Source organism: Bufo bufo, chromosome 1 (genome assembly GCF_905171765.1).
Source record: "Bufo bufo chromosome 1, aBufBuf1.1, whole genome shotgun sequence".
NCBI lineage: Eukaryota > Metazoa > Chordata > Amphibia > Anura > Bufonidae > Bufo > Bufo bufo.
In genome coordinates, this window is record NC_053389.1 from 28700797 (window position 1) to 28772885 (window position 72089).

Below are 72089 nucleotides of genomic sequence, written 5' to 3' on the forward strand. Positions count from 1 at the left end.
CAAGAGACCAAAGCTGTATACTGTTTGGATGCAAGTTATTTCAAGTAAACCCCAAAAACAACAGAACAGCAAATATATAATACAAAAGATAACACATTTTATTAGGCTAGTAGTTTAAAATATAGTTACATATACATACTGTATGTTAGCAGCATTACATTCACAGGAAAAAGTACCCACAGGGCCACTATCCATAGTACATACAGGTAAAATGCTCCTATAATTGAAGGGATAAAATAAATCCCAGCAACAAATAAGTAAAGTGCTACAGTACAAATCAATCGAACAGGAAACAATTGCATAAAGTGTACAGACCAAAGTAATCCTGAATCCCGGCACGTGTTTCACGGTCGCTTTCTCAAGTGAAATGTGTGGTGTATGCCCACTACCTATATATACCTTATTCATTAAGTTGATTAGATGCACATGGGGAGAACACCTGATACGATCAAAGTGAGAAAAGAGGAAGAGGAAGTGGCCTGCGCTCTAGGCTGGAACGCACAGCATCACTTCCGGTTCCTCAGGTGTCCGGACACATATTTCTTGGATGTCCATCATAAAACAGCAAAGAAAGTGGAGGAAGTAAAACATAATTCACATACAAGCTGGGTCAAATAGAAATAATAAACCAAACAGAGAGACAGATCCGGACACTTCACGGAGGACCGCAGAACACAGACAGGAAATCCGGTCTGCGGTTCACTGTGGAGCGCAGTATCGCGATCCGCCCCTCCTAGTGTATAAGAGTGAGCGCGGTCCCGCGAGAACACGGGAGCGCATCAAAAAAACCTTAGTCACGCAATCTCGCGAGATCACGGACCCGTGCCAAGAGATCTATCGGATTGCGTTCCACAATGGAGCGCATACATTAGATGTGCCCTATACTCAAAATCCTTGTCTGGTGACAGAGCACCATTGAGGGGGGACAGTGAACCAAAACCTATAAGCAAGGTATACAAAGTATCTAGAGAATTTATAACTTGGTGAAATACAAAGGTGAATCAATGCACACATTTAATAAGATCATAAAAGCACAATAAAAAACAAGGGGGGAGAAAAAGAGAAAAAGGGGACATATAATAAAATAATTATGAAATATATATAAAGTGAGACGTATGAAAAGGCATGATCAAACAAGTATGACATTCTAAGTGCAATACACACGCGAGGTGCTCCGTGACAAGTGAAAAACACGTGATTATGATAGATGTATCCATAGATGGAATACCCTCATTTTACACCACCATTCAGGAATATAAAATATACAGTAAAACTTCTTTAAACCCATCCTGTTAAAACGACACTGATATTTTCCATGATCATTTACCGTACACTCCTTCAGAATATTTTCATGATCAATCCCTCAAGGTAAGAGGGATTGATAGAGTTCTGATTGGCGGGAGGGGTGGACATTGGAAAAAACTCCGAGCACAGAAAGAGGTCAAGTGAATGTTTGAATTGAACACAGTAATACCGTTTGGCCTGAATGAGGCCCTTATTTTTTCTCCTTTTCTTGGACAAGTTCTGTCATTTCCCGTTTTTTTTTCCTGTCCTCTACTGGTCTTAGTGGTGTTCTCATCTATTTTTGACCTTTTTATATTGTTTTTATGTCGATTTTTTTATATATTTTTTCATGCTTTTGTTTCATTAGGTTGCATATTGGATTCACATTGGCACATATTTTATGTGGACTAATAAAATATCTGGTACATGATCATGAAAATATTCTGAAGGAGTGTACGGTAAATGATCATGGAAAATATCAGTGTCGTTTTAACAGGATGGGTTTAAAGAAGTTTTGCTGTATATTTTATATTCCTGAATGGTGGTGTAAAATGAGGGCATTCCATCTATGGATACATCTATCATAATCACGTGTTTTTCACTTGTCACGGAGCACCTCGCGTGTGTATTGCACTTAGAATGTCATACTTGTTTGATCATGCCTTTTCATATGTCTCACTTTATATATATTTCATCGATATTTTATTATATGTCCCCTTTTTCTCCCCCCTTGTTTTTTATTGTGCTTTTATGATCTTATTAAATGTGTGCATTGATTCACCTTTGTATTTCACCAAGTTATATATTCTCTAGATACTTTGTATACCTTGCTTATAGGTTTTGGTTCACTGTCCCCGCTCAATGGTGCTCTGTCACCAGACAAGGATTGGGAGTATAGGGCACATCTAATGTATGCGCTCCATTGTGGAACGCAATCCGATAGATCTCTTGGCACGGGTCTGTGATCTCGCGAGATTGCGTGACTAAGGTTTTTTTTGATGCGCTCCCGTGTTCTCGCGGGACCGCACTCACTCTTATACACTAGGAGGGGCGGATCGCGATACTGCGCTCCACAGTGAACCGCAGACCGGATTTCCTGTCTGTGTTCTGCGGTCCTCCGTGAAGTGTCCGGATCTGTCTCTCTGTTTGGTTTATTATTTCTATTTGACCCAGCTTGTATGTGAATTATGTTTTACTTCCTCCACTTTCTTTGGTGTTTTATGATGGACATCCAAGAAATATGTGTCCGGACACCTGAGGAACCGGAAGTGATGCTGTGCGTTCCAGCCTAGAGCGCAGGCCACTTCCTCTTCCTCTTTTCTCACTTTGATCGTATCAGGTGTTCTCCCCATGTGCATCTAATCAACTTAATGAATAAGGTATATACAGTCAGGTCCATAAATATTGGGACATCGACACAATCCTAACATTTTTGGCTCTATACACCACCACAATGGATTTGAAATGAAACAAACAAGATGTGCTTTACCTGCAGACTGTCAGCTTTAATTTGATGGTATTTACATCCGAATGAGGTGAACTGTGTAGGAATTACAACAGTTTGCATATGTGCCTCCCACTTGTTAAGGGACCAAAAGTAATGGGACAGAATAATAATCATAAATCAAACTTTCACTTTTTAATACTTGGGTGCAAATCCTTTGCAGTCAATTACAGCCTGAAGTCTGGAACATATAGACATCACCAGATGCTGGTTTCATCCCTGGTGATGCTCTGCCAGGCCTCTACTGCAATTGTCTTCAGTTCCTGCTTGTTCTTGGGGCATTTTCCCTTCAGTTTTGTCTTCAGCAAGTAAAATGCATGCTCAATCGGATTCAGGTCAGGTGATTGACTTGGCCATTACACAACATTCCACTTCTTTCCCTTAAACTCTTTGGTTGCTTTTGCAGTATGCTTTGGGTCATTGTCCATCTGCACTGTGAAGCACCGTCCAATGAGTTCTGTCAGCAGTCACATCATCAATAAATACAAGAGAACCAGTTCCATTGGCAGCCATACATGCCCACGCCATGACACTACCACCACCATGCTTCACTGATGAGGTGGTATGCTTAGGATCATGAGCAGTCCCTTTCCTTCTCCATACTCTTCTCTTCCCAACACTCTGGTACAAGTTGATCTTGGTCTCATCTGTCCATAGGATGTTGTTCCAGAACTGTGAAGGCTTTTTTAGCTGTCGCTTGGCAAACTCTAATCTGGCCTTCCTGTTTTTGAGGCTCACCAATGGTTTACATCTTGTGGTGAACCCTCTGTATTCACTCTGGTGAAGTCTTCTCTTGATTGTTGACTTTGACACACATACACCTACCTCCTGGAGAGTGTTCTTGATCTGGCCAACTGTTGTGAAGGGTGTTTTCTTCACCAGGGAAAGATTTCTTCGGTCATCTACCACAGTTGTTTTCCGTGGTCTTCCGGGTCTTTTGGTGTTGCTGAGCTCACCGATGCGTTCCTTCTTTTTAAGAATGTTCCAAACAGTTGTTTTGGCCACACCTAATGTTTTTGCTATCTCTCTGATGGGTTTGTTGTGTTTTTTCAGCCTAATGATGGCTTGCTTCACTGATAGTGACAGCTCTTTGGATCTCATCTTGAGAGTTGACAGCAACAAATTCCAAATGCAAATAGCACACTGGAAATGACCTCTGGACCTTTTATCTGCTCATTGTAATTGGGATAATGAGGGAATAACACACACCCGGCCATGGAACAGCTGAGAACCCAATTGTCCAATTACTTTTGGTCCCTTAACAAGTGGGAGACACATATGTAAACTGTTGTAATTCCTGCACCGTTCACCTGATTTGGATGTAAATCCCCTCAAATTAAAGCTGACAGTCTGCAGGTAAAGCACATCTTGTTTGTTTCATTTCAAATCCATTGTGGTGGTGTATAGAGCCAAAAATCTTAGAATTGTGTCGATGTCCCAATATTTATGGAGCTGACTGTATACAGTAGGTAGTGAGCCTACACCACACATATCCCTTGAGAAAGTGACAAAGAGAAAACGTGCCGGGATTCAGGATTACTTTGGTCTGTACACTTTATACAATTGTCTCCTGTATGTATTGATTTGTACTGTAGCACTTTGTACTTTACTTATTTATTGTTGGTATTTATTTTATCCCTTCAATTATAGGAGCATTTTACCTGTATGTACTATGGATAGTGGCCCTGTGGGTACTTTTTCCTGTGAATGTAATGCTGCTAACATACAGTATGTATATGTAACTATATTTTAAACTACTAGCCTAATAAAATGTGTTATCTTTTGTATTATATATTTGTTGTTCTGTTGTTTTTGGGGTTAATTGATAATGTTCTTACAGACAGCCATATATCGGGCTTTGTTCTGATCATAGGGTGTGTGTTTATTTCACGTAAAGCAACTTTTGAACTTCATCTAAAGGTCTGGACATCATTTATTCTGCAAAGTTCCTCTATTAGTCCTACTATCACTACACTCAAATTTATTGCAAGTGAGCCAGGAGTCAGGAGTCCGGCTGTACCCAGGTAGGAGACACCGTGACACAATTATCACCACCTATAGAGACATTATAGGCCATTACACCACTCTGGCATTTCTACCCTGGGACGTGCGTTATAACACCTTGGAGGGGCCCTGGGATAGTACCCTGCGCACGCTGCAATTGGCGTCACGACAAATACAGAATATTATCCCTACGTACCTGGCCACTGCCCATATGTATGGCGGGCTATGCTGAGCAGCCAAGGCCCCCCCAGATAGCAGCTGCTATGGGTCTCAACAAGTGTAAGGTTCCCTTTTTACTTAGATACTGTGTAAAGTGCAGTAAGTCATGACTATGGAGGGGGGCAAAAAAAAATAATGTAGTAAATTTGTCCCCATTTTAAGTTTTACCATGGGACACCATGGCAAACCACGCTGCGTTTTTTTCTCCGGCCAAAATTTCGGGACACTTGCCATTACTTGGCATTAATTTCCATTGAAATGTATTAGTGCCGGATCCGGCATTAAAATTGCCGCATTGACGGATCTGGTCTTCCGTCTTTCCGGATGACAGCCGAATCCGCATCCGGAACCGGATGCAAATGCTATCCATTTGCATACGGATTTCCGGATCCTGGAAGGCAGTTCCGGCGACGCAAGTGTGAAGGCAGCCTTAATGAAAGCCGTTATTATAAGACAATTACACATCTTTTGACAGACTAACTCAGGTATACATGCCTAGCTCTAATAAACTAGCAAATAAAAAAATATGACACTTATACTTTAATTATTACTCAAAATTCACAAAAACTTTGAAGAAATATGACTATAAAAATCACAACTCGTCAGAAAGAATTTGGATACTAAGTCACCGCTCTGAACAAAAATAACCAGTAGATGGCAGTATAATAACAGGAATACTCCATGTTTCCACCGCTCAAGTTTCATTTAACCCTTCAGGGGTCGGGGGAATAAAACTTAAAAGTCAAAAACTATTCACGATTCACTAATCTTTCAGAATGATGTTTGACATTCTCGGGATTCCTTCCTAATGTATACAGATTTCATTGAGATGAACCTTTATTATGGGCTATAGCCCAATGGGTAGATAGGCTGTGATTCTAAAATCATTAAAATCCAACTGATGGAAGGTTTCAATGAAGTGACCTTTATGGTGAATAGGGTGGAATGTGGATTTAGCCCGTATATCAAATAATTCTGATGTTCCAACGAGCCAGAGGGGAGGAGGTCGCTGTAATACTAAAAAAGGAGGACACTCTGAAGGAACTCCATCGCGTTCTATCCGATATTCAATACTATTCATGGGTGATTGAAGATCCCACTACTTACTATTGCAGTGCAATCAATTTATATCTATGGCGGCTCGCCAGGAATTTTAAATAAGGCAAGTTTCCCACCACCGGAATAGTTACGGCAGAGGTGTAACGATATATGCAGTCACCCACTTCAGACCTAAGTTTTTCTTGATGAATTAAAATTTATCCTCACTACTAGGCCTCATGCACACGACCATTGTTTGGTTCCGTGTCCGTTGTTCCATTTTACGTGATATTCTGCGGACCCATTGACTTTCAATGGGTCCGTTGAAAACTCAGAAAATGCACCGTTTTTCATCCGCGTCCGTGATCCGTGTTTCCAGTCCGTCAAAAAAAATGACCTGTCCTATTTTTTTCACGGACAACGGTTCGCGGACCCATTTAAGTCAATGGGTCCGTGAAAAAACACGGAGGCACACAAGATTGTCATCCGCGTCCGTGATCCGTGTCCGTTTTTTTCCTATCATTTTCAAGGCAAACTTGACTTAGATTTTTTTTTTTTCACTTTTCTTGTCTGGTGATCCTCCAAAAATCAAGGAAGACACACGGAAACAAAAACGGAAACGGATCACGAAACAACGGAACCCCGTTTTGCGGACCGTGAAAAAATACTGTCGGTCATTTATTAAGGAGGAAAAGGGCTGTGCGAAGAGGATTCCAGTCGCCCCAAGTTATGCTAATCTGTTCTTGGGGCGCCTGGAGTCCCTTCATATCACACAGCCCTCTCAATTTTCCACTAAGATATGTTTTTATTTTATTTTTTATCATAGATTCATAGAGGACCTTTTCTTTATTTGATTGGGGATGGAAAGGATGGATTCTGTAAAATTACTAAATTCCAATTCATGGGGGTCTCAGATTATTATTATTATTTTTCTCATACCGAAATAGAGTTTTTATATTTTATTATTCTGAGAACTGCCACTAATATTGTGCACAAAAACATATTAAAAATATCTTGTCAAGACATTCACAATGTTCCTAAATGTGACCCTTTACTTAAAGACCTTTTCCCCACTTACTCCCTAAGATCACTTTTAGGAGGAATCAAACCTTAAAAAATATATTGGGGGTCATAAATTAAGACCTGCATTTTAGACGGTGGTCTTAATAAGCCCCTGTGCTGGCGGTGGATCCGCCAGAATTATGTAGAGGCGCCGGCCTCTATATAAGTTTGGCGTATCCACCGGCGATATAAATGTAAGATCACTTTCTTGCTGGCTTACATTAGACCATTTTCTACACCTAAAGCAGGCTGGAATTTTGATTCTGGATACAGTACTGACAGAAGGGAAACACCCACTGCTTTGAGAGAAATGCATCTAGCTGTGCAGCTGAAACAGAGAATAAGATGGCTGAAAGAGACATTAGGAAAGCCCAAACTTAACTGTTTATTCACAGTTATGATTGCACCAAGAAGCATATTATGTAAACATTTTTTTAAAAACTCAGGTACACCTTAAATTTAGCAGTCCCCGTGTCTGTGTTGCTTAATGATACAGTACCAGACCACTAACTTTTGCTCAACAGTAACAGGAGAACGGATTTAAATCAGGCAACATTTAGTTCTTCAATGTATGTTATTTATTTCATTCAATTGACCTGTAATTATCAGTAGGTAGGAAGAACCATCAAGATGATGCAGCACCACTTAAAGGGGATGTCTCATCTGAGACAATAGGATATGCCCCCATTGTCTGATCGGTGCGGCTGCCTATATCGAGAATGGAGCGGGCAAAGTGGTGGCTGGAGGACTCCTGTCCGGCCACCACAAGATCTCTCCCCATAGAAGTGAATGGGAGTGCTCCAAGCATGATTGGCCACCGCTCCTATTCACTTCTATGAGCCTGACGGAAAGGCCGAGCCAGCACTCAGCTATTTTCGGTGAACACATATAAATAAATGGAGGGTGGCTGCGCATACGCAGTGCGCCCTCCACCACTTTCGGGCCTCCGTTTAGGAGATAGGTGACCCCATTGTCTCAGATGAGAAAATCCCATTGTTTTAGATGAGAAAATACTCAACAATCTAATACAAATCACTGCCTATAATAGCCCATAATAAAGATTCATCTCAATTAAATCTGTATATATTAGGACAGATTCTCGAGAATGTCAAACATCGTTTTGAAAGATTAGTGAATCGTGAATCCTTTCGGATTTCTAAGTTCCATTTTTCAGTTAAATGAGTTAAATGAAACTATTGAGAGACGGAGACATGGAAACTGTATTTTATTACACTGCCATCTACTGGTTATTTTTGTTTGGAGTGGTAACCTAGCATCCAAATTCAACAATTGGCTTTATATTGTTACAAATTTACACGTATAATTTATTCCACCAATTTGTGATTTTTATAGTAATATTTTTTCAACGTTTTTGTGAATTTTGCGATGTGTATGTACCCGTTTAACATGATTTCATTCCAACGAATTGTGGTAAAATGTTTTGTGAATCGCATTGTTTAAACCTGCTTTTAGAGCCAGTTCCCAAGGAAATGTTCCCTTTCTGAAACGTGTTATACCCGGCTCTGTTTTATTCATTTTATTATTTTGATACATATTTTATATTAGAACTGCACCTTGGTACCTGCTTCTTTGTTCCAAGCTCTTCTAGGGGTTGAGAATGGTCAAGCAGCACTGGCGTGGTAGTCCCGTTCATTCCTACCTTATGCTTGATGCTGAGTATTGTTGATCGCAAATATTCTAATCGCAAATTTTTATCGCGAATATTGCCACTTTGAGAATTCGTGAATATCTAGAATATAGTGCTATATCTTCGTAATTGCGGATATTCTAGATTTTATTTTTTCATCAGTACCCATGATCCCTCACTGCTTCTTGCTTGTGGGCCAATGAGAAGGCTCCAATATCTTTGACTTTAGGAGTAGTGTTGATAGTGAATTTTCATATTGCAAATTTTCCGATTGCCGATTTTCGCAATCAAAAAATAATGACTGGAGATCTCGAATTTGCAAATATATGATGAATATTTGCCCAAATTTTCACTAAATATTGCCCCTGCCGCTCATCACTGATACTGAGTTGTGCCAGCTCTTGCACAACGCCATTCGGTGAGTGTTATCCATTCTTCCATTTGGGTAATTTTATCATGATATATTCTATAATTTTTTTGTGTGGGATCCAATTCATTTCCATCATTTTGTGCAACAGTTCTTTTTAATTGATGATTATCACAGTCATTGTATGGCTCTTGCAGGTCGTCCAGTTAGGAATGGATGGACTCTTCACAGAAGTAAATGGACCCTTCATAGCAATGAATTTACTTTCCTTTTCAAACTCCAGTCCAAAATATCCTGGCATCACTTGCGTCTTACCAAATATTTTTAAACACAGAATATCATACAGTAAGTCATATTTTCACAAATTGTAGTCTAGTAATCCCTGTCATATCTCCTATGTCTTCAAGCTTTGATCTCTTGGATGATATCCAATTGAATGGGCATTAGAAGCATGATCTTCACCACCAAACCAGACCTTTAGGAAAATTCCAGGAAATCTGGGCCCACCCGAGGAGGTGGTTCTGATTGTCTACTCTCCATCTATGCAGAACATGTGGACATCTACTTATAATTACATTGTAAATTATAATCTTGGTTATTATCATGGTACATACAGGACATATCATCAATAACATCTAGTAGGTTCTTTTTTTAATTTTATAAACATTCCACAATCCCAGTGATTGGCTCCAAAGTCCGGTCTTCTGGTGACCCTTGGGGGCTCGTTAAGGTTTAAGAAGCTTGGCCCAAAGGAGAATCCTCTAATGCTATGGTTGGCCAATCTAGTTCTGTCTTCTGGTGAGCGTTGGGGGCTCAGAAATGGTCCCAATGGAAGATGCTCCAATGCAGGGATTCCCAACCTGCGGCCCTCCAGCTGTTGCAAAACTACCATTCCCAGCATGCCTGGGCAGCCTACAGCTACTAGGTCATTCTGGGAGTTGTCGTTTTGAAACAGCTGGAGGGCCGCAGGTTGAGCATCCCTGCTCTAATGTTTTCACAGCCAATTTATTATTTTATTTATTTATTTTTTGGGAATAATTTTTATTGGGTGTTTGAGTTATTACAAGTAAACAAGAGGAAAGGAAAAAAATAGCAAAACGAACAGCAGAAATAATTTTCATCAGGCAATGATGGACTCACAAGTGAAAAGCTGTGACCATTGTGTTGGAGAGATGAGTTAAATGGAAATAAAAAATAGACTATAGTAAACAAAAAAAGGCAAAACTTTATTTCACATTGTAAGTGTGGTTAACTGAAGGCCAAACTCTGTTAGTTATGTGCTTTTCCGAGAGTTAACAACTAAGCGTCTAGATGTTAGTATCATGTGAGAAGCAACTTCTCTGGTATAATTAGGGAGTGAGTAATTAAATTTCACTGAATCCCATCAGAGAACTGCCCTGAGGGTTGGATGTGTAGCTCTTATCTCTGTACTCCTGACAGCTCACAAACTTTTTAGGGGAACATAACTACTGTGTGGGGCACTAAGGGAGCATTCTACTGTGTGGGGGCATTAGGGGAACATAACTACTGTGTGAGGGCACTAAGAGCGTATAATTACTGTGTGGGGGCACTAAGAGGGCATTCTACTGTGTGGGGGCACTAAGGGGTATAACTACTGAGTGGGGGCACTAAGGAGGCATTCTACTGTGTGGGGGCACTAAGGAGGCATAACTGCTGTAAAAGGGGGACTCTGGGGGTATAACTACTGAGTGGGGCACTAATTGACTGTGTGGGGGCACTAAGGGGGTATATCTACTGTGAGGGGCACTAAGGGGGCATAAATACTGTGTGGGGGCACTAAGGGGGGCATAAATACTGTGTGTTGGCACTAAGGGAGCATTCTACTGTGAGGGGCACTAAGGGGGCATAAATAATGTGTGGGGGCACTAAGGTAGCATTCTACTGTGAGGGGCACTAAGGGGGCATAAATAATGTGTGGGGGCACTAAGGTAGCATTCTACTGTGTGGGGGCATTAGGGTAACATAACTACTGTGTGGGGGCACTAAGGAGGCATTCTACTGTGTGGGGGCACTAAGGAGGCATAACTGCTGTGTGCGGGCACTAAGGGAGCATAAATACTGTGTGCGGGCAGTAAGGGGGCATAAATACTGTGTGTAGGCACTAAGGGGGCATAAATACTGTGTGGGGGCACTAAGGGGACATAAATTCTGTGCGTGGGCACTAAGGGGGCATACATACTGCGTGGGGGCACTAAAGGAGCATAACTGCTGTGTGTGGGTTTGTATGGCGAGCGTAGGTGTTCTTCACTATCTGTTGGAGGGGGGTCCAGCCTTTTTTAGTTCCGTCCCTGCTGACATTGAAGACACGTCCTAGCTATATTCCATCACTGTCCCATACTTCTTTGATTCTCCTTTTATAGAAATAACACACCACAATATTTGTAGCTTTTTTTTCACTTTTAATTAGATAATGCTTGTGCTGAATGTCAGACCATGAAGGCGTCAAAAATGAAGCCAGATTAATAGAAGCGAAGGCGAAGGTTCGTCGTCAGTCGGTAATGGAGCGTAATACAGTATTACAGCAGATACTCGTGACCCCCCCCTCCAGTGATCTCATAGAATCCGTTAGGCTCCATTCACACGTCCGCAATTTCGTTCCGCATTTTGCGGAACGGAATTGCGGACCCATTCATTTCTATGGGGCAGCACATCGTGCAAAAAAATAGAACATGTCCTATTCTTGTCCGCAATTGCGGACAAGAACAGGCATATTCCATTAGTGCCGGCGATATGCGGTCCGCAAAATGAGGAACGCACATTGCCGCTGTCCGTGTTTTGCGGATCTGCGGATCCGCAAAACACGTTGCGGACGTGTGAATGGAGCCTTATCCGTAGAGTCCATTATTGTAGTTCTTGTGGTCACCCATATTCAAGAAAAAAGGAGATGAAAGCAAAAGACGTCCCCCCCCAAATCCAATCAATTTTTTTTATTTTTTAAGGATCGTCAAATTTGTTCTTGTCTCATAGGTCCCCCCCCACCCCCACCACTAATGACTAAGATGAAAACTTCATTCCAAATATAAAAACCTCCCCTAAACACGTAAAAAAAAAAAACTATTGTGTCGGCTCACATCCTCTCTCTCACATCTATCAGCAGCAAATACTGAATTATGAACTATGAAAAAGGCACAAGACATTTTACAAAGGGAAGCATTCCATGGCTTGTAAAAAGCAAGAGATGTTAACTGCCTTGGGGTAGAAAAAAAGTGGTTGCTTTCTTTCAAAAACAGCGCCCCACCTGCCCACAGGATGTGTGTGGTACTGCAACTCAGTCCCGCTCACTTCAAAGCAGCTGAGTTGCAATACCAGACACCAACCACTGACAAGGGTGGCGCTGTTTCAAAATGGAAGGAAGAAGCCATATGTTCTTGAATTTATACTTCCTCTTTAAGGGATTAGCCCTAACATTTTTGGGTGGGTTAGAGGGAACCCTAACTATAGCTTGTTCTTAGTGTTTTCTGCTGCATAGGATGGAGGGCTAATACACACAAGAGCATTTTTTTTTGCAGTAGGGAGAGTTATAGAGAATAGGAATTGGGGTAAGAATTTGATTTTTACAAAATTAAAATTAGAAATTGCGGGAAATGGGATAAAGGGTTTCAATAAGAGGATTGGACGGATCGGACTGGGGCTAATCCTACTGTAACTTTAACCCTTTCCATCCAATATAGAATATAGGGAGTGGTCTTTATGGTTAAAGGTGTTTTCCAGGACTAGGATATTGGATGACCTATCCTCAGGATAGTTCATCAATTTCAAATTGGTGGGGGTCGACTCTCGACTCTCCCGCCAATCAGCAGTTTTTGGGCAGCTGGAAACTATGCTGTGGAAGCAGATAGCTCTATACGCTGCCTAGTGGCTGTGCTGGGGTACTGCAGCTCAGCTCCCATACAACAGAAAGAGAGCCGAGCTGCAGTATGTTGGTACTGGAAACTACACAGTATACCGAGCCTGTCAGTTGTCAGACCTCCACCGATCTGATATTCATACACTAGCCTGAGGATAGGTCATCAATATTCGTTGCCCAAAGAACCAATTTAAAGGGATTTTCCTATATTTTTTAACTGATGACCTATCCTGAGGATAGGTCATCAGTATCAGATCAGTAGGGGCCCGACACACAGTATCATATCGGTAGGGGTCTGACACCCACCAATCAGCTATTTAAGAAGGCACCGGCCTGGGGTGGATTGGCCATAGACCTTACAGGGAAATTCCCCGGTGGGCCGGGGCCCAGGAGGCCACCTGAGTCCTTCTCACAGCCGGCCGGTGGAAGTTTTTGGGGATGTATTTTGTTCTGCTGGGGGGCAGTATTTTGTAATGGACTGTGGTATTTGGCTCTGTTGGGGAGGTATAATGTGCCACAATATGGTATTGCAGGCCCTGCCTTCCATCAATTTGGACCCGACTACAAAACGGGGCCACTTTTAGTATTTTTTTTTAATTCCCAGTCCGTCCCTGGTACCGGCGCTCCCAATGTTGGATTAAGGCCAACCCCATTATGAAGTACAGGTTTCTTTTCCGGATACAGATGAGCGCTCTACTGTAGCTTTAGAATACATAGCCTAGGGTTATTAGGTTATAGGTTTTAGATTAGCGTTATTCCTTATTATAGACTTTTTTGTATTAACGTCACCCCTAACAGAAGCCCCGCTTTTGCAATATAGGGCACAGGGTAAAGTAATAGGGTATTAGAATAGGATTAAGAGTAACATAAAATCTGAATAGTATCTGAATGCATTGTAATATAGTAATAGGTGAGCGGTACCTTGGAATCACATGCTCATTGGGACAATATTTTCCTCATGGTATCAACACTTTTGGAGGCAGAGGGCCGTAGCAGACATGTAAACAGCAACTGCAGTGAAGTCTTGCCTCATGCACAGCACATTCATACCAAATGCATATAATAAAGTGCTTAAGGTTAAAAAAAAAAACACAATACTAATAATAATAATACTGCCAGTAGATGTTGTGCTTCCGCTGCCCCAACCTGCCAAAGTCAAATGATCTCCGGTAACAGCGGCACACTGTACAGTTGTAGAGCCCCGCCCACGAGGAGCAGGCTAGAAAATAAATTTGGATGATAGTGCAAAAGTTACAAGCAGAATGAAAAAACTGGAATGAAGATTGGGGCCCCGGTTTGAACACCTTATCTCTGTTTGGAGACTGACATCCCCAAAGTTATGGCTTTGGCTTCCAAGGTCACAAATCGCTTTAGTTCCACAACCGCGAAAAGCATTTTTGCTGTATTTTGCTCCTGCAAGATGTAAATGTTGTATCAGTTTATCATTTTAGATTCATAAAAGCGTAACAATATTGTAACAACATAATGGCAAGCAATAACATTCATTAGATTAGTATAGCAAAGGGGTAAGAAGGGCACAGCAAGGAGCTCTGTGTGTAGGATGTCATTATCCTATTGGCCCATGTCCACGTGGTCCTGATGGATGGAGGACGCATCGTAAACCCCCTAATTCCACTTCTCTTAGGGAACAAATCTTGGGGGCATTGAGTCTAAGGCAGCAATACAAATTGTTGACTCCCTCAAAGTTTATATTGTCTTGCCTTCTTCTGGATCAACACAGTAGGATAATGAATCAGTATGAACAGCTTGATGAACTGGTCCTGCTACAGTTATAATTTGAAGGGGTTGTGTGACATTTTCATATGGATGACCCTTTTCTCAGGATAGGTCATCAATATCAGATTGTCAGGGGTCAGACACCCCGCACCCCCTACCCATCAGAAGTCTGAACAGGAAGATGAGCGCTGCAGCCTCTTCCTAGGCCAGTGATGTCACGTTCATCCATTACGTGGCCTGATCGGGGGGGGGGGGGGGGGGGCGAGTGTGGCAGCCTCCTCAGGGTGTTGGACCCACGTGCTTCTGATATTGATGACCTACCCTGAAGATACTGATGATTGAGGGCCATGACTTGCAATATCAGTAGTAAGGAACATTGTATTTCTTGTTTCTACAAGTGTTACTCAGAGCAATTCCTGGTATCAATTTGACTTGGGGCATAAAATAGACCCAAATTCACAGGTGAACAGACAGAACTGTAATCTCCGTCCAATGACTATTGATCATAAGTTACCTGAGTAGACGTGACTCATGAAAATACACTTGTTTTCTTGTCCGGTGCATTCAATTTTTTCTTTAGTGAGACACCAGTCTGAATCGTGGGCCGTGCAGCTAGAACAACTCAGTCCATTCTTACGAGCTTCATCGAGTGGTACTGGAAGGGCAAAGAGCCATGTCAATGAGGCAAGTAATTATAGGCCTATAGCTACATAGCCGCCCCCCCCCCCCCACACACACACTTAATATTTGGTTTTAATGCTTTCAAATTACACATATGCCAATTTCTCATATCTATCTATCTATCTATCTATCTATCTATCTATCAGTGGCGTACATAGAGAAGTAAGGGCCCCATAGCAAGGATCAAACCAGGCCCCCCCACACAGGACAGAAGGGTTTCTGCCCAGACCCTTTTCAATAACCCTTGAGCCATTTTTTCCACAGCCTCGTTTGCTAAAAGTTGTTCCTTTAGAGGGTAGAGTCCTGACCAAGTTTTCACCTCCAGTAGAAGACTGAACCCCCTCTTGCCCTGGGCCCCATAGTAGTCGCATGGTCTGCCGCTATGTTAGTTACGCCCTTGGCCCTTTCCATACCTACAAAGTACTGTTTTTCAGAGGTCTGAAAAGGCTGTCACTAAGCATTTTCAGGGTCTAATATGATGAGGCTTAAAATGTCTTCAAATTTTGGGAGGTGTGCAAATTTTACCTCCTCAATTCTTTATTTCTGTTCCTGATATCTCATTTGCAATACCATGAATGGCCACATGGTGCTTTACTTTCATCAGGTTCTAGAATGTACTGTATAGGTGTCATACAGAAAAGGGCCCCAAGCCAAAGATCAATATGGGCTCCCCACCATATTTCTGGGTTCTGTCACCCAGGACAGAAGGCCCTGGTGTTTATTTTACCCCTTCCTTGCCAACAATGTAGTTGCTCTTATACAAAGGTCCTTCACAAGTTCTAACCACCCTGTGCTAATCCAACCAGCACTGGGTTCTCTTTGCCTAAGGTCTGGTTGACTTCTATAGCATATATGACCTTGGTATGAATCAACCAGCCAAGATCCAGAATTCCTCAAAAAACTAAAGATCTGGAACGCATGGCTGCTGTCCATACATTGATAGTGTCAGTCTGGAACTTACATGCAGGGGTAGAAGGAAAGCAGGAATCTGTGTAACAACAGGACGTTGCTCTTTTCACCTGTCCCCGTTGGTAGCCGATAGTCCCAACTACTCCACACACATTTCTTCTTTCACAAGACCGGGTAAAGGTTTTTGTTTGCATCCCGTCTGGAAAACATAGAAGATATTGAGAAAAGTTATTGGTAAGGGATGGAAACTGTGAGGATGGCAGTAGTAATGACTATTCCATGATCAATAAATACCCCCATGTACAGTACTACTGAGATAACACTAACATCAATCCTCAGGTACTGACATAAGCAGTAAATACACAGTCGAGTTGCATTATTATGACCGCTAGCTAATATCCAGAATAACTGCAGTGTGCAGCATGGACAGCAGCTGGGAGTGACTCCATAAGGTCCTGGTAGGTTGTCATTAGAGATGAGCAAAGTTCTGAAAAATTTGATTAGGCAACTTCAGCGAGGTTAGCCAAGAAATTTTAATTTGTCATGAATCACTATAAATCAGGTATTCTCAGACCACCGTGCCCTACAGGAGTGGTCGTGCTGTGAAGAACCGCATGGCCAATTAGCCTGCAGCTGCCTTCCATTTCATAATGAAGACCTCACTGTATAGCCCTTCTTCATTGTTAATGGCCACGCGGCACTTTTAATGCACCTTTAAACAGGGGCTCTTGCTGGTATGCGGTTTGGCTAGTTAGGTGCTGTCCCTGCACTCTCTTTGCACTCTCCCTGCACTCCCCCTGCAGTTTCCCTGCACTCTCCCTGCAGTCTTCCTCTCAAATATTCTTCTATTAATCATTTTCAGTAACACTGTCCCTAGCGCATGAGGGCTTGCCAGGTCTCTCCCTGTGCTCACCTCACAGAGAAATGGCGGAGACCGCACGGGATGAGAGCTTTATAGGGCTGTGACATCACAGGGGGTGGCTACCTGCTGATTGGCTGGATGCACGGCATTATGGGTGATCTTGCGTTCCCTGGCTTCTTACTTTCACTTGCAGCCGCCATTTTAGGAAAAACTGATTTGTTATCACGAAGTGCCAGGAAATTTGGATTTGTTACAAATCAAAGTTTTCCTAAACTTCGGACCAAATTCCGCTTTGAATTCTTTGCCTTGCTCAACACTAGTTGTCACAGGTATCTGGAGCCATGCTGACTGCTGTGCATCCCACAGCTGCTGGACGGTGCGTGCGGAATAACCCATAGAGCGTCCATGACGATGGAGGTGGTCCCTCAGAGGCTCAATTGGGTTCAATACTGGGGAATGAGGGGCCAGGGTAGTACTTGGAAGTCTTGGTCATGCTCTTCCAACCAATGTTGGACACTTCTAGCCGTGTGACATGTTGCATTGACTTGTTGGAATATTCCATCTGCCCCATGGAGGACAATCCGCATGTAAAGGTGTACATGACAGCAAGGATGGATTCATACCCAAATTAGTTGATAGTGTTCTCCACATGGATGAGACAGCCCAGAAAATGCCACAAATCTACGGGTACCTGCCAATGTCCATCCGCTAAACAAAGCTAAAAATTTGACTTATCGGACAAGGCAACTGGAGGTCCAATTCTGATACTGCTATGAAAACTGAAGACTTTTCTGGGGACACATCATTATCAGAGGTGCAGTGAGCGTCCCTCTGCTTCTGAGCCACATACGCAGTAGGGTTCACTGAACTGTGGTGTTAGACACATGGCTGGTAGCCCCTAAGTTCCTGTTGTAGTGAGCTGCTCCACTCCAACGTTCACCTGTCACATCAATGGCACGTGGTGCTCCGCAGTTTCCAAATTGCTTATTTGCAATGGTGCCATTTATCCACTCACCAGACACTTTCACCACAGCAGCACGAGAACAGTTCACACTGCACAGTTTCAGAAATACCGCCACCCAAAAGATAATAATCACCCCTTTTTGCAACTGATAAGTTGCAGCTTTTACCTATGACAGCAAGAAGGGATACCAGAACCAGAAGGGGACCAAAGGTAATTACAGAAATAGTTAATGCTAACAATGTTTCAGTCTTTCATCTTACTCTTCCTACTTTTCCAAAACTTCCTGCAATACCCCCACATCCATTCACCCAGCAAGGAACTATTCATCTCTTCCTCCATCTTACCATTTCATCTGACCATTTGCACAAACCTGTTTGGCAACGTAAAACACTTCCTTCCCAAACACACACAGATACCTCATGGCCTCTCTTATTCTCACCTACTAACAATTTCTCTGCTTCTCCTCATTGCTGGTGATATCTCTCCAAATCCAGGCCCCCATCAGCAAATCCCCACTATCACCTCTACCTCCTACTACAAATCTCCTTCTACAAATTTCTGCAACCCCTTAAACCTAATAACCATTCCTCTGACTCCTGCTCCTTTGGTTCCTCTTACAAGAGCATTATGGAATGCACGCTCTGTCTGTAACAAACTGTCCTACATTCATGACCTCTTCATCTCTCAAAAACTTTCCTTTGTGGGTCTCACAGAAACATGGCTGACACCTCCTCCCCTTCTGCACTCTGTTATAGTGGATTTAATTTCACTCACACCCCCACCCAGGCAGCAAGCATGGTGGAGGAGTTGGTCTTCTCCTATCAGAAAACTGCTCCTTCAGCCTAACTCCACTGTCACCCTCCATTGCACCCACTTCATTTGAACTACACTCTGTTCGCATCTACTCTCCCTCCAACCTCCAACTATTTGTCATTTACCACCCCCAGGCCCAACCACCATCTTTCTTGACCACTTTAAAACCTGGCTCCTACACTTTCTTTCTGCCGACATCCCACTATCATCATCACCGCCTCTAAAGTCCGATCATTCTCTTCCTTCGGCCTCTCACAGTGGTCTTCCGCTCCCACTCACAGAGATGGTCACACTCTGGATCTTATCTTTACCCTCCTCTGCTCCCTATCTAACCTTTCTAATTCGCCTCTTCCCCTATCCGACCACAACCTACTCACCTTCTCTTCACTGGTCTCTTCTGCTGCTCCCCCAGTCCACACACTAAGACACCCCCGCAGGAACCTTAAACATCTCGACATTCGCTTACTTTCTGACTCTCTTCTGCCACTCTCTACCATTTGTTCCCTCCAAGACCCAGATGCTGCCACCACCATATATAACACCACAATAAGTACAGCTCTGGACCCTGTTGCCCCCACACAACAAAACCTGAAAAAATCAACAGACAACCCTGGCACACCAACCTGACCAAAAAACGCAGACAAGCTTCCAGGGTTGCTGAGCGGCAATAGAAGAAATCCCATTCTAAGGATCACTTCACCACATACAAGCAATCCCTCCTCATTTTCAAATCCTCACTCGCTGATGCAAAACAGGCGACTTCTCATATCTCATATCTTCCCTGGCCCACAGCCCTAAACAACTTTTTAACACTTTTAACTCCCTTCTCCGTCCCCCAGCACCCCACCCTCTCATCTCATCTCAGCTGAGGACTTTGCCACATACTTCAAACAAAAGATAGTCAACATCAGAGAAAGCTTCAGTGCACAGTCCCCACAGGCCCTCCACACAAGTGCTCAGTCCTCTTCTTCCAAAACCCACTTCACCATTACAGAAGGAAAACTCTCCACCCTCCAGATCACATCTCACCACCTGTGCACTGGACCAATCCCATCCCACCTCATACCTAACCTCACCACAGTGTTTATCCCAGCCCTAACTCATCTCTTCAACCTATTACTAACCTCTGGTGTCTTCCCCTCTGGTTTTAAACATGCTACCATTACACCAATCCTCAAAAAGCCTTCACTTGACCCATCTTCTTTCTCCAGTTATCGCCCCATATCACTTCTTCCGTATGCCTCAAAGCTACTTGAGCAACATGTCCATTCTGAACTGTCCTCTCACCTCTCCTCCTGCTCCCTCTTTGACCGGCTACAATCTGGCTTCCGACCCCACCACTCAACTGAGACTGCTCTCACCAAAGTCACCAATGACCTACTAACAGCCAAAACCACTCCCTTCTATTACAAACTCTCTCATCTCTTAGCATCACTGACCTGGCCCTCTCCTGGATCACATCATACCTCACAGAGCAGACATTTAGCGTCTCCCACTCTCACACCACCTCCTCGTCTCTTTCCCTCTCTGCTGGTGTTTCCTTCAAGGATCTGTCCTAGGACCCCTGCTCTTCTCTATCTACACTTTCGGCCTGGGACAGCTCAGAGTCCCATTGCTTTCAGTATCACTTTTAAGCTGACGACACAAATCTACCTCTCTCTTCCAGATATCACCACCTTACTATCCAGAATCCCACAATGCCTATCTTCCATATCCCCCTTCTTCTCCTCTCACTTTCTAAAACTTAACATGGATAATGCAGAATTCATCATCTGTCTCCCATCTTGCTCAACCCCCCCCCCCCCAACAGACCTATCTATCACGATAAATGGCTGCACACTCTCCCTGATCAACCAAGTCCGCTGCCTTGGAGTGACCTTGGATTCTGCCCTCTCCTTCCGACCGCACAATCAAGCCCTTTCTACGACCTGCCGCCTCCAACTCAAAAACATCTCCTGCATCTGCGCTTTCCTCAACTTTGAGTCCACGAAAATGCTTGTACATGCCCTCAACATTTCCCACCTAAACTACTGCAACATCCTCCTCTGTGGCCTTCCATCTAGCTCTCTCGCACCCCTACAGTCTATCCTCAACTCTGCTGCCCGACTAATTCACCTCTCACCCAGTTACTCCTCTGCCTCTCCCCTCTGCCCATCCCTTCACTGGCTCCCCATTGCCCAGCGAATTCAGTTCAAAATACTAACAAATACATACAAGGCCGTCCACAACCTGTCCCCTCACTACATCTCGGAGCTACTTTCCCGATACACCCCCACACGCAATCTCCGATCCTCACAGGACCTCCTTCTCTCCTCTTATCACCTCTTCCCACAATCGCCTCCAAGATTTCTCCCGTGCATCCCCCACAATCTGGAACTCGCTACCCCAACATATCAGACTCACCTACAGTAGAATCCTTCAAAAGAAACCTAAAAACCTACCTCTTCAGACAAGCCTACAACCAGTGACCCTGCGACCTCTATACCTCCATGACCAGCTTCACCCTCACCTACTGTGTCCTTCTACATGGTATGGGAGATTGTAAGCCCTCACAGGCAGGGCCCTTTCTCCTTCTGTACCAATCTGTAACTTGTCTTGTTCATGCTTAGTGCAATTGTCTGTATTATGTATGTGCACCCCTTATATGTACAGCGCTAAGGAATGAATGGCGCTTTAATTTATAATAAATAATAATACTAATATGTGTGCAGACAGTCTATCACCACACCTTATGTACTCACCAAACCAGCTCAGCACACGTGACTTCCCTCATGAGGTACACACTGCCAACGTCAAAAGTAGGATGTGAGAAGAATAATGGTACTCGACTGTGTAATAATAGACTATGTGAGCTCTGAAGCCTGCAGGATTGTCAGTGGAACACTTGAAGCTGCTACACTCAGGATCATTGAAGGGTAGGTAATGTAATGTATGTGCACAGTGACTCCACCAGCAGAATAGTGAGCGCAGCTCTGGAGTATAATACAGGATGTAACTCAGGATCATTGAAGGGTAGGTAATGTAATGTATGTACACAGTGACTGCACCAGCAGAATAGTGAGTGCAGCTCTGGAGTATAATACAGGATGTAACTCAGGATCAGTACAGGATAAGTAATGTAATGTATGTGCACAGTGACTCCACCAGCAGAATAGTGAGTGCAGCTCTGGAGTATAATATAGGATGTAACTCAGGATCAGTACAGGATAAGTAATGTAATGTATGTACACAATGACTGCACCAGCAGAATAGTGAGTGCAGCTCTGCAGTATAATACAGGATGTAACTCAGGATCATTACAGGATAAGTAATGTATGTGCACAGTGACTGCACCAGCAGAATAGTGAGTGCAGCTCTGGAGTATAATACAGGATGTAACTCAGGATCAGTACAGGATAAGTAATGTATGTATACAGTGACTGCACCAGCAGAATAGTGAGTGCAGCTCTGGAGTATAATACAGGATGTAACTCAGGATCAGTACAGGATAAGCAATGTAATGTATGTACACAGTGACTGCACCAGCAGAATAGTGAGTGCAGCTCTGGAGTATAATACAGGATGTAACTCAGGATCAGTACAGGATAAGTAATGTAATGTATGTACACAGTGACTGCACCAGCAGAATAGTGAGTGCAGCTCTGGAGTATAATAGAGGATGTAACTCAGGATCAGTACAGGATAAGTAACTTATGTACACAGTGACTGCACCAGCAGAATAGTGAGTGCAGCTCTGGAGTATAATACAGGATGTAACTCAGGATCAGTACAGGATAAGTAATGTAATGTATGTACACAGTGACTCCACCAGCAGAATAGTGAGTGCAGCTCTGGAGTATAATACAGGATGTAACTCAGGATCAGTACAGGATAAGCAATGTAATGTATGTACACAGTGACTGCACCAGCAGAATAGTGAGTGCAGCTCTGGAGTATAATACAGGATGTAACTCAGGATCAGTACAGGATAAGTAATGTAATGTATGTACACAGTGACTGCACCAGCAGAATAGTGAGTGCAGCTCTGGAGTATAATACAGGATGTAACTCAGGATCAGTACAGGATATGTAATGTATGTACACAGTGACTCCACCAGCAGAATAGTGAGTGCAGCTCTTGAGTATAATGCAGGATTTAACTCAGGATCAGTACAGGATAAGTAATGTAATGTATATACACAGTGACTCCACCAGCAGAATAGTGAGTGCAGCTCTGGAGTATAATACAGGATGTAACTCAGGATCAGTACAGGATAAGTAATGTAATGTATGCACACAGTGACTCCACCAGCAGAATAGTGAGTGCAGCTCTGGAGTATAATACAGGATGTAACTCAGGATCAGTACAGGATAAGTAATGTAATGTATGTACACAGTGACTGCACCAGCAGAATAGTGAGTGCAGCTCTGGAGTATAATACAGGAGGTAGGTCAGGATCAGCAATGTAATGTGTTACTACTTTGTATGTCGAATAGATCTATATGTATTTTGTAAAATGGCATCCCACTGTGTTGAGCTTCTTACTACATTATGACAAATTTGCACATCATTTTTACAAAAATAAGAAAACAGAATCAGCAGAATAACATACCCATGATAGTAATAGTGCTGGTGGAGCCGCACACATAGTCCTTTGGACAAGACCTTTCTTCTCCACTACAGGAGAATTCTCCTTCAGCTCTGCAGACAAAACAATTGATGGAATAACCTGAAAGAAACAAAGAGGACTCTTTATAGAACAGAGGGTCCAGGGCCCCAACATAAAACCTGCAGCAAGGTCCCCACCTCCAGTACAGGTGCCATTTACATACTTACCAACATTTGTGTTGGTAAAATTGAGGTGTTTTAGCCTCGCCCCATGTCTGTTGTAGACCCACGAGGAACACCCATTGCTGGGTGGGAGTTACATAAAGACATGAAAACCCACATGTCAGAGTATTGTCTATGAAAACTTGGAACAATCCTGCAAACTGGAGGCTGTTGGACTCCATATAGGACTGTTTCATAGTATTTCCTCTTAGTTTTTCGCCTTCTCTTTCCGTAAATCTTGGGCCTTGGCCCCTCTTTGTTTTGTAATATACTTTACAGCATGATAGCCAGTGAGGTGTTCAATAAAATCTATCTGTATAGCGCCACCTGCTGTTTGTTCTTTTTTTATTTCTTTGACCTGCTCACTGAGAAGGCCGCACATGCTCAGTTTTATCCTTCAACTGCCTCCTGAGCTGTGATAGGGTGAGCATGGACACGCCCCCTTAGCTAGAGCAGAAAAGACACGCCCCCTGAGCTGTGATAGGGAGGCCACGGACACGCCCCCCTGAGCTGCAGCAGAAAAGACACGCCCCCTGAGCTGTCAGCTTGATATAAATCTAGCAGAGCAATGAACGGGGAGATCTCTGGATCCATGTGAGGTACAGGGCTGGTTCTAGGGTTGTTAGAGATTGTCATGTCCTATATCAGGGATGGCAAACCTGAGGCTCTTTAGCTGTTGCAAAACTACAACTCTCAGCATGCACAGACTGCCTACAGCTTTCAGCCTACAGCAGGGCATGGTGGGAGTTGTAGCTTTACAACAGTTGATGAACCACAGGCTGGCCATGCCTGCACTATATGATGCCTGATTTTCATTTTTTACATTAATCAAACGGTCTTCAATGGCATCATACAGAAATATGTTTTTATTTTTGTGGGTTTTCCGAAAATTGGCTGGGGAGCGTGTTCAGCCAGTCAGTGCATACGTCCAATGTTGACCAGAGCAATGGGATTCGTTCTTAAAGGGGTTAGTAAACCATAAACAGCGCCATCATCTGTCCATGGGTTGCATTGCAGCTCAGCCCCATGTACTTTAGTGGACCCGAGGTGCAGTACCAGACACAACCTTTGAACAGACATGGTACTGTTTCTGGAAGATGCTTTTTTAATTTTGAACAAGCCTTTTAAATATCCTGGGGGGGCGGGGGGGGCATCACCATTCATTTTCATGCAGGAGCAAAAATGACGAAGCAGCCTTATCAGACATCTGCAGTTCGTCATATGTTGCAGTCCTGAATTGGTCAGATGTAGCAGAGCTGAGTTTGCGGGTCGTCATTCATGGAGTAATAAACTCTGCTCCCTCCGCGTACAGTAGCATCGTGCTGCTTGCATTATTCATTCGCTGCCCATCTGGAGCTGGGGTCAGAACAATGCTCTACAATTTATTAATTCCCACAAAATGAAAGCCGATGTCATATCAGAAGACATCAGAATAAGACGTCAATGTCCGGCGATGACAATGGGGGTGATTATTATGCCGGTGGCGAGCGTCCATTGTGCTCCAAGGGCGAATGTGTACGATACCATTACATCACAGAACAAGTCAGTGCAATGTGCGAGCTACACCCACTTCTACTCGAGATAATCCATTAAAGGGGAACTCCACTTTGGACAACGCCTTTTTGACAGAGGGGTCCCTCAAAATAACGACCGTTTTTTCTTTTTCCTTTTTTTGCGTTCCGTATACGGTCCGTATACGGGACCATTCATTTCAATGGTTCCGCAAAAAAAAAATAACTTAATTTACTCCGTATGCATTCCGCTTCCGTATTTCCGCTTTTCCGTTCCGTTAAAAGATAGAACATGTCCTATTCACGTTCCGTGGCTCCATTCAAGTCAATAGGTCCGCAAAAAAAATGCATCCGTATCCGTTCCGTTTTTGCGGAGCCATCTATTGAAAATGTTATGCCCAGCCCAATTTTTTTCTATGTAATTACTGTATACTGTATATGCCGTACGGAAAAAACGGAACACGGAAAAACGGAACAGAAATGGAAACACAACAGAAACACAAAAAAAGGGAATAACGGATCCGTTAAAAAACAGACCGCAAAACACTGAAAAAAACAAACATAAGGTCGTGTGAAAGAGGCCTTAGGCAGATCATGGACTGGGTTTGTGATAATAGTTATCTCCTGGAGCGCCACCTCAGGAGAAAAGAGGCATTACACTGTTCTTATTAACGCTCAGGGTAATAAATTAAACCTCACTTATTTTTGTAAAAATTTATTAATTTTTAATTTTTTTTTATAAAACTGAGTTTATTATTATTATTTTTTTAATGAGCGCAATACCAAGAGCGTCCACTAGCAGAAGGGGTGGCGTAAATCATGCCATAGGTGTGGTCTGACTAAAGCCATGAAATGGATTGTATTTTTATTTTATTTTGGATAGAATAACTTGAAAATGTCAACGTAGCGCTTTAAAATGCATTCTTGGAATCTCCCTTTATATAGATAGAGATCCATAGATGTAGCAGAGCTGAAGTCGTCCCGTAACGCAGCAGGTATTACCAGCAGTCCTGCTCTGTCAGCTCTGCTACATCTGCAAGCCGAATCCTGTCTAGATCTGTCTGTATAATAGTATCCCACCACTCCCAGAAAGATTACTGAAATAAAACCATCGCAAGCCCAAAAATAAAACATTGCAGGAGCTGCTCACACCCCTTCCCAGTCTTGTTTGGTGCAGTCTGGGCTTTGCAGAGCACTGCAGATGAAGCCTGGCTGCTGCGACCCACCAGCTTCTCCGCACCAACAACAAGCCTCTGCAGAATATCAGCAGCGAGGAATCCTGATCACACAGCAAAAGCTAAAAATACAACCGGTTACAGGGAAAGACTGGCAGCGAGAGGAGGAAATCAACACATCGGGGGGTTAATACGTAACCAATGGTGATCACTGGAAATGAAAAGATACAAATTGTATACAAAGTATCAATAATAACAATAACAGAAGGTGATGATGATGATGATGATGATGATGATGATGATGATGATAGCTCTTGAATATATGATTTAAAAAAAATGTCCCAGAGATGCCCCCTTACCCATGGAGACGAGGGTGGACAGGAGGCAGGTGGTTAGGATCAGGGAGCCCATCTTGAGTCTTCGAAGAGTGCGGGTGCAGTGCAGGGCTCCGCCAGCCTGCGGGACAGAAGAAGGAGGACTGAGTGATGTTCGGAGGGAGGGAGGATCCTGGAACAAATGGATGCAAGAACTTTGAAGACTATGAAGACACAACATGCCCTACCCAGAATCCAATTAATTCATTTAAAGGGATCCTTCATAATTCATAAAAATATATATATATAAAAAATTTAAAGGGCCACTCCAGCAAAAAAAAAAAAAAAATCTTGAGTCATTATCACTTGTAAGATTTTATCATCAGTGGCATCTTGGTCCCGTCTGTCCTGAAAGATGGGTGATCATCATCAAAATGGCTGCCACTGCAGCTCCCGCAGGGGGTCGGCATGAAGCGATGATAAAGCATCCACTTCTATATTACTGATAAGGCTACTTTCACACTTGCGTTGTTGGATGCACGCAAACGGATATCCGTCTGACAAATGCATTGAAATAACGGAACCGTCTCTCCGGTGTCATCTGGAAAAACGGATCCGGTATTTATTTTTTTCACATTTTTAAAGGTCTGCGCAGGAAACGGAAGACCAGATCCGTCAATGCGGCACTAATACATTTCAATGGAAATTAATGCCAGATCCGCGCATTCCGACAAGTGTTCCGGCAGGAGAAAATACCGCAAATACCGTAAAAGGGACAGAACGGAAAACCTCCTGATGGATACTGAACGGATTGCTTTCCATTCAGAATGCATTAGGACCAAACTGAAGCGTTTTTTTTTTAACCTGTATGTGTGAAAGCTCTAAAAATGTAGCAAAGTAATGTTACAATGTTACACATGCTGACTCTACAAACAATAGGCGGAGCTCCCCTTTAACTCATACAGTACCTGCCCAAACATTACCCAATACTTGTGGAGATTAGAACACAGCAAGTCATAAATGGGACATAATACTCACCGGCGGAGGAGAGAGAGCTCAGATATGATCCCGAGTCCAGAAATATCCCATAATGGGGGAGGGGGTTATACAGTTACACCGACACAGAGAGGTATATATAATATATATGTATAGGTATTACAGAGAGTTGTCAGGAGATGGCGGTGGGCACAGGTCGGGTTTGGAGTCTGCTGCAGCCTCGGGGCGTTGCCTAAAATAAACCTGATGTCTTATATCATATGATGAATGTGGTCTGACTGTAAAATGAAGGTGCTGATAGACGGCCTGCAGCTGTTTCAGGGACAAGAATAGGATTTCAAGGGCGGGCGGAGGGGGGCTATAGCAGGGGACTTTAACCTTTGGTACTCTAGAAGTAGTAGAACTACAACTCTCACCATTCCCTGTGGCTGGCATCACGACAATTTAAAAGTTTCAGGCCCCTGCTTGAATTCACTTTATATTTAGCCCTTTAAATGATGGGATCCATATGGTCTACTATAGGTTTGGAGGGGGCACCCAGTCTGCAGCCGCGCCATCTGCCTCGGATGGGTAGAGAAGGCTCATTGATGCTGATGGCTGGAACAAATGCCCTCAGCCGTAGCGCCTCTTCTGGACACATTGGGAGATGCACACACAAGAAGTCCAAGCTGGGGTCACAGCAATCAGATTCCCCCAAATAAACATTGATGGCAATTAGAGATGAGCGAATCGTAGTTGACGAAGTGGAATTCGATCGGAATTTCAGGAAAAATTCGATTTGCACCGAAGCCGAAGTTCCTCACGCTTTGTGGTAAGGAATCGCATTTTTTCCTAAAATGGCTGCTGCACGTGTGAGGACATGGAGCAAGGAACTCTGGGAATGTGGGATCACCCATAATGCCCTGCATGCAGCCAATCAGCAGCCAGCCATTATAAATAGCCTCAGCCATCTTGGTGCTTAGTGCAGGGAGAGACGTCAGCAGGCGCTAGGGACAGTGCTAGGAAACAGTGGCGTGGCGTGAAGGGGGGGGGGCAGGGGAGCCGTTGCCCCGGGCGCCAAATTGTGGGGGGCGCCAGGCAGCAGGCGGTACGGCTCCCATCCCCTCCGTTCTGCCTCATAGGCTTCAGGCCAGGCCTGAAGCCTATGAGGCAGTAGAATAGCGCAGGAGATCGCGATTACATCACCGTGACCTCCTGCGCCGGGTCTCGCGAGATGACGTGATGACGCGGCACAGGAGGGCACGGTGATGTGTTCCTAACCGCCTGCGCCGGGAAACTTGAAGACAGGCCACAAGGGGTGACGGAGTGAGGAAGAGAGGTAAGTACTAGGGGCCATACTGGGGGCACTATGGAGGTGGGGGAAAGAATGTGGGCCATTACATATTATACAGAGGGGTCATTATATATTATACAGAGGGGTCATTATATATTATACAGAGGGGTCATTACATATTATACAGAGGGGTCATTATATATTATACAGAGGGGTCATTATATATTATACAGAGGGGTCATTACATATTATACAGAGGGGTCATTACATATTATACAGAGGGGTCATTACATATTATACAGAGGGGTCATTACATATTATACAGAGGGGTCATTACATATTATACAGAGGGGTCATTATATATTATACAGAGGGGTCATTACATATTATACAGAGGGGTCATTATATATTATACAGAGGGGTCATTATATATTATACAGAGGGGTCATTACATATTATACAGAGGGGTCATTACATATTATACAGAGGGGTCATTACATATTATACAGAGGGGTCATTATATATTATACAGAGGGGTCATTATATATTATACAGAGGGGTCATTATATATTATACAGAGGGGTCATTATATATTATACAGAGGGGTCATTATATATTATACAGAGGGGTCATTATATATTATACAGAGGGGTCATTACATATTATACAGAGGGGTCATTATATATTATACAGAGGGGTCATTACATATTATACAGAGGGGTCATTATATATTATACAGAGGGGTCATTACATATTATACAGAGGGGTCATTACATATTATACAGAGGGGTCATTATATATTATACAGAGGGGTCATTATATATTATACAGAGGGGTCATTACATATTATACAGAGGGGTCATTATATATTATACAGAGGGGTCATTATATATTATACAGAGGGGTCATTATATATTATACAGAGGGGTCATTACATATTATACAGAGGGGTCATTACATATTATACAGAGGGGTCATTATATATTATACAGAGGGGTCATTACATATTATACAGAGGGGTCATTATATATTATACAGAGTGGTCATTCCATATTATACAGAGGGGTCATTATATATTATACAGAGTGGTCATTATATATTATACAGAGGGGTCATTATATATTATACAGAGTGGTCATTCCATATTATACAGAGGGGTCATTATATATTATACAGAGTGGTCATTATATATTATACAGAGGGGTCATTACATATTATACAGAGGGGTCATTATATATTATACAGAGTGGTCATTCCATATTATACAGAGGGGTCATTATATATTATACAGAGGGGTCATTTCATATTATACAGAGGGGTCATTACATATTATACAGAGGGGTCATTTCATATTATACAGAGGGGTCATTATATATTATACAGAGGTGGTCATTATATATAATAATTATATAGAGGGTCCATTATATATTATAATTATACAGGGGGACCATTATATATTATACAAAGGACCATTATATATTATACAAAGGACCATTATATATTATACAGAGGGGCCATTATATGTTATGATTATACAGGGGGACCATTATATATTATACAAAGGGTCCATTATATGTTATATAGAGAGTCCATTATATATTATAATTATACAGAGGGCCCATTAATAATAGACCCTCTGTATAATTATAATATATAGTGGCCCCTTTGTATAATATATAATGGTCCCCCTGTATAATTATAATATATAATGGACCCTCTGTAATATTAGGATATATAATGGCCCCTCAGTATAATTATTATATATAATAACCCCCCCCCCTAGTATTATTATAATATATAATGGCCCATTATATATCTTAATATTACAGAGGGGGCCATTATATACTATACAGAGGGGAACATTATATATAATAATAAAAACTAATAATAATAAAACTCTGCAGAGATGAGACGCAGCTGAAAGAAAGTATCATGGCGGTCTTATCTCCGAATGAAGACGCTGAGGAAAGTCTACATCACAGGAGACGTCACTGGATGTAACAGGTATGGGGCGATATTATACTGTAATAATAATGTCCAAACACATATCTGTTCCATGGTAGGGTTGGGGGCTTGTTTGAGAATTTGGCCCACCCTGCTGCATCCCGGCCCCAGACTTCAGGTCACACTGTGCGTGTTCTGAATTCTGGGGCCTCACACCCATCTACTACATTATCTGTACTCAGAGAGTTATCACTATGTTATCTGTGGTGTTACATAGGACTGCAGGTGACATCTACTACATTATCTGTACTCAGAGAGTTATCACTGTGTTGTCTGTGGTGTTACATAGGACTGCAGGTGACATCTACTACATTATCTGTACTCAGAGTTATCACTGTGTTATCTGTGGCATTACATAGGACTGCAGGTGACATCTACTACATTATCTGTACTCAGAGTTATTACTGTGTTGTCTGTGGTGTTACATGGGACTGCAGGTGACATCTCCTACTTTATCTGTACTCAGAGAGTTATCACTGTGTTATCTGTGGTGTTACATAGGACTGCAGGTGACATCTACTACATTATCTGTACTCAGAGAGTTATCACTGTGTTATCTGAGGTGTTACATAGGACTGCAGGTGACATCTACTACATTATCTGTACTCAGAGAGTTATCAATGTGTTATCTGAGGTGTTACATAGGACTGCAGGTGACATCTAGTACATTATCTGTACTCAGAGAGTTATCACTGTGTTGTCTGTGGTGTTACATAGGACTGCAGGTGACATCTCCTACTTTATCTGTACTCAGAGAGTTATCACTGTGTTATCTGTGGTGTTACATAGGACTGCTACATTATGTGTAAAAAGGGGTCTGTCCACAGGTTGGTGGAGCGCAATACATGGCTTGCCCTAGGTGCTGGCAACCCACGCTACACCACTGCTAGGAAATACTTCAGTGTGCTAAAAAAATTATTTACAAGTTCAGGGAAAGATTAGTCAAGGTGTACGGAAAGGATATGGAGACATCATCTACACTATAAAGGAGAACAGGGTGCAATAGGAGAGTGTACAGTCTGGGTAATAGGAGTGATTCTATTACACCTTGCTGCACTAATTGGGGATCCAAATTCCAGTTATACTGCTGCTTTTAGGTTTTCACTATATGGCACATCAGTAATTGCAGCAAACCTTGCTTATTTTTGGGGTGCAAGTTCTGTATGATACAGCCATTTACAGGGTGTATTAAAAGGAAATATACATACGTCCTATTATCCGTTCTGCGGTGAATTGTGATTGTTATATTGTTTTTTTTAGGGTGTATAAATAGGAAAAAGAATACGTCTTAATTGCCGTTCTGCGGTTAAGTTACATTGTACTACAGCCTTTTTTGGGAGGTATTTTTTTAATTTTAATTTAATTCTTTTATAACACAGTTTGTCAGACAGACAGGTGACAGGCCCTTCAAAGGGAACGGGCAGTGGCCAAAATGTTTCTGCAGAATAAGGGAGGGTGGCAGCAGGAGTCGCAGCGAGAGGCCTGAGCTCCCAATGTCATAGAGCGGTCGTATCTTGACCAGCAACCCAGCGGTGCTTGAATGGTTGACTCGGTCTTCGACTTCGTCGCAAGTGACATCAGACACCCCCAGCCAAGAGTCTGTGGGTTCCTCTCACACGACGCTTAGTTGGCATGGCCCTGGAGCAGGCCCTGTACCCCTACCTGTCCTGAACCTTCCTCTGTCATTTTCAGTTCCCTCAGGGCAAGAAGAATTATATGCCGTAGGCTCGGCTCCACTTTTCAGCAAGGACGAGCTAATAGAGGACAGTCAGCAGCTACTGTCCAGCCAAGATCTGGAGGAAACATCTGCTGCTTCCTCAGGTAGGCGGGCAAGTAGTTATTTTGAGAGTCGCGTGGGAGCAGGTGTTGCGAGCTGTAAGGCTCCTGGCCCTGAGACCGTTAAGGGGGACATCAGTGACGTTCAGACAGTAGCGGATGATGATGATGTAGCCGATCACACTTGTAATCCGGGTGAAGAAGGGGCTGCTTCATCATCATCAGGAGAAGAGGGTGGCAGCTTGTGCATGAGGCAGCGGCTGAGCCAGCAGGGTGGTAGCGTGGCTGTGAGTCAGCAGGGTAGCAGCATTGGGAGGCCAGGAGCCAAACGTGCCCGGGGTAGACCATCCGGTTTACAGGAGCCGCCCCGGAAAGTAGCAGTGCAGGGGTTCACGGAGGCAGCGGTAGCAGGCAGTCAGCGCACAGTGTTGGGGGGAAAATGCCACATTCGGCGGTGTGGCAATTTTTCATTAGGCCGCTGGAGGAGGTGAACATGGCCATTTGCTGAATTTGTGGGCAGAAGGTGAAGAGTGGCCAGGGTGCCAATGTTGCCACCACCCTGCGCCCACACACATGCAGCTTCTCCATAAAGTGGCCTGGCAGAACCGTGGTTCCGATGCGGTGGTCTAGACTGCCGAAGCAACCACTGCATCACCCAGTGTCACGCACCCGATTTCAGGCAGTTCAGCCACTTCCGCCTCCACATTCTCCTGCCGTTGATCCTGTGACAATGTCTGCCTCTGCCTCCTCATCCTCCATCATGTCCTCAGTCTCTACTGCAGGCACAATTCACAGTTCCCATCCAGCATAACACATGTGCAGGGCACGGCAGTGTCACACTGTTCTGCACCTAGCTTGTCTGGGCGAACAGAGTCACACAGGGGAGGAACTGCTCCGTGTCCTTCATCAAGAAATCGAATCCTGGCTTTTTCCTCAACAACTCAAAATCTGAACCATGACTGACAATGGAAAGAACATGGTGTCGGCGCTGCGTCAAGGAGGTCTAAGCCATGCGCCCTGCATGGCGCATGTGTTCAATCTGGTTCCTGAAGTCTTCACCCCATTTGCAAGATATCCTGAAAATGCCCAGGAAACTGGGCATGCACTTCAGCCACTCGTACGCCGCAAAGCACACTCTCGTTGAGCTGCACCGGCAGAACGGCGTACCCCAACATAGGCTGATATGCGACGTTTCAACATGTTTGAATTTCACCCTCCATATGCTGGACCGATTATATGAACAGAGAAAGGCCATTAACGATTTATTGATGATACAGGCGGACAGAGGTACTCCCCTGTGTAACTTCGATGTTAGCCAGTAGCAGCTCATGCGTGACACCTGCCGTTTGCTCGGGCCCTTTGAGGAGGCCACTTTACAGTATTTGTCAGTCGCCAGGACTATGGGATGAACAACGTCATGCTGCTAAATCTGGCTGGCCAAGGAACAGGAGACGTGGCGACTACATCTCAGGGCCACATAAGCCCTGTGGGGGCTTAACTAGAGGAGGGAGAAGAGGAGGACATTCGAGCACAAGCAATGTATAGAGAAATGGGTGGTTTTTCTACACAGGTGACAGGAGAGGAGGAGCAGGAGCAGCCAGAGGAGGTAAAGGTTGATGAGGAAGATGAGGCAGATGACCCAGACACACCGTGGCAGTATGCAGTGGAGATGGAGGCAGGGAGTCTCCTCAAGTCACTTGCGAAATGGCCCGATGCATGCATTGTCACCATTCGGCAGAGGGGTGACTATGCAGCCAGCCAGAACCGCAGGGGTGACATGTGAGGTGCACGGTGGGCCGATGAGAGAAATAATAGTACAGTTTATCGGTTTACTCACGGTTAGCAGAAAGCCTCCCTGGGCCGGCAGAACAGTGTTGAGGAAGACAGCACTAAATCCTCCGGGGCACGCTCTGTGGTAGGGAAGCACCAGCCTAGATGGAGGTTGAGGTGCCCTTGATGGCAGTGGTGTTTAGGGTGCTTGTGGCGGCTGGGTCTCTTGGCGGTATTTGTCGTGACACCAGTACCGTTAATGGTGGTACAACCAGTTGTAGTTAAATTGAAGAATGAAGTAGACAGTGGTAGGATACAACTCACAACTTTTACTGAAGTGGGTTCCAGTTGCGGCATATACATCCAGACAGAATACAGTCTTTTGTTCTTTAGAGGAATTCTGTTGATCCACTGTTAGTAGGTTTGGCTGGGTTTTGTATTTCTGGTAGGTGACTTTTGCTTCAGGTCCCTTGTCAACTAGAGTAATTTGGTGAGGTTGCCTGTAATGCTTATTGGTATGCTTAGTCCTATTATTTCTGTATCTTCCAAGCCCTTGAACAGGTAGCTAATCTGTATTCTTCAATGTATGGTGAGGCTGCCTGTAGCTAGATTGTCCTCCACCATGTGCAAAGGTGCCCATTGAGCAATAGGTAGTGGCTGTTATCACCGATGTCTCTCTTTTAGCTTGGTTTTCTTCCAGGGACGCAAACACTATCCTCTGGTTGTAGGATGTAAGAGGATCACAGGAGGAAAACGCTCTCCTGCGCCTCATACCTTGGCTCTACCTCATTGCTGCATCAGACTTCACCCACTACTCTGGGGTGTGTAGCCTCAGCTTAGCAACTCACTCTACTCTTCACTAATCTGTCCCACTAGGCCTGACCTAAGTATTTATATGAACTAAGTGCTATCCCCATCTAGTGGTGGGATGTATAAATTGCACCTAACCAGCCTATGAACAGGGATACAACAGGTGTTGTAATACAAAATGACATGCAATATGATAATGCCGTTTCACAGTAATTTTGCAGTTCCCACATGTCCTGAGTGGGACGCTGCAACTACTGGCTCTCCACCTTGTTAGACCCTCGCTACTGGTCCAAAATGAGGGCCTGTTTTACACCCGTTGAGAGGGAAAACAAACTGAACTATTATAGCGACATCCTATGAAGTCAGTTAACCACTGCCTATGCACGCCATCAACTATCCTCACGCAGGTCTGACCGGGGGGGGGCCCTCTGCGCTCACGTTCCACTGCCATGGCTGCTAGGGGGGAAAGGGCAGCTGCAGTACCAGCTCCATCAGAGGCAACTTAAGTCTAGAGTTTCTGATGAGCAGCTTTCTTCACCCGCCTACTGAAGAAACTACTCACCAGCAGCAGCAGGTAGACATAGAGCAGAACCTGAATCAGCAGGTTGTGGCATACTTGGAGTGCACCCTGCCACCCCACATCGAATATCGCCTGGACTACTGGGCAGTCAAACTCTATTTGTGGCCACAACTGGTTGAGTTTGCCCTGGACAAGCTTTCCTGCTCGGCCAGCAGTGTGGCATCAGAGCAGGTGTTTAGTGGGGTGGGGGGGCCATAGTTGCCCCAAGGAGAACTCGCCTGTCCACCCAAATTGTAGAGAAACAGACCTTTGTGAAGATGAATCAGGCGTGGATCAGCCAGGATTTTCAAACAGTGCCTGATGCATCAGACTAGATCATCCATGGTGCCACACCTACACTTTGACAAAAGAGACCGGTTTCTTCTGGCTACCTGCTTCAGCTACTATTCTGATGCTTGTATTAAACAAAAAACTAAATATTGGGAAGCTCACCAGAATAGAGCACGACCGGCTACCGTTAAATAGCTATTACAACCTAATAAATATACCGATGGTCGGCTCACAAGAAGTCAAAAATCCTTATTTATTATTATCTCTAAATAAACACAACTATAATAAAATAGTCAATACAACAAATGCACTTAGAATAAAAACATGTATGAATATCAATATACAATAAGTTAAAATTGGTCACGGTCCAGTATGGCTGTGCAGAAAAAAGGCTGAAATGAGGCAGGATATATATACACCTCTCCGGAGGGTAAGTGAACTATAATGGTTTCTAGAATGATTGTAATGGACTAGTATACATGCAGTGCCTGCGTTTGAGTTCACTCACACGTGTGTAGGTTCACTCGCCTTGCATATACTGCCGTATGCTTGATCTCTTTTGTATCGTTCTCACACATTATTGAGCGCAACTGGGCTTCTTACCGGTTGCCTGTGGCCTAGTCTGCGGAGTGGTACCTGCTGGAATCTGTGTTGCCTATGGCTCGTACCCTGGCAGTCTCACAAGTCATCTCTCGCTGGTGGCGGCACTTCGCACATGCGTGGTGTAGATTTCCGGACGCCAAGGCATAACTTTTCATTTACTTTTGTGTCAGTCTGTGATGTAGCAGTCTGTAATATAGCAGGATGTCTTCAAAAGAATGCAGCTGTTGTTCAAATAATATCTCCAGACGCGTTTCAAAACCGCAAGGGTTTCTTCCTCAGTGGCAGGAAGATATATGTTAAAAAGAGAGGGACATACCGCTCCTCATATAGAGCCAGTGACTAAGTAAAACCTGGACCGGACCGGGACTTATGGTGTCATGTCTTACATACTTCGGTATTTTGTTCACATAATGCGTATTTACATTTACGGTTTCTATATTAGCTCTCGCTATAGCTTATATCCATTGTAATAGTGGCATATGTCATATGAATCGTGAAGCTATTTGAGAAATATAGATATAAAGGCTGGCAATGGCCAGAGAAATATATATAAAAATAAAATGCAAATACAGAAAAAAATGTAAAAAATAAATAAAAGTCAAAATATAAATAAATATAATGTAAAAAAAATATATATATATATATATATATATATATAAATAAAAATAAAAAATAAGAATAAAAATAAAAATGAAAATAATAGTTGGGGGTTTTCTTTGATTGATAGAGAAGCTGGTGCCAGTGGGAGGATGCAGGTTGGAATGCCCATGTGGAAAACAGTATGTGGGCCGCACCGGTAGGACCCTCAAAGTTAGGATATCTGAGCACATAAACAATATTAGAAAGGGCTACGAGAAACACACGCTGTCTCATCGCTTTAAATTACATCATGCTAGTGATCCAACAGGCTTAAAATTTGCAGCTCTCCAGTCTGTTAAGAAGGATTGGAGGGGAGGTGATTTTATATCCAAGATGTCAAGGTATGAGTCAAAAATCATTTCTGAATTTGGAACTATTGTACCCAAGGGACTCAATTCAGAACTGGAGATTTTCTGATTTTTATAGATGGTCCAGTGGCATGTTTACATGACATGTCAATGCCAGGCTGTTTTACCAGCTCATCGACATGACCTGCATCCTCCCACTGGCACCAGCTTCTCTATCAATCAAAGAAAACCCCCAACTATTATTTTCTTTTTTCTTTTTATTCTTATTTTTTATTTTTATATTTATTTTTATTTTGACTTTTATTTTTATTTTACTTTTTTTCTATATTTGCATTTTATTTATTTATATATTTCTCTGGCCATTGCCAGCCTCTATATCTATATTTATCAAATAGCTTCACGATTCATATGACATATGCCACTATTACAATGGATATAAGCTATAGCGAAAGCTAATATAGAAACCGTAAATGTAAATACGCATAATGTGAATAAAATACCGAAGTATGTAAGACATGACACCATAAGTCCCGGTCCGGTCCAGGTTTTACTTAGTCACTGGCTCTATATGAGGAGCGGTATGTCCCTCTCTTTTTAACATATATCTTTCTGCCACTGAGGAAGAAACCCTTGCGGTTTTGAAACACATCTGGAGATAATATTTGAACAACAGCTGCATTCTTTTGAAGACATCCTGCTATATTACAGACTGCTACATCACAGACTGACACAAAAGTAAATGAAAAGTTATACCTTGGAGTCCGGAAATCTACACCACGCATGCGCGAAGTGCCGCCACCAGCGAGAGACGACTTGTGAGCCTGCCAGGGTACGAGCCATAGGCAACACAGATTCCAGCAGGTACCACTCCGCAGATGGAGCCACAGGCAACCGGTAAGAAGCCCAGTTGCGCTCAATAATGTGTGAGAACGATACAAAAGAGATCAAGCATACGGCAGTATATGCAAGGCGAGTGAACCTACACACGTGTGAGTGAACTCAAACGCAGGCACTGCATGTATACTAGTCCATTACAATCATTCTAGAAACCATTATAGTTCACTTACCCTCCGGAGAGGTGTATATATATCCTGCCTCATTTCAGCCTTTTTTCTGCACAGCCATACTGGACATTATTACAAATCAATCTGAATGAAGTTTTTGATATTATTTCTTTAGTTTATAAAATATTGCAGCTGTATTATAAAATTGTGGGACCGTGACCAATTTTAACTTATTAAATATTGATATTCATACATGTTTTTATTCTAAGTGCATTTGTTGTATTGACTATTTTATTATAGTTGTGTTTATTTAGAGATAATAATAAATATGGATTTTTGACTATTCTGATGCTGCCACCCGCCTGATGGCACACCTGCTGCCAGGTGCTCCTACTGCCACCCACCATCTTCAGCTGGTACTGCTATTGCCACCCACCTCAACACTATGTCACTGGGCCACTGTGTGGTCTCCTTATGCTGCTGCCACCTCACCACTCTGTATTCTCCTCATGCTGCTTCCACCTCAATACTATGTCACTGGGCCACTCTGTGGTCTGCTCATGCTGCTTCCACCTGAACATTATGTCACTAGGCCACTGTGTAGTCACCTCATGCTGCTGCCACCTCCCACTCTGTGGTCTCCTCATGCCGCTGCTACCTCAATACTATGTCACTGGGCCACTCTGTGGTCGCCTCATGCTGCTGTTACATTACCACTGTATGGTCTCCTCATGCAGGTGCCACATCACCACTCTCTAGTCTCCTCATGCTGCTGCCACCTCAACACTATGTCACTAGGCCACTCTATGGTCTCCTCATGCTGCTGCCACCTCAACACTATGTCAATGGGCCACTCTGTGGTCTTCTCATGCTGCTGTTACATTACTACTGTATAGTCTCCTCATGCAGCTGACATATCACCACTCTGTGGTCTCTTCATGCTGCTGCCACCTCAACACTATGTCACTGGGCCACTCTATGGTCTCCTCATGCTGCTGCCACCTCAAGACTATGTCAATTGGCCACTCTGTGGTCTTCTCATGCTGCTGCCACCTCACCACTCTGTGGTCTCCTCATGTTGCTGCCACCTCTCCACTATGTCACTGGGCCACTGTGTGGTCTCCTCATGCTGCTGCCATCTCACCATTCTGTGTTCTCATGCTGCCACCTCAACACTGTCACTGGGCCTCTATGTGGTCTCCTTATGCTGCTGTCACCTCACCACTCTGTCATTGGGCCACTCTGTGGACTTCTCATGCTTTTCCCACCCCCCTACTCCATGACTGGGCCAATAGTTTTGCCTTTTTTGGACTGGATAACATCATCATTTATTTGACCCTTCTTCTGATCTGTCAGAAGGAAGGAAAAATTAGACACACAATGGATCCTGTCTGTGTAGCAGCTGTAAGGCCTGTATGACATGGTCCCTATTTTGCATCAGAATTGGCTTATGATTTGGTAGCCAAAAGCAGGAGTGGGTACAAAACACGGAAGACATGCAAATATTCCATTCATGTGTCATCTCTGTTTTGGATCCACTCCTGTTTTTTTTGGCATTAGCAATACTGATGGATTACTGACCAAATGCTGAGTAAAGACGGATGCTCCACAGACAGGATCCGTTTTTTGTGGGTTATTGTTCTGATGGATCAGAAGAAGAGCAAAATAATCAGTGACGTCAACACAAACTTACTGCTGACACCCTCTCCACTCTGTCGGGGGCTCTACTTGTATAAGCGTTTAATAGAGCAGGGTCTGTAGACATCTATGTGGAATCAGCTGACGACGGTGAAAAAGGAGTGCACTCACGCTATAGTATGATCTTGGGCCTCTGCATGGTTCTTTTTACCTGGCACTAACATTGACCTGTAAGGCTCAGTTCACACTTGAGTTATTTGGTCAGTAACTGCCCAAATGAGTGAAGTGTGCAGTGATTCTAAGAGTGACGCCTGTCATCTGTGTGTTATACTGACTTACAGTATTGTTTCACTACCACTGCTGGAAATAGCTGTTTTTTTAATGCGATTCACCACAAATAAATTCGGATCGAATCAAATCTTTTCAGAAATTCACTCATGTCTAATGGCAATATCTGGAATGAGACAGATCCATCATGAAAATATAAATTATATTACTAATTTACTCTAAATACAAACGTGTCTGAAGCATTGTAGCAACATTTATATTTTGAGGTTCATATCTGTCCAGAAGTAAAAAATGGCACATGCACGTCAGATAATATCACCCTAGAAAATGTGTTAGAGATCACTTTCTGCATTTGGTGCGGTTTATTAGCTGAGCACTATATAGCAGCATTATTTGAGTCTCAATTTTTTTATTGTTATTATTAATATTATTATTATTATTATTATTATTATTTGGACAGCAAATGTTGAAAATGAGATATGAGTGAAATTTTTGAAATTTGTTTTCAATCTATTTCTAAGGAATCAGCCACAAGATTTGATTTGGGTACAAATAAATTTGACCCGAAAGTTCTCAGATTGCCTGAAACATTGAGTGTGACTCCCTGGGGTCTCCTAGGACTGTATCCAAGCTCCTACCACCAAGACAGTATTATTAATGTCAATATGACAGTGACATATTGTCACGAGGGTATCAAGAGCTTCCTGCCTGGACATCTATACTGACCCACTGGAGTTGTGAATCCTGGTTGTCGTTCCAGAGTGCTACCCTCCGGATCCCTGTTGGGCTTCTTGTTGTCTCCTGTTGTCGCCCACCTGGGATTATATGTTGAGTTTGTATTGTCTGTCCTTCCCTTGGTGTTTTCCTTTAGAGCTAGTGGTGCGGACTAGTGTTCCCACCGCCCTGTTCACTATCTAGGGCTCAGCTTAGGGAAAGCCAGGGCTTTAGGCACGTGATCGGCGTACGGGTGAGGAACCCGTCTAGGGACGTCAGGGCAGCCAGGTGCCAGCCGCTAGGTGAGTCAGGGGTCACCACCTTCCCTCTCACTTGGGCAGGGCCTTCCTTGTTCCCTCCCTCTGCGTCACGTATGTGATAGTCACGCCGACCGTGATATTATAACTGGCCTTTACTTTTTGAGAAAAAATAAAAAATAAATTATTTTTTTTTGTTGTTTTTTTTTCTCTTCTTAGAATCCAATATGGATCCTATTGCTGCCTTGGCAAAACAGCTTCAAAGCCTGTCTTTGGAGGTGGCAGGATTGAAGGCGTCTGTCCTCCAACAACAGCAGCAAATGCAGCAGACCGCACCCCCTGCGGTTGCTATGGGTAACCAGGTAGTAACAGAACCCAAGGTTGTTCTTCCTGACAGATTTTCTGGGGGAAGGGACAAATTTGCGACGTTCCGTGAGGCCTGCAAATTATATTTTAAGTTGCGCCCTTACTCCTCAGGTAATGAAGAACAGCGGGTTGGGATTGTCATTTCCCTACTTCAGGGGGATCCGCAATCCTGGGCGTTCTCGTTACCCCCTGGTTCTCAGGCTCTTCGGTCAGTGGAGGGATTTTTTGGGGCTTTGGGTCTCATATATGATGACCCTGACCGAGTCGCCCTGGCTGAGTCGAAGTTACGGAGACTCCTACAGGGAGATCGGTCAGCAGAGGAATATTGCTCAGAGTTCCGTAGGAGGGCTACGGATACTCAGTGGAACGACCCGGCTCTCAGGAGTCAGTTCTGCTCTGGGTTATCTGAAAGGGTTAAGGATGCACTGGCGCTGTATGAGACCCCCCTTTCCCTTGATGCTGTTATGTCCCTCTCTATCAGAATAGATAGACGTCTTAGGGAGAGATCGAAAATTCCTGAGCAATTGGTTACCTCTCCCAAACAACAATTAGTCTGTACTGACTTAGATGAGCCTATGCAGCTAGGCGGAAATTCTCGTCAGGTCCGTCCTCCGGAGGTTCGCCGTAGGGGGGGGGCTTGTTTTTTCTGTGGGGGGAAGGGTCATTTCATTAATGTCTGTCCCTCCTTTCTCAAAAACAAAAGACCGTCGGAAAACTACTAACCCCAGGCTGTGCGGAGGATGTCAGCCGGGGGGTATACGTTTCCTCCATACGAACATCTCAATTTGTGTTACCAGCGGTTATTGTTTTTGGTGATAAGACGGAGTCTATTTCTGTTTTTCTAGACAGTGGAGCAGGGGTAAATTTGATAGATGCCCATTTTGCCCGCACTATGGGTTTGTCTCTCTGCACGCTGCAGAGACCTATTCCCGTATTCACTATAGATTCTGCTCCTCTGTCTCAGAGAAACCTCACCCACATTGTTCATAATTTACACCTTCGGGTAGGGGACCACCATAATGAGTGTCTTTCATGTTACGTTCTGGAGGGCCTTCCCACTCCGGTGGTATTGGGTCTTCCCTGGTTGGTAGCGCACAATCCAGTGGTGGATTGGCAGGCCAGGGAGATATTGGAGTGGAGTGAGCATTGCAGAGAGAATTGCTTAAATAACAATTGCTTAATCGCCTCCATAGCTTCCCTACCTACATTTATTTCGGACTTTGAGGACGTTTTTTCTGAAAAGGGTTGTCAGAAACTACCACCTCATCGTCCTTATGATTGCCCGGTTAACCTGATTCCCGGTGCAAAATTACCCAAGTCCAGGTTGTATAATCTTTCGGGTCCCGAGAGACAAGCCATGAAAGATTATATCTCCGAGAGTCTGGCTAAGGAACACATCAGACCCTCTTCTTCACCCGTGGCTGCAGGGTTTTTCTTTGTTAAAAAGAAAGATGGGGGCCTGCGTCCTTGCCTAGATTTCTGTGAGCTAAACCAGATAACCATCCGAGACCCATACCCTCTTCCAGGGCCGATCCTAGGGTCACAGGCGCCTGGGTGCAGAAATATTTCTGGCGCCCCCACATGGGCGTGGTTATCTTACTAACTCCTCCCCTTTACAATGTTTCTATGGCAACAACTTCAGCCCCACGAATCGGCGGCTCGGCTGCTCGGCTTAAAAAAAAAAAAAAGTCAAAAAAAAAAAAGTCCCGGCGGCTCGCTCGGCCAGGGCCGGACTGGGGATAAAAACCAGCCCTGGAAAAAGTTGCACACCAGCCCCACAGCATTGCGTCATTATTTACTTGTTTATAATAGGAGAAAGCATTCATTTTAAAACACGTGTGTAAACACGAATATGAACTTTGCCCCACGATAGCTCTTTTGTAGAACCCCCATAAAAACTTACAGTTACTTGACTTGGCCCTTGGGGATCTCGGACGCCACTTCAACACTTTGGCCGGGGGCTCGGCGGAGCTGATGTTGTGCTTTAACCTAATGAGAAAGATTTCATAATAAGGATTTGGAGAAAGGGCAGAGGGATAGCAGAGCAGGGAGAGGCTGGTGCTGCTACTAGGGGGTCATACCATGGGGGAGTAATAAAGCCCACCATAATGCCCCCCCAGTAGTAATAATTCTCCTTATAATATGCAAAACATTTGTAATGCCCCCAGTTGAGCTAATGTTCCCATAATGTGCCAATATAAAATACCCCTTCTCAGTGCCCCCGTAGATGACCCCCATAGTGCCCCCCCTTCCCCATAGTACCCACCATAATGTGTCCCAGTATAAAATGCCCCTATACAGAGCCCCCATATAAAATATCTTCTTTTTTAGCCTCAGTAGATGCCCCTATAGTGCCCCCCAATAATCTGCAGTAAGATGTGCCCCCATAGATGCCCCCAATCATGTGCCAGTAATAAGAGCCCCCCCACCATCATGTGCCAGTAGCCAGAGCCCCCCCATATCATGTCAGTAGCCAGAGCCCCCCCATATCATGTGTCAGTAGCCAGAGCCCCCCATATCATGTGCCAGTAGCCAGAGTGCCCCCAATCATGTGCCAGAAATAAGAGCCCCCCCACCATCATGTGCCAGTAGCCAGAGCCCCCCATATCATGTGCCAGTAGCCAGAGCCCCCCATATCATGTGCCAGTAGCCCCCCTTATGTGCCAGTAGCCCTCCTATGTGCCAGTAGCCCCCCTTATCATGTGCCAGTAGACCCCCTTATCATGTGCCAGTAGCCCCCTTATCATGTGCCAGTAGACCCCCTTATCATGTGCCAGTAGCCCCCCATATCATGTGCCAGTAGCCAGAGCCCCCCCCCTTATCATGTGCCAGTAGCCAGAGCCCCCCCCCATATCATGTGCCAGTAGCCAGATCCCCCCCATTATCATGTGCCAGTAGCCAGAGTGCCCCCATATCATGTGCCAGTAGCCAGAGTGCCCCCATATCATGTGCCAGTAGCCCCCCATATCATGTGCCAGTAGCCCCCCTTATCATGTGCCAGCCCAGTAGTCCCCCCTTATCATGTGCCAGCCCAGTAGTCCCCCCTTATCATGTGCCAGCCCAGTAGCCCCCCTTATCATGTGCCAGCCCAGCCCAGTAGTCCCCCCTTATGTGCCAGCCCAGTAGCCCCCCTTATGTGCCAGCCCAGTAGCCCCCCTTATCATGTGCCAGCCCAGTATTGTACCTATATAAAAAAATAAAAAAAAATAATACACTTATACTTACCTCCAGCAATGCGATGCGATGCAGGCCACCTCTTCCGTCTGTGTCCCTCGCTATACGGCTCAGGCGACGCGATGACGTCATCGCGCCATCACCGGCCTCTGATAGGCTGCCAGCACTAAGCCGGCAGCCTATCAGAGGAACAGGAGGGGACACACCTCTCCCTCCTCTGCCGCAGCACAGACAGGCATCTGTATTGCCGTCCTGAGGACGGCAATACAGATGACTATGGAGATGAGCGCTTCCGCAATGGAGGCGCTCATCTCCTGCTCTGCCCTGCCGCCGGCCGCGGCCGCCCCCACTTGTCACCAGGGCCGCAGCGCTGGGGTGCGGGGCACCTACTGCACCCCGTGTAGGATCGGCCCTGCCCTCTTCCTCTCATTCCTGACCTTTTTAATCAGATTGCGGGTGCTAGGTGGTTCTCCAAACTTGATCTTAGGGGGGCCTACAATCTGATTTGTATCAGGGAAGGGGATGAGTGGAAGACAGCTTTTAACACCCCTGAGGGGCATTATGAAAATCTAGTTATGCCTTTCGGTCTGACCAATGCCCCCGCTGTCTTCCAACATTTCGTGAATGATATTTTTAGTCATCTCATCGGCAGGTTTGTAGTCATATACCTAGATGATATCTTAATTTATTCGGCTGATCTGAAAACACATGAGGTGCATGTCAGGCAAGTACTGCAGGTCCTACGGACGAATAAATTATATGCGAAAATTGAAAAATGTGTCTTCGCCGTTCAGGAAATACAGTTCCTGGGATATCTATTATCTGCTTCAGGTTTCCGTATGGATCCTGGGAAGGTCCAGGCAACTTTAGATTGGGATCTTCCTGAGAACCTTAAAGCCCTACAACGGTTTTTGGGTTTCGCAAATTTCTATAGAAAGTTCATTAAAAATTATTCAGTGATCGTTAAACCCCTTACCGACATGACTAGGAAGGGGACGGATTTTTCCAAATGGTCTGACGCCGCTAAAAATGCATTTTCCTCTCTAAAAGAGAGGTTTACCTCGGCACCTGTTCTAATTCAACCTGATGTCTCCCAGCCTTTTATTGTTGAGGTAGATGCGTCAGAGGTGGGAGCTGTATTGTCTCAGGGTCCGTCTCCTGGCAAATGGCGCCCTTGCGCTTTCTTTTCCAAAAAATTATCTTCTGCAGAGAAGAACTATGATGTTGGAAATAGGGAACTGTTGGCGATTAAACTGGCGCTTGAAGAGTGGCGTCACTTCTTAGAGGGAGCAATCCACCCCGTCACGGTGATTACGGATCACAAAAACCTTCTGTACCTAGAATCGGCTAAGCGTCTCACCCCTAGACAAGCTAGGTGGTCGCTATTCTTTACCAGATTTAACTTTGTAATCACCTAACGTCCTGGGGCAAAAAATACCAATGCAGACGCGTTATCTCGTAGTTTCCCTGGAGGGGGTAATGTTAGTGATCCGGTACCTATTTTACAAAGAGGAGTGGTTGTCTCTGCTGTACACTCTGTTCTAGAGGGAAAGGTGTTAGAGGCCCAGGGGGACGCCCCGCCTCTTGCCCCTCAGAGAAATTGTTTGTACCGTTAAACCTGCGTCTTGAATTATTAAAAGAACATCATAATTCGGCACTTGCTGGGCACCCGGGTAGTAAAGCAACCTTGGAGCTATTATCTCGTCGTTTTTGGTGGCCAAGGTTGCGTCAGGATGTAATGGATTTCGTGTCTACTTGCTCTACTTGTGCACGCGCGAAAGTCTCTCATACACGTCCAGCAGGGTCTTTATTGCCACTTTTTATCCCCAATAGGCCATGGACACATCTGTCAATGGATTTCATCACTGACTTACCGTTGTCTGCGGGTAAAACTGTTATTTTGGTAGTAGTAGACAGGTTTAGCAAAATGGTACACTTTATTGCGCTACCCGCACTTCCTAATGCTAAAACTCTTGCTCAGGTGTTTATCAGTGAAATCGTGAAGCTTCACGGGGTCCCTTCCGATGTGGTTTCGGATCGGGGAACCCAGTTTATTTCTACGTTTTGGAAAGCTTTTTGTTCCCGTTTGGGGGTACACTTGTCCTTTTCCTCAGCTTTCCATCCTCAGTAGAAATGGACAGACTGAGCGTACCAACCAAAACCTAGAAACATATTTAAGGTGTTTTGTGTCTGAAAACCAAGAGTTGTGGTCATCATATTTACCGTTATCTGAGTTTGCCATAAATAATCATTATCAGGAGTCCACTGGCAAGTCACCATTCCTTGGTGCATACGGTTTTCATCCCCAATTTTGTACTTTCAAAGAGGGGGGGTCTTCTGGGGTTCCCGAAGAGGAAAGGTTTTCTTCATCTCTTTCATCGGTATGGCAGAAGGTGCAAGTTAACTTGAAAAAGATGAGTGGTAAATATAAATGCATGGCCGATAAGAAACGGTCCGGACCTAGGAGTGAATGACTATGTGTGGTTGTCTACTAGGAATATTAAGTTGAAGGTTCCCTCTTGGAAACTGGGCCCTAAGTTCATTGGTCCTTATAAAATAGTAGCCGTTATTAACCCTGTGGCTTTTCGCCTGGAGCTACCTCAGACTTTTAAGATCCATAACGTCTTCCATAAATCGTTACTCAAGAAGTATGTTCCACCTCTAGAACCATCACCACTGCCACCTCCTCCTGTTATTGTGGATGGTAATCTGGAGTTTCAAATAGCCAGAATTGTTGATTCTCGTCGGGTCCGCCGCTCTCTTCAGTATCTGGTGCATTGGAGGGGTTACGGTCCCGAGGAAAGAATGTGGGTTCCAGCGTCAGAGGTAAACGCCAACAGGTTAATTCAGGCTTTCCATACCTCTCATCCGGAGAGACCTGGTCCTGAGTGTCCGGAGGCCCCTCGTGAAAGGGGGGGTACTGTCACGAGGGTATCAAGAGCTTCCTGCCTGGACATCTATACTGACCCACTGGAGTTGTGAATCCTGGTTGTCGTTCCAGAGTGCTACCCTCCGGATCCCTGTTGGGCTTCTTGTTGTCTCCTGTTGTCGCCCACCTGGGATTATATGTTGAGTTTGTATTGTCTGTCCTTCCCTTGGTGTTTTCCTTTAGAGCTAGTGGTGCGGACTAGTGTTCCCACCGCCCTGTTCACTATCTAGGGCTCAGCTTAGGGAAAGCCAGGGCTTTAGGCACGTGATCGGTGTACGGGTGAGGAACCCGTCTAGGGACGTCAGGGCAGCCAGCCGCTAGGTGAGTCAGGGGTCACCACCTTCCCTCTCACTTGGGCAGGGCCTTCCTTGTTCCCTCCCTCTGCGTCACGTATGTGATAGTCACGCCGACCGTGATACATATATGGCTATGGGTAAATGGGTGTTGGTAACAAACAGCCTGTTTAAGAACACATTGTCAGATTTGTTACGCTTAAAAATATATATAAAAAAAGTTCCAAAAAAATACCAGCTATTGGGGGCCGATGTCTGCCCGTGTTTATACAGATATGGTGGTATAAGAAAAAACAATGTCTTGTGCTGATCAAGCATTCCAAATATTCTCAATTTTTTAAGAGGAGCAGAACCTGACAGACAAGGCTGTGTAGAGGTAGTAGTAGCGGCAGCAAGGGCAAGCAGCAGCAGCAGCAATAAAGCATGGAACCTAATGAGCAGGCATACAGTGGAAATGGCATCATAGGGATATCGATTTATAGCCACTGTCAACAATGACAGATGTATTCATTAGCATCAGGTGGAGGTGTATGATAATCCTCACGGATCCATGTGGCTGATTCTTTTTCACAAATGTAATGTTTTCTACACCCTCTCTGACAATACACGGGAGGCTGGACAAGACCAAAAAGAGAGAGAGCAAACTGGGCCAGTTCTGACAACAGTTCCAATATCCCTGCCTAGAAGTTCATAGGGTCAGGGAAAAAGGTATGTGCCAGAGAAAGGTCACAGTCCAGGTATGGCTGAAACTGGTTGTTCAGGCTTTTCAGTTTGCTTGAAAAAATGTTTTCCATAATTATATATTTTTTTACATACTATAAATTGGGCTGCTAGCTGTCTCCTGCACACTAGAGAAAAGGAGTACTGTAGCTTTAAATAGCAAAGCAAGCACAGAATTGTCGATGTCTAGCTGCAGCAGAGTAACATGCAGTACAGTAAATGACTCTGACCTGTTCCTAGCCTCACTCTATACTAATGAATTAAATCTTTAAAAATTTACGAAATATTTCCCTATAAGAGCACAAATTTGTTGTATTGGTTGTCTACGACTTCCTGCCTACGACGTCCTGCCCCAGCAATCTCCAAGCTCAGAATGGCATAATTTTTGGGTATTATAATGCCTATGATACATGTCTCTATCCTCCCTCCTGATTATCTGAAGCTGGCTGCAAGACATTGGCCTCTGGTCATGGGCCCTCATCTTCCCTGACCTGCTGTGCTCACTACTGTACTGCGGACACCATTTTGAGCACGATTCACATGACTCACATTTCAAAAAACATCAGCCACGTTTGGAAGGGAAATTTTGGAAAATTCGAAACATTTAATTAACTTCAAATTGATTTGCTCTTCTGTATTGAAAATATTTTATGATAGTATTATTTAGCCACTGGAATAACGGTAATATTTCAGACCTGTATAGTGGTATTTGAGCACTAAAAGGTGGTATTTGGGCAGTGCATAATGGTCTTATCTGGGTTCTATGCAATGGTATTTCTTGGTCTATGTAAATTATGCATTTTACAACTACAGGGTGGGCCATTTATATGGATACACCTTAATAAAATGGGAATGGTTGGTGATATTACCTTCCTGTTTGTGGCACATTAGTATATGTGAGGGGGGAAACTTTTCAAGATGGGTGGTGACCATGGCGGCCATTTTGAAGTCGGACATTTTGAATCCAACTTTTGTTTTTTCAATAGGAAGAGGGTCATGTGACACATCAAACTTATTGGGAATTTCACAAGAAAAACAATGGTGTGCTTGGTTTTAACGTAACTTTATTCTTTCATGAGTTATTTACAAGTTTCTGACCACTTATAAAATGTGTTCAATGTGCTGCCCATTGTGTTGGATTGTCAATGCAACCCTCTTCTCCCACTCTTCACACACTGATAGCAACACCGCAGGAGAAATGCTAGCACAGGCTTCCAGTATCTGTAGTTTCAGGTGCTGCACATCTCGTATCTTCACAGCATAGACAATTGCCTTCAGATGACCCCAAAGATAAAAGTCTAAGGGGGTCAGATCGGGAGACCTTGGTGGCCATTCAACTGGCCCACGATGACAAATCCACTTTCCAGGAAACTGTTCATCTAGGAATGCTCGGACCTGACACCCATAATGTGGTGGTGCACCATCTTGCTGTAAAAACTCAGGGAACGTGCCAGCTTCAGTGCATAAAGAGGGAAACACCTCATCATGTAGCAATTTCGCATATCCAGTGGCCTTGAGGTTTCCATTGATGAAGAATGGCCCCACTATCTTTGTACCCCATATACCACACCATACCATCAATTTTTTTGTTCCAACAGTCTTGGAGGGATCTATCCAATGTGGGTTAGTGTCAGACCAATAGCGGTGGTTTTGTTTGTTAACTTCACCATTCACATAAAAGTTTGCCTCATCACTGAACAAAATCTTCTGCGTAAACTGAGGGTCCTGTTCCAATTTTTGTTTTGCCCATTCTGCAAATTCAGTGCGCCGATCTGGGTCATCCTCGTTGAGATGCTGCAGTAGCTGGAGTTTGTAAGGGTGCCATTTGTGAGTAGCTAATATCCGCAGAAGGGATGTTCGACTAATGCCACCCTCCAGTGACATGCGGCGAGTGCTACGCTGTGGGCTCTTGCTGAATGAAGCTAGGACAGCCACTGATGTTTCTTCATTAGAGACAGATTTCATGCGTCCACATTTTGGCAAATCCAACACTGAACCAGTTTGCTAACTGTAGCATGGGAGATGGGTGGTCTCGTAGGGTGTCTTGCATTGAAATCTGCTGCAATGACCCGGTTACTGCGTTCACCAGACATCAACACAATTTCTATTCGCTCCTCACATGTTAACCTCGGCGACATGTCAATGGCTGTAAACAAAGAGAAACTTGTAAATAACCTATGAAAGAATAAACCATGAAAGATATAAATATAAAGTGCATAGTGCAAATGTCATAGAGTACATAAATAACAAGAGCTAGATAGTAACCACAAAGCTATAAAAAGTATGCCTATGTGGTGCTCCAGCACTTCTGTACAGTGTATGATACTTTTACTGAGTCTTCATAGTTCTGCCTGAATATATGTATTTGCAACATCTTTTTTGGCCCATACGCATAATATATGCTATATTCACATATTCATTGTTTGAATCTATTCGCCATTCCAGGATTGTTCCTTAGTCGTGCTCTGTGTCATCTTGTGTGCTCTTTTTTCACCATCATACTGTTTTCTATGTGTATTTTATTGTTCATTTGTCTCGTATGGAGACGTTAATAAAGTTTATATATAATATTATTGAGTGCTAGCTCTGTCTTCTCTTTTGGTGTTCTAGTGGTATTATTTGTGCACTGTAGTATTGATACTGTTTAGGCGCTCTGTATTAGTATAGTTGTTGCTGCTGCGGAATATGTCAGAGAGACATAAATCTTGACTATTATTAGTATTATTTATGTATTTTTCATAGTACTATTTAGACACTTTATGGTGGCATTATATCTGCATTTTATGAATATATTATTTAGACACCATGTGGTGTTCATTTTATGATTATTTTGGTACTGTATGGTGGTATTTTATGGGCATTTTAAACGACATCTGTCAGCAGTTTTGTACCTATGACACTGTCTGACCTGTTGCATCTGCTCTTGGCAGCTGAAGACATCGGTGTCGGTCCCATGTTCATATTTTCCCGCATTGCGGAGAAAAATAATGTTTTATTATATGCAAATGATCCTTTAGAGCAACGGGGGCGTTGCAGTTACACTTAGAGGCTCTGTAACTGCTGTGCCCTCTGCACTTTGACAGGGCCAGTTGTGATGACTAGTGTTGAGCAAATCAAATTTCACGAAGTGGACTTAGATCCGAATCTCAGGAAAAATTTGATTTGCCACAAAGCCAAATTTCCTCATGCTGCGCAGTAACGAAACAATTTTCCCTAATAAGACAGTAAAAAATAAATAATCATACCCACCTCATCCATTTGATTGCAAAGATTCCGCCACGGCCATCTTGATTGAAGATCCTGGGCGAAATCTCGTGCGTGGTAACTTACCGTGCAAGATTTTACATGGGATCTTCAATCAAGATGGCCATGGCGAGTATTTTTAATTAGAATTTTTTTTTTTTGTACAGATTAACCCCTGACAGCCCTCAATGATCACGATCAGCGATGAACCCGGCATCAGTGGGATTCAATGATGGGGGGCGGCCTGGCCCTGTCAATCAAAGTGCAGAGGACGCGGTAGTTACAGAGAAAGCAGAGCCTCTAGGTGTAACGGTAACGCCCCCGTTGCTCCTAGAGGTTCATTTGCATATATGAATACATCATTTTTCTCAGCAGTGCGGGCACATATGAACATGGGACCAACACAGATGTATTCAGCTGCCAGGAGCACATGGAACAGGTCAGCCAGTGTCATAGGTACAAAACTGCTGACAGATGCTTTTGTAAGGCATGGTGCATGCTCGTATTATTTAGGCACTGCATTATACTATTATGCGGTCACTTGATGGCAGTATTAGAGCTTTATGGCGATACTATATTAGTTTTATATGGTAGAATAATTTGAGCATTCTATACATGATCAACAGGTATGTGGTATGAGGTAAGTGAGCACCATGTGGCCCAATTATCTGGGCAATGTATGATTTGTGCATAGTATTTAGACGACTGCAGGCCGCTTCCCATGACCTTTCATACCCTATGTATATGTACTGTACGTGCACATTATGTTTGCATACAATGCACACTTCTTATACGTCATTCACACAGTGTTACTAATAGCTTTTTTTATTGTAGATAAATACACATTAACATTCAGGTTTTTATAGGACCAGAGTAAGAGTCGTTAAGGCGGCAGTGACATTTACTGCTGTCATCTGACACGTTTCACTCTTAGTTCCTTGTCTGCCGACTTCACCACATCCCAGGGTGTTTTTCAAGTGCAGAAGGTAAAGACCCAGGAGCATTCCTGGTCAATCCTTAGAAGAACATATCAACCTCACGAAGATGTGAATTTTGGTGACATTTAAAGGGGTTTTCAGGGACTTAAATATTTGTGACCTGTCCCCTGGAACCCCTACCGATCAGCTGTTTTAGTAAGCCATGGTGCTGGAAACTATATGGTGGAAAGGAAGAGGAAATGCATGTTCCATTCACTGTGTAGTGGCCATTCAGGGTACTGGAATTCAAGTGAATGGAAGATGATATGCTGCATGTTGATGCCAGAAACTGAAGACTGGATGGAACCTTCTTTCCATTATATAGTGCCATGTGTCCACCTCCACCTATCAGATATTGACGACCTATCCTTAAAACAGACCATCAACATCTAAGTCACCAAAAACCTCTTTAAACCTATGTTTCTCTCTACTGAGCCAATCGTGCATGTAGCTGTTATGGTTTATGGCCACCTTCAACATCTCATGGTGACAACCTCTGTGTCTGTGTGTTTAGGAAAGATGGGGGGATATACGAAGCAAATATACATCATAAAGGAAAGTGTCCTGCTCAGCATACCCTCTATGAGCCAACAAGAGAGCTAAACCTGCTCTGGTGGACCCAGGACGTTCATGCATGAAATAGACAGCTATTCATTACAAGGGGGGAAGTCTATAATCTAAGTGCCCTACACAGACTCGAACCAAATTGTTATGACCTTTCACTTGTATCATTGTACCATCAGTGCCAGCGTTGGTTGTTTGTGGGTTTGTATTTCTGCCATTGTGTTCACGTTGCCACTGTTCTGTGTGTCCTGGTCCTGGTTACTTGTGGTGTGAATTGTGCCTTTCTGCTTGTATGCCTTCTCAGTCTTGTATTGCAAGGGTTAATCTGTTTGATTGATGTATTCATTAAGTCTGCTATATAGTCCTATGTTCTGTGTCAGTTTGGTGGCTGTTTCTTAAGTGTTATGACCTGCCCTGGTTGTGCAATCATGTCTTTCTGTCATGTCTTGCTTTGTTCTGTTTGAAGTCTGTTTGGGCCCTAGTCATAGTCCTAGTTCATAGTTTGGGTTCATTCTAGATATTTCAATGTCTGAATTCTGATGGAGGGTCCTAGCCATTGCTTGTGCTATAGTCTGAATGGATCTTTCCGTCTGTCTGTGTATGCCGGCTTTTGTCTCTATTTCTGTTTCGCTCTGTTTTCGTTTTTCTCATGTACAGTATTTGCTACGTCCAAGTTCCTTAAGTCCATGTATGCATATGCTTGTAGTCCATATGTCTGGGTTCCTGATCTGTTTGTTTGCCAGTAATCTATGTCTTGTATTTTGCCTTCAGTTATATTTGCCTTGAATTTACCTGTATTCTGCCTGATTCTGTATTGTGCAATGCCTGTTTTTGGTGTTTTCGCCGGTGTCTCTGACGTCAGTGGGTCAACCTCCAAGTACTTCAGGACCATCCCAGGAGGAAGCATTCTGGTTGCTTATCTGCAGCAAAGTCCACATCCCTGTACAGGTGTTAAAGGGTGAATACCAGGGAGGTGCCAGAATAATACCTTTAGGGTTTGGCCCAATGTAAAACCGGTTACTTGGCACAGTGGTTTCACTACCATTATCTGTACAAATGTCCATAACACAATTAACCTCAGTTTTTGGATATGGAAAGAAACCAGGACAATCGGAAGGAACCCAAGAGCTCCTACCCCAACTAAAAGTAAAGTCCAGAGTCTGGAGATGTCTATTCATCATGGAAGTGACCAATGGCTTTTAAGATGGAGACCATGTGTGTAACGTGTGTAAGACCTTACACGGTTGATATAAGGGTTTCATCACTCTGATAATATCGGTAAACAATGATGACTTTTTGGACTTTGCATCTAGTCATGGAAGGATACACAGATTGGGGATCCCCAGAAGATTAGATCAGTGTGGAATAAGGGTTTCTGGAAATCAATTAATATCATCCTAGAAGATCTCCAAGTTATCTCTTGATTTGAATCCATCTATACATGTTGGTGGTCCTCCAGAGCAATGACTAGAGTTGAGCGAACACCTGGATGTTCGAGTTCGACGGGTTCGGCCGAACTTCACAAAAAAGTTCAAGTTTGGAACCCGAACTTGACCCTGAACCCGAACCCCATTGAAGTCAATGGGGACCCAAACTTTGGAGCACAAAAATGGCTCTAAAAAAGTCATGGAAAGGGCTAGAGGGCTGCAAATACCAGCAAAATGTGATTAAGAGCATGGCAAGTGCTCTGCAAACAAATGTGGATAGGGAAATTACTTCAAATAACATAAAATATGTAAAAATAAAAAATAATAATCTTGATATAGGAGGACGAGGTCCATATGGAGTAGGAGGTTGAGGAGGCGGTGGATGTGGCAGTGTAGGTAGAAGCGGCGGTGGAAGAGGAAGAGGTAGCCAACACTGGTTTTTGTTTTTTATTTTATTTTATTTATTTATTTATTTATTTTTTGTTCAAATTTGGGTAGACCCTAAAACATTGGGAAATATAAAAAATAACAACAAAGAAAAAGTGCGCTGGAGAATAACAATGGCTGGGTGAGGCCGGTATACGTGTCTATTCTGCACAAGGTACGGACAAGTCCTGTGGGATCCCTGCCTGGTTCATTTTAATGAACGTGAGCTTGTCCACATTGGCTGTGGACAGGCGGCTGCGCTTGTCTGTGATAACGCCCCCTGCCGTGCTAAACAAACGTTCAGACAATACACTGGCTGCAGGGCAGGCCAGCACCTCCAAGGCGTAAAGGGCAAGCTCAGGCCATGTGCCCAATTTGGAGACCCAGAAGTTGAAGGGGGAAGACCCATCAGTCAGTACGGGTAGGCATGTGCACACATACTGCTCCACCATGTCGCACGTCCCCGTGATGTCGACGATCCAATTCAATATCTTCCCTATCAACTTTCGATGTTCTTTTATGTGCCTACCATGGTGATCACAGGTAGCGGGGAATCAGGGTTCCATGCCGGAGAGGGAGCCTGAGAAAGGGATACCACATCCAAGGGAGGTCAATGGCTGAATTCTAATCTGGTGGAAATGTGGGTCAAGTCATTGAAGCACAAAATTGAAAGGAAGGCAGCAGGCGCGCGGCAATTACCCACTTCCGACTCGGGGAGGTAGTGACGACAAATAACAATACAGGACTCTTGCCCTGTTATTGGAATGAGTAATAAAATTTTAAAGGGAATGTCACTGCGGTATTTTGGATTAGGAAACATTATACAGGAGAGGCCCTGCTGCCTCTTTGTTGACTCTAGATAACTTCTGCCTGATCGCACGTCCCTGTGACGTCCACCATCCAATTGGATATCTTCTCTATCAACTTTCAATGTTCTTTTATGTGCCTACCATGGAGATCACGGGTAACGGGGAATCAGTGTTCCATGCCGGAGAGGGAGCCTGAGAAAGGGATACCACATCCAAGGGAGGTCAATGGCTGAAATGTGATCGGGTGGAAATGTGGGACAAGTTATTGTGAAAGGAGGGGGCGCGCGGCAATTAAAGACAAATTTTTTAAATTTAAGTCCCTGTCACCTATGCAGAGCAGGGGTTTATTCATGGCAAAACTGGGTTCATGTCACCCACCAATTGAACAGGTGATTTACAAAAACTAGGTCCCTGTCACCTATGCAGAGCAGGGGTTTATTCACGGCAAAAATGGTAAAATGTCACCCAAGAATGTAACAGACGCTTTTGCACCCTGCTCCCTCTTTTGCTGTGCTGGTGGCTCTGTGCAACCACCGTGTCTCTTCCTCCGAACTAGACAGGTCATTCGCATGACCTTGATTCCATGTGGGGTCGAGGACCTCATCATGCTCCACATCATCTTCCACTCACTCTTTACCCTAGCCCTCCTTGTCGGTCTGCATACTGCAGAAAGCCTGGCATCTGTGTTTCGTCATCATCAGAGACATGCTGCGGGGGTCTTCCCATGTCCTTATCCTGAAAGATGGTTGGGCATCGGTGCACTCAATCTCTTTCACTTCTGGGGCAGGGCTATGTGGTTGGCCCTGGGAAACCCTGCTAACAGAGTCATCAGAAAGCAGAAGAGACTGCTCCATGACTTGGGGCTCAGACTGCTTGCCTGATTTGCAAGGGGTGAGTTGAAAGACAGATAGCCATGGGCTGTAGGTGCCAACTCTGATCTTTCAGCAGGGGACTGTGGGAGACAATGTGAAGGAACTGGATCCACTGTTAGCCACCCAATCTACTATCGCCTGTACTTGTTCTGGCCTCACCATTCGTAGACCGGCATTCGGGCCTACCAAATACCTCTGCAGATTCTGTCGCCTACTCGCACCTGAGGAAGGTGTTTCACTTGGGTGTGTAGCTGGCACAGATCGACCATGTCCTCTCCCTGCAACAGGAGCTCCACCAGCGGCACCACGACCGGGGCCACGTCCCTTATTTGACGCTCTCCTCATTGTTTGCGTTCACCGACCAAACTTACAGATGGTTTATGTCAGGCGACAATATAACCGCCAATAGTCAACAATTAAGTTCACTGACAGTAAGGCTGTGCCGGTGTCATAAAGAGGAAAAAAAATTTGAGGTCACACAACAGTGTGACAGGCGAATTTTATACAATTTCTTCACGGTCCCAATTTTTTTTTATTTGTCAACGAACAATGTAACAGCAGTATTGACTGGTTGTATTGGATTGTCAGAAATGCAGCAAAGGCAGCAAATGTACTTTATGGAACAAAAATGATGATTTTTTCACCCATAATTAAACAGATGGATTTAACAGATTTTCTTTCACTATCACAAATGCAGTGCAGGCCGCAAATGTACTTTTTAGCAAAAAAACTAAAATTTGTCCCCCCAGAATCTAACAGATGGATTTACTTGGATTGTACTTTACAGAAAAAAATGTGAATATGTCACCCCCCGGGTCCCTGAACTCACAGATGAATTCCCTATATTATTTTCCCTTCCTCTGGCACATATGCAGTGCAGGTGCACTTAAAAAATGGGTATATGTTGCCCACTGAACTAAAAGAACAGGGTTAAATTATTGTCCCTGGCACAGATGCAGTGCTGGTGTACTGAACTTCCACAAAATGGCTGCTGACGCCCACCTATCTAACAGACGAATAAAACTTATTTTTCTGTGTCACTGGGCTCAGGGCAGGGTACAAAAATGTTGCATTGCACCCACAAAAAAAAAATCGCTGTAGATCGCAGAGTTAACAAGTTCTGATAACAGATTCTTTCCTATTCTCTCCCTCACAGCAGCAGCATCCTCTCCCTACACTAGTAAGAGCAGAGTAACGTGCGGCGCTACGTGACTCCAGCTTATATAGAGGCTGGGTCACATGCGGCACTGGCCAATCACAGCCATGCCTTTAGTAGGCATAGCTGTGATGGCTTCTAAGGGCACCCAAATTAAACGCTTGTTGATTGGCCTTTCAAAAAGTGGCATTAAATCTCCGAACACCGAACTCGAACCCGAACTTTTACTGAAAAGTTCAGGTTCGGGTTCAGGTGTGGCGTCCAAAAATTCTAAAGTTCGGTACGAACCCTAACTTTACAGTTCGCTCAACCCTAGCAATGACCTCTAGTATCTGGCTATTAAAGGGGCATCCTGAGGCAAATGAAAGGGATTATGTACAGCAGATGTTCCAGTAAAGGAAGAAGTACATAGAAAAAATCATCACAGACATGACTGAGGAGTTCACAGTCCGGCTGATGCCACTATAACAGAAAACCTCCATTTCATCCTTTGCCTTGTCTTCCATATCCAGTCTTGTCTTAGTTATTGAACATAGAAACATAGTGGTATATTGGTGGGGGCTGGTCCAGACAGCGCCATGTGCTGGTGAAACAATAATGGATAAAGGTCAATGTCTGCAATATCCACACAGTAAAGAGAAAAAGACCATCATAGTCGTCAACGAGCATCTTACAGACAAATGGACCTAACAAGTCAAGAAGAAAATGAATGCAGCATATCAGTGGCAGAAGAAAATGAGTAAGTGAAACGGAGCAATGTTAACCGGTATGGCCTTACACATAGAAAAGGCATAACAACTGATCAGTGCTAACACAACAAAGCAAAAAAGAATAGAGGAGCGAAGAAGAACCATGGGGTGGTAAACAGAGAATAAGACAAGACACTGGAAACAAAAGAAAAGATTAGTGGTGGGGGAATAAATATCCTATGAGTCACAAGACATTACTCACCGAAACCAAACAACTTCTCTCAACAGTCATTAACATTACAAAAACATTCCCCAGGATCCCATACAGCTCAGAAAAACCCCCAGAAGAAGAGGTTGATGTGGAGTTGTGATGTATCCAAGAGAAATAATATCCTTTCAACCATTGTTAAAATCAAGATAGAAGGGGGAGGGGGGTTTCCAAGTGTGTTCTATGAAGAAACATTTTTAAAGCAGGGGAAACATCTACAAATGTGGGCATGCCAGGATGATTTTACGTTAAGCCAGTCTCATACATATCAACAGTGCCTTGACAAAGTATTCATACCCCTTGAACTTTTTCACATTTTTTCACGTTATACCCACAAACTTAAATGTATCTTATTGTGATTTTATGTGATAGACCACCACAAAGTACAAGTATGTGGGACGTGAAAAGAATTTTTTATAAATAGAAATCTGGAAAGTGTGGAGTGCATTTGTATTCAGCCCCCCTAAGTCAAAATGTAGGATCACCTTTCACTGTAATTATAGTCATTTGAGGGATGTCTCTATCAGCTTTGCAAATCTACATACTAAAATGTTTGCCCATGGTTTAATAGTGATGAGTGGCATAGGCAATACTCAAATTCGCAATATTTCAGCTGAATATTTACGATTGCAATATCGGCAATGTAATATGCACGTGCAATTTCATTACCTATAATAAACAATCACACAAAGGCTATATGCCAAAAGCTGGGTATGTGCAAGACAACAACTTTTCCATGATGAGACAGGTACATGGCAACCTTGTGTGCAATGAGACATTCAATACCAGTTCTCATCTGACTAAAAGCCAGTAAGGCTACTTTCACACTTGCAGCAGAGGATTCTGGCAGGCAGTTTCGGACGCAAACGGATGAATTTGTGAGACGGATCCGGATGCAGATCCGTCTGACAAATGCATTGCAATACCGGATCCGTCTTTCCGGTTGTCATCTGGAAAAACAGATCCAGCATTTATATTTTTCTCATTTTTAAAAGTCTGCGCATGTGCAGATCAGGAAACCGGATCCGGCGCTAATACATTTCAATGGAAATTAATGCCAGATACAGTATTCTGGCAAGTGTTCAGGATTTTTGGCTGGAGAGAAAAATGCAGCATGCTGCGGTATTTTCTCCAGCCAAAAAACGTAAGAGAAACTGAACTGATGCATCCTGAATAGTTTTTTTTTTCAGTATTGAGCCCCTAGGACAGAACTCAATACCAGAAAAGAAAACCACTAGTGTGAAAATACCCTAAACCTCAAAGTTGCTTCATTTGCTTTGGATGGCTTGGGGGACCTGCACCCCTAGATCATTATCATTAGGGTAACAAAAATTTTACTTTTTTTTATTTTTTTGGGGGGATGCCAGCTAACTCTTTTCTCACTGTTTAGGAGGGCTGCATAAACATTTTCAGTTTTCTAATTGTCCTAACATTTATATTCAATAACCTTTCTATACTGTTTTGTCATGTAAGCTCATTTGCATAAACATGGGAATATGGGAAAGACATGCAAATTAGCAGAATCTGCCTTGTTTTTCAGCTTTCACACTATTTGCATGTCTTTTCCACATGACCATGTTTATGCAAATGAGCTTACATGACAAAACAGTATAGAAAGGTTATTGAATATAAATGTTAGGACAATTAGAAAACTGAAAATTTTTATGTAGCCCTCCTAAACAGTGAGAGAAGCTTTAGTTGGTATCCCAAAAAATTTAAAAATTCAATTTTTATCACCCTAATGATAATGATCTAGGGGTGCAGGTCCCCCAAGCCATCCAATTCAAATCAAGCAACTTGGAGGCTTATTGGCTCTGAGTCAGATGAGAGTTGGTCTTGAATGACTTGTTGCACACAGGGTTGCTATTGTAAGGCATGCTGACTGTACCTGTCTCATAGATAGGTTGTTGGCTTGCACATACCCAGCTTTTGGCATATATCCTTTGTGTGATTGTCGGTTATAGGTTGTCTATTGTATGTTATAGGTAATGATTTATTTTTAAAATAAAATTTTGCATTTATAAGAAAAATGTATTACTGATAGGTAGGATAATACTTATAATAAAAGTTTATTAATGGTAGGTAAAAAAAAAAAGTATGGATAATAAAAAGCATAATAAGGATAAATATAAATTATATATAATAAGTGAAACAAAATAGGTTTATCTAGTGATAAAAAAAACTAGAATATTTGCGATTACAAAGATATAGCACTATATTCTAGATCTTTGCGAATTCTTGAAGTGGCGATATTCGCGATAAAAATTTGCGCTCTACACTATTGTTTAATGCAAAATATCTCACTCAGTTAGATTGGATGGAGAGCGTCTGTGAACAGGATGATGGAAATGGTGTGTTCAGGGTCATGTGCAGTGTTAGGTTTCCACCACACACACCAATTGCGTTTTCCATTTAGGCCAAAAAGTTCAACTTTGGTCTCAACTGACCAGGGCACCTTCTTCCACATATTTGCTATGTTCCCTACATGGTTTGTGGAAAACTGCAAATGGGACTTCTTATGGCTTGCTTTCAAAAATGGCTTTCTTCTTGCCACTTGCCAGATTTGTGGAGTACACGACTAATAGTTGTTCTGTGGAAAGACTCTCCTACCTGAGCTGTGGATCTCTGCAGCTCCTCCAGAGTGACCATGGCCCTCTTGGCTGATTCTCTAGTTAGTGTTTTCCTTCCTTGGACAGTCAGTTTAGGTGGATGGCCATGCCTTGGTAGATTTGTAGTTGTGCCATATTGCTTCCATTTTCGGATGATGGATTGAACAGTGCTCCGTGAGATGTTCAGAGCTTGGGATATTTTGTCCCACAGGATTGATGCATAGCAAATGTGGTGCCAATATTCAAAAAGGGTCCAAAAACAGAGCCTGGAAACTATAGGCCGGTAAGTTTAACATCTGCTGTGGGTAAACTGTTTGAAGTTTTTCTGAGAGATGCTATGTTAGAGCATCTCAACGGAAATAAGCAAATAACGCCATATCAGCATGGCTTCATGAGGGATCGGTCATGCCAAACTAATGTAATCAGTTTCTATGAGGAGGTAAGTTCTAGACTTGACAGCGGCGAATCAATGGATGTCGTATATCTGGACTTCTCCAAAGCATTTGACACTGTACCACATAAAAGGTTAGTATATAAAATGAGAATGCTCGGACCGGGAGAAAATGTCTGTATGTGGGTAAGTAACTGGCTCAATGATAGAAAACAGAGGGTAGTTATTAACGGTACACACTCAGATTGGGTCACTGTCACTAGTGGGGTACCTCAGGGGTCAGTATTGGGCCATATTCTCTACAATATATTTATTAATGATCTTGTAAAAGGCTTGCATAGTAAAGTATCAAAACTGTGTAAAGTAATTTACACTGAAGAGGACAGTATACTACTACAGAGGGATCTGGATAGATTGGAGGCTTGGGCAGAGAAGTGGCAGATGAGGTTTACCACTGACAAATGTAAAGTTATGCACATGGGAAGGAATAATGCAAGTCACCCATACATACTAAATGGTAAAACACTCGGTAACACTGACATGGAAAAGGATCTAGGAATTTTAATAAACAGCAAACTAAGCTGCAAAAACCAGTGTCAGGCAGCTGCTGCCAAGGCCAATAAGATAATGGGTTGCATCAGAAGGGGCATAGATGCCCGTGATGAGAACATAGTCCTACTACTTTACACATCACTAGTCAGACCACACATGGAGTACTGTGTACAGTTCTGGGCTCCTGTGAACAAGGCAGACATAGCAGAGCTGGAGAGGGTCCAGAGGAGGGCAACTAAAGTAATAACTGGAATGGGGCAACTACAGTACCCTGAAAGATTATCAAAATTAGGGTTATTCACATTAGAAAAAAGACGACTGAGGGGAGATCTAATAACTATGTATAAATATATCAGGGGTCAGTACAGAGAACTATCCCATCATCTATTTATCCCCAGGACTGTGACTGTGACGAGGGGACATCCTCTGCGTCTGGAGGAAAGAAGGTTTGTACACAAACATAGAAGAGGATTCTTTACGGTAAGAGCAGTGAGACTATGGAGCTCTCTGCCTGAGGAGGTGGTGATGGTGAGTACAATAAAGGAATTCAGGAGGGGCCTGGATGTGTTTCTGGAGCGTAATAATATTACAGGCTATAGCTACTAGAGAGGGATTTTTTATTCCCCTAAAGTGAGGAAAATTGGCTTGTACCTCACAGGGTTTTTTATTTATTTTTTGCCTTCCTCTGGATCAACAAGCAGGATGACAGGCCGAACTGGATGGACAAATGTATTTTTTCGTCCATATGTACTATGTTACTATGTTACTAACTCTTTACACTTCTCCACAACTTTATCCCTGACCTGTCTGGTGTGTTCCGTGATATCCATGATGCTGTTTGATCACTAATGTTCTCTAACGAACCTCTGAGGTCTTCACAGAACAGCTGTAGTTATATTGAGAATACATTACACACAGGTGAACTCTATTAACTAGGAGACTTCTGAAGGCAATTGGGCACACTGGATTTTATTTAGGAGTATCAAAGTACAGGGGATTAAATACAATGTGCACCACACTTTTCAGATTTTTATTTATAAAATTTTTTGAAAACCATGTATCATTTTCTTTTCATTTCACACATACTTGCTCCTTTGTCACATAAAATCCCAATAAAATACATTTAAGTTTGTGAATGTAACATAAAAAAAATGCATACACATATCTATCTATCTATCTATCTATCTATCTATCGTATCTATCGTATCTATCTATCTATCGTATCTATCGTATCTATCTATCTATTTATCTATCTATCTATCTATCTATCTATCTATCTATCTATCTATTTATCTATCTATCATAGAAGAATGATTCAACACTCCAGTATATCCATTGACTCATAACCCACGGATTAGACGGATTACACCAACATTTTCCTGACTAGTGCTGCTATTTTTTTTGTTATAGTATCTATCTGTCTGTCTGTCTGTCTATCTATCTATCTATCTATCTATCTAATGTAGCAAAAGAAGGCAGCACTCCAGATTGCAGTAAAAAAGTGGACGGTTTATTCACTCAATGCTGATGAGTGAATAAACCGTCCACTTTTTTACTGCAATCTGGAGTGCTGCCTTCTTTTGCTACATTATCTACATTTGGGATCTTGGTCGCAGGTCTCTTAGGAGGATTCTTTTGCACCCGTCCTTTTTTTGTGTGCTGCTTCTTTTCTTTTTTGTTTGTATATCTATCTATCTATCTATCTATCTATCTGTCTGTCTGTCTGTCTGTCTGTCTATCTATCTACCATCCATTCAGCCACCATACCTTAATATCAGAGAGAAGAAATTGCACTTTGTACAAACTGCTGCTGGATGTGCTGCTAGTTGTTTTTTTGCACTTACTAAAGAAAAACATTCTTAGTTCTATAATCTCTGCCTTGTTCCTTCATCACTTATTCACTACACTGAACACCAGGGAGCGACAGCCTTAGGTGGGACACCGTGACACAATATCTCATCAGGACCACTACCACTCCCATCCTCTGCACTGGCTCCTCCGGGGATTGCTGCATCTATCTATCTATCTATCTATCTATCTATTATCTATCTATCTATCTATCTATCTATCTATCTACAGTATCTAGAGAAGCATCACTCTAATAATATAAGTGAAAAAGTAGTGGATTTCCTTTATTCACCCATTCTGTGACATTTCAGCCCAGTACAATGAGGCTCTTGTCAAGCTTGTCAAAGGCCTTATTATGCTGGGCTAAAATATTGCAGAATGGGTGAATAAACGAAGTCCATTGCTAGAGTGATGCTTGTTTTGGTTGTTCGTTATTTAGAAGGACCCTGGACCTTCTAAATATAGTCTTGTGTTTTTGAGTGTCTGCTCCTGTATATACAGTATATTCTGTCTTTTATCTATCTATCTATCTATCTATCTATCTATCTATCTATTATCTATCAATCTATCTATCTATCTATCTATCTATCTATCTATTTATTATCTATCTATCTATCTATTATCTATCTATCTATCTATCTATCTATTTATTATCTATCTATCTATCTATCTATCTATCTATCTATCTATCTATCTATCTATCTATCTATCTATCTATCTATCTATCTATCTCATGTCTTTGTGGCTCTATAGATATGGTGGATTTGCCTGTGCCATTTTATTCTCCAGATTAAAAGTTTGAATTTGGATTTTTGCCATCAAAAGACCTAAATTAAAGGTGAGGATGGATATCGGTATACAGTAAGTAGTAATACAGGCGCTCACCTGACAAATGTCTCATTTCTTTCATGCAGTAATCTTCATCCCCTACACAAGACACTCGGCTTCTTCCTTCATTATCTGTATATTCATAATATTGTCCACTCCTTCCAGTTCTCCAAGGACTGAAACTGGACACTGTAACAGAAATACAGAAAAACAATAGCATACAACCTGGCTTATTATACAAGATGATACCAAGGCACCGGCCAGTCTAGTCATTCATAGATTCTTATCTTGCTGGTTCATAAATATGCAGTGGCTGGGTTTGGTCCCAATGCTAAACTGGTATACAGTCAGGTCCATAAATATTGGGACACAGACACAATTCTCCATTTTTGGCTCTATACACCACCACAATGGATTTGAAATAAAACAAACAAGATGTGCTTTAACGGCAGACTGTCAGCTTTAATTTGAGGGTATTTACATCCAAATCAGGTGAACGGTGCAGGAATTACAACAGTTTGCATATGTGCCTCCCACTTGTTAAGGGGCCAAAAGTAATGGGACATAATAATAATCATAAATCAAACTTAAATTTTTTAATACTTGGTTGCAAATCCTTTGCAGTCAATTACAGCCTGAAGTCTGGAACGCATAGACATCACCAGACGCTTGGTTTCATCCCTGGTGATGCTCTGCCAGGCCTCTACTGCAACTGTCTTCAGTTCCTGCTTGTTCTTGGGGCATTTTCCCTTCAGTTTTGTCTTCAGCAAGTGAAATGCATGCTCAATCGGATTCAGGTCAGGTTGTTGACTTGGCCATTGCAGAACATTCCACTTCTTTCCCTTAAAAACTCTTTGGTTGCTTTTGCAGTATGCTTTGGGTCATTGTCCATCTGCACTGTGAAGCGCCGTCCAATGAGTTCTGAAGCATTTGGCTGAATATGGGCAGATAATATTTCCCGAAACACTTCAGAATTCATCCTGCTGCTTTTGTCAGCAGTCACATCATCAATAAATACAAGAGACAATGAAAGGAGAAGTTATCATTATCATTATGGGAGATTTCAATCTTCCAGATATAAACTGGAAAACCAAAATAGCAAGTTCTACCAGGAGTACAGATATTCTAAATTCCCTACTGGGGTTATCTCTACAACAAGAGGTTGAGGAGCCAACCCGGAGGGAGGCCATTTTGGATTTGGTATTCACAAATGGGGATTCGGTATATGATGTCATTGTAGGCGAAACCTTGGGATCTAGTGATCACCAGTCAGTGTGGTTTAATATAAGAACTGTGAAAGAGTCCCACCACACAAAAACAAAAGTTTTAGATTTTAGAAAAACAGACTTTTCAAAAATGAAATTAGTCATAAATGAGTCCTTATCAGACTGGAACGGATTACATGGAGTCCAAGAGAAATGGGACTACTTAAAAGGTGCATTATTGAAGGCAACAGAAAATTGCATTAGACTTGTCAGTAAAAGCAAAAAAAGGAGGAGACCACTGTGGTACTCAGCAGAAGTGGCCCAAATCATTAAAAATAAAAAGCTAGCATTTTGTAATTATAAAAAAAACCAGAGCAATGAAGATAAGGAAATTTACAAGATTAGGCAGAGAGAGGCCAAGCAAGTTATAAGAACTTCTAAAGCGCAGGCAGAAGAAAAACTAGCTCAGTCTATGAAAAAAGGGGATAAGACATTCTTCAGATATATAAATGAAAAAAGGAAATTAAAACAAGGAATAACTAAATTAAAAACAAAGGACGGAAGGTATGTAGAAGAGAATAAAGGGCTAGCCAACTGCCTTAATGAATACTTCTGTTCAGTTTTTACAAAAGAAAAAGGAGAAGGACCTCCACTAGAAAGAATGACTAATAAATCGTTTGATGCATGTATCTTTACAGAGGAAGATGTTCTAAGTTTGCTGTCTAAGGTGAAGACAAATAAGTCACAGGGGCCTGATGAGATACACCCAAAATTATTAAAAGAGCTTAGTGGTGAGCTGGCAAAACCGTTAACAGATTTATTTAACCAATCATTAGTAACAGGAGTCGTCCGGAAGATTGGAAATTGGCAAATGTCATGCCCATTCACAAGAAAGGTAGTAGGGAGGAATCGAGCAACTATAGACCAGTGAGTCTGACATCAATAGTAGGCAAATTAATGGAAACCCTATTAAAGGATAGGATTGTGGAACATCTAAAATCCCATGGATTGCAAGATGAAAAACAACATGGGTTTACTTCAGGGAGATCATGTCAAACAAATCTTATAGATTTTTTTGACTGGGTGAATAAAATAATAGACGGTGGAGGTGCAGTAGACATCGCATATCTAGATTTTAGTAAGGCTTTTGACACTGTCCCACATAGAAGACTTATCAATAAACTGCAGTCATTGAGCATGCACAGGGATTCAGGTGCAAAACAATACAGGCAAGTCATAGGGCTGGCTTCTTCAGTCTCCTGCCTGGCAGAAAAAGGTTTCATGTTGAGGAAAGGCCTGAGCTGTCTCTCTCTTTCTCAGAAGGCTGGTACCCTGGCCACAGGCTGGTGGCTCAGTCTTTGTGGCTCAGTAGTCCAGCTGACTCCTTGGTTAATGGGCTAGTAACCCAGGGTCTGTGGCTCAGCATCCCCATCTCAGCGCCTTATTCTGGTCACTCATGTAGTCTGGCCGAGTCTTTCCTACGATCTTGGTCGCAGGTCTCTTAGGAGGATTCTTTTGCACCCGTCCTTTTTTTGTGTGCTGCTTCTTTTCTTTTTTGTTTGTATATCTATCTATCTATCTATCTATCTATCTGTCTGTCTGTCTGTCTGTCTATCTATCTGTCTATCTATCTGTCTGTCTGTCTGTCTGTCTATCTATCTACCATCCATTCAGCCACCATACCTTAATATCAGAGAGAAGAAATTGCACTTTGTACAAACTGCTGCTGGATGTGCTGCTAGTTGTTTTTTTGCACTTACTAAAGAAAAACATTCTTAGTTCTATAATCTCTGCCTTGTTCCTTCATCACTTATTCACTACACTGAACACCAGGGAGCGACAGCCTTAGGTGGGACACCGTGACACAATATCTCATCAGGACCACTACCACTCCCATCCTCTGCACTGGCTCCTCCGGGGATTGCTGCATCTATCTATCTATCTATCTATCTATCTATTATCTATCTATCTATCTATCTATCTATCTATCTATCTATCTATCTATCTACAGTATCTAGAGAAGCATCACTCTAATAATATAAGTGAAAAAGTAGTGGATTTCCTTTATTCACCCATTCTGTGACATTTCAGCCCAGTACAATGAGGCTCTTGTCAAGCTTGTCAAAGGCCTTATTATGCTGGGCTAAAATATTGCAGAATGGGTGAATAAACGAAGTCCATTGCTAGAGTGATGCTTGTTTTGGTTGTTCGTTATTTAGAAGGACCCTGGACCTTCTAAATATAGTCTTGTGTTTTTGAGTGTCTGCTCCTGTATATACAGTATATTCTGTCTTTTATCTATCTATCTATCTATCTATCTATCTATCTATCTATCTATTATCTATCTATCTATCTATCTATCTATCTATCTATTTATTATCTATCTATCTATCTATTATCTATCTATCTATCTATCTATCTATCTATCTATCTATCTATTTATTATCTATCTATCTATCTATCTATCTATCTATCTATCTATCTATCTATCTATCTATCTATCTCATGTCTTTGTGGCTCTATAGATATGGTGGATTTGCCTGTGCCATTTTATTCTCCAGATTAAAAGTTTGAATTTGGATTTTTGCCATCAAAAGACCTAAATTAAAGGTGAGGATGGATATCGGTATACAGTAAGTAGTAATACAGGCGCTCACCTGACAAATGTCTCATTTCTTTCATGCAGTAATCTTCATCCCCTACACAAGACACTCGGCTTCTTCCTTCATTATCTGTATATTCATAATATTGTCCACTCCTTCCAGTTCTCCAAGGACTGAAACTGGACACTGTAACAGAAATACAGAAAAACAATAGCATACAACCTGGCTTATTATACAAGATGATACCAAGGCACCGGCCAGTCTAGTCATTCATAGATTCTTATCTTGCTGGTTCATAAATATGCAGTGGCTGGGTTTGGTCCCAATGCTAAACTGGTATACAGTCAGGTCCATAAATATTGGGACACAGACACAATTCTCCATTTTTGGCTCTATACACCACCACAATGGATTTGAAATAAAACAAACAAGATGTGCTTTAACGGCAGACTGTCAGCTTTAATTTGAGGGTATTTACATCCAAATCAGGTGAACGGTGCAGGAATTACAACAGTTTGCATATGTGCCTCTCACTTGTTAAGGGGCCAAAAGTAATGGGACATAATAATAATCATAAATCAAACTTAAATTTTTTAATACTTGGTTGCAAATCCTTTGCAGTCAATTACAGCCTGAAGTCTGGAACGCATAGACATCACCAGACGCTTGGTTTCATCCCTGGTGATGCTCTGCCAGGCCTCTACTGCAACTGTCTTCAGTTCCTGCTTGTTCTTGGGGCATTTTCCCTTCAGTTTTGTCTTCAGCAAGTGAAATGCTCAATCGGATTCAGGTCAGGTGATTGACTTGGCCATTGCAGAACATTCCACTTCTTTCCCTTAAAAACTCTTTGGTTGCTTTTGCATTATGCTTTGGGTCATTGTCCATCTGCACTGTGAAGCGCCGTCCAATGAGTTCTGAAGCATTTGGCTGAATATGGGCAGATAATATTTCCCGAAACACTTCAGAATTCATCCTGCTGCTTTTGTCAGCAGTCACATCATCAATAAATACAAGAGACAATGAAAGGAGAAGTTATCATTATCATTATGGGAGATTTCAATCTTCCAGATATAAACTGGAAAACCAAAATAGCAAGTTCTACCAGGAGTACAGATATTCTAAATTCCCTACTGGGGTTATCTCTACAACAAGAGGTTGAGGAGCCAACCCGGAGGGAGGCCATTTTGGATTTGGTATTCACAAATGGGGATTCGGTATATGATGTCATTGTAGGCGAAACCTTGGGATCTAGTGATCACCAGTCAGTGTGGTTTAATATAAGAACTGTGAAAGAGTCCCACCACACAAAAACAAAAGTTTTAGATTTTAGAAAAACAGACTTTTCAAAAATGAAATTAGTCATAAATGAGTCCTTATCAGACTGGAACGGATTACATGGAGTCCAGGAGAAATGGGACTACTTAAAAGGTGCATTATTGAAGGCAACAGAAAATTGCATTAGACTTGTCAGTAAAAGCAAAAAAAAAGGAGGAGACCACTGTGGTACTCAGCAGAAGTGGCCCAAATCATTAAAAATAAAAAGCTAGCATTTTGTAATTATAAAAAAAACCAGAGCAATGAAGATAAGGAAATTTACAAGATTAGGCAGAGAGAGGCCAAGCAAGTTATAAGAACTTCTAAAGCGCAGGCAGAAGAAAAACTAGCTCAGTCTATGAAAAAAGGGGATAAGACATTCTTCAGATATATAAATGAAAAAAGGAAATTAAAACAAGGAATAACTAAATTAAAAACAAAGGACGGAAGGTATGTAGAAGAGAATAAAGGGCTAGCCAACTGCCTTAATGAATACTTCTGTTCAGTTTTTACAAAAGAAAAAGGAGAAGGACCTCCACTAGAAAGAATGACTAATAAATCGTTTGATGCATGTATCTTTACAGAGGAAGATGTTCTAAGTTTGCTGTCTAAGGTGAAGACAAATAAGTCACAGGGGCCTGATGAGATACACCCAAAATTATTAAAAGAGCTTAGTGGTGAGCTGGCAAAACCGTTAACAGATTTATTTAACCAATCATTAGTAACAGGAGTCGTCCCGGAAGATTGGAAATTGGCAAATGTCATGCCCATTCACAAGAAAGGTAGTAGGGAGGAATCGAGCAACTATAGACCAGTGAGTCTGACATCAATAGTAGGCAAATTAATGGAAACCCTATTAAAGGATAGGATTGTGGAACATCTAAAATCCCATGGATTGCAAGATGAAAAACAACATGGGTTTACTTCAGGGAGATCATGTCAAACAAATCTTATAGATTTTTTTGACTGGGTGAATAAAATAATAGACGGTGGAGGTGCAGTAGACATCGCATATCTAGATTTTAGTAAGGCTTTTGACACTGTCCCACATAGAAGACTTATCAATAAACTGCAGTCATTGAGCATGGACTCCCATATTGTTGAGTGGATTAGGCAGTGGCTGAGT

The 72089-nt window shown here is 43.0% G+C and overlaps 1 protein-coding gene across 4 annotated transcripts; it reads right to left on the minus strand.

The window, feature by feature from the left end:
* Positions 1-12962: 12962 nt before the first annotated feature.
* On the minus strand, positions 12963-28057 carry LOC120992527 (phospholipase A2 inhibitor and Ly6/PLAUR domain-containing protein-like). 4 transcript variants are annotated; one of them, XM_040421584.1, is made up of 6 exons: positions 27809-28057; positions 26816-26912; positions 23553-23669; positions 16374-16520; positions 15246-15386; positions 12963-14407 (listed from the first exon to the last, which is right to left on the minus strand). In XM_040421584.1, the coding sequence occupies exons 2-6, from the start codon at positions 26865-26867 to the stop codon at positions 14214-14216; spliced, it is 651 nt and encodes a 216-aa protein (XP_040277518.1). In that variant the 5' UTR covers positions 26868-26912; positions 27809-28057; the 3' UTR covers positions 12963-14213. The 4 variants fall into 4 exon arrangements, with proteins under 4 accessions (XP_040277518.1, XP_040277509.1, XP_040277501.1 ...); XM_040421575.1 differs by having other exon boundaries at positions 26816-26963; positions 27809-28055; XM_040421567.1 differs by lacking the exon at positions 27809-28057 and adding an exon at positions 27739-27765.
* Positions 28058-72089: the final 44032 nt, after the last annotated feature.

What these genes read in the sequence shown, in the direction of transcription:
- LOC120992527 (XM_040421558.1), bottom strand. An exon ending in CAGCACTATTACTATCATGG is followed by an intron (nt 16,521 to 23,552) that starts GTATGTTATTCT and finishes TATGTTTTCCAG; the next exon opens with ACGGGATGCAAACAAAAACC. An exon ending in CATGAGTCACGTCTACTCAG is followed by an intron (nt 14,408 to 15,245) that starts GTAACTTATGAT and finishes TACATCTTGCAG; the next exon opens with GAGCAAAATACAGCAAAAAT.